The sequence below is a fragment of the Bos taurus genome, chromosome 28 (genome assembly GCF_002263795.3).
Source record: "Bos taurus isolate L1 Dominette 01449 registration number 42190680 breed Hereford chromosome 28, ARS-UCD2.0, whole genome shotgun sequence".
NCBI lineage: Eukaryota > Metazoa > Chordata > Mammalia > Artiodactyla > Bovidae > Bos > Bos taurus.
The window spans coordinates 44,998,693-45,069,951 of NC_037355.1; the positions used below are offsets into that span (position 1 = coordinate 44,998,693).

The following is a 71,259-nucleotide window of genomic DNA, read 5'->3' on the forward strand; positions in this document are numbered from 1 at the left end:
TGGAAACTTACATTACCATGTGTAAGTAGATGATCAAAGGGAATTTACTCTATGGCTCAGGAGTCTCAAACAGGGGCTCTATGTCAACATGGAGAGTTGGGAAGGGGCAGGAGACGTGAGGGAGGTTCAGGGAGGAGGGGATATGTGTATACTCATGGCTGATTCTTATTGAGGTTTGACAGAAAACAAAAAAATTCTGTACAGCAATTATCCTTCAATAAAAAAATAAATTAAAAAAATTCAAAGCTATGACTAATATGTAAAAGGTTCTAGTGGAACAACATACAAAAACAGATGGGCAATATCAGAAAGGAGATAGACATTTTAAGAAAAAATTCAACAGAGATGCTAGAAATGCAAAATACAGGAAAAGATGAATGCCTTCAGTTTGAGTGTGATACCAGTAGATATAAGGTAGCTGAGGAATTAATCAGTGAATTTGAAGATAAGCTGGTAAAAGTCAGCTAACCTTAAATACAAAGAGAAAGAAGGAATAAAAAAAAGCCCAGACACAGAATATCAGAGTGCGGTGGGACAACATCAAATATTTTAAGACACACGTAGTTGCATTGCCAGGAGAAGAGAGGCAATGGAGTAGAAGAAATATTTGAGGAATTAGTATCAAGAGCAAGAATTTCCCCAAATTAATGACAGATACCAAACCACAGACCCAAGAAGCTCACAGACACCAAACAGGATAAACATCAAAACAACACACAAGAAACAAACAAAAAACTCATGAACTTATATGCAGACACGAAAAACCAAAAACACAGAGTAAATCTCAAAGGTCATCAGAATTAAAGTCATTTTACTTACAGAAGAGCAAGAATAAAAATTAAAACAAACTTCTCATCAGAAATTGTTACCATGAAGTGATATTTTTAAAACCCTTGTAGAAAATGAAAACTCTTCACTAAGGAGGAATATGACACTGGTTAGAAAACAGAATCTACACAGAAATAAAGGCATTAGAAACAGAATAAATGAAAGATAAAATTAATTAGCTTTAATTGTGCTAAAGGATAAAAGAATATTTTTAAAGTAATATGTACAGTTATTTATAGCTTATGAAAAAGTAAATTATATGAGAGTAATAACTGTACAAAAAGATCTTCATGACCTAGATAATCATGATGGTGTGATCACTCACCTAGAACCAGACATCCTGGAATGTGAAGTCAAGTGGGCCTTAGAAAGCATTGCTATGAACAAAGCTAGTGGAGGTGATGGAATTCCAGTTGAACTATTTCAAATCCTGAAAGATGATGCTGTGAAAGTGCTGCACTCAATATGCCAGCAAATTTGGAAAACTCAGCAGTGGCCACAGGACTGGAAAAGGTCACTTTTCATTTCAATTCCAAAGAAAGGCAATGCCAAAGAATGCTCAAACTACCTCACAATTGCACTCATCTCACACTCTAGTAAAGTAATGCTCAAAATTCTCCAAGCCAGGCTTCAGCAATATGTGAACCGTCAACTTCCAGATGTTCAAGCTGGTTTTAGAAAAGGCAGAGGAACCAGAGATCAAATTGCCAACATCCGTTGGATCATGGAAAAAGCAAGAGAGTTCCAGAAAAACATCTATTTCTGCTTTACTGACTATGCCAAAGCCTTTGACTGTGTGGATCACAATCAACTGTGGGAAATCCTGAAAGAGATGGGAATACCAGACCACGTGACCTGCCTCTTGAGAAATTTGTACACAGGTCAGGAAGCAACAGTTAGAATTGGACATGGAACAACAGACTGGTTCCAAATAGGAAAAGGAGTATGTCAAGGCTGTATCTTGTCACCCTGCTTATTTAACTTCTATGCAGAGTACATCATGAGAAACGCTAGACTGGAAGAAGCACAAGCTGGAATCAAGATTGCCAGGAGAAATATCAACAACCTCAGATATGCAGATGACACCACCCTTATGGCAGAAAGTGAAGAGGAACTAAAAAGCCTCTTGATGAAAGTGAAAGAGGAGAGTGAAAAAGTTGGCTTAAAGCTCAACATTCAGAAAACGAAGATCATGGCATCCGGTCCCATCACTTCATGGGAAATAGATGGGGAAACAGTGGAAATAGTGTCAGACTTTATTTTTTTGGGCTCCAAAATCACTGCAGATGGTGATGCAGCCATGAAATTAAAAGACACTTGCCCCTTGGAAGGAAAGTTATGACCAATCTAGATAGCATATTGAAAAGCAGAGACATTACTTTGCCAACAAAGGTCCGTCTAGTCAAGGCTATGGTTTTTCCAGTAGTCATGTATGGATGTGAGAGTTGGACTGTGAAGAAAGCTGAGCGCCGAAGAATTGATGCTTTTGAACTGTGGTGTTGGAAAAGACTCTTGAGAGTCCCTTGGACTGCAAGGAGATCCAATCAGTCCTTTCTAAAGGAGATCAGTCTTGGTTGTTCATTGGTAGGACTGATGTTGAAGCTGAAACTCCAATACTTTGGCCACCTCATGCAAAGAGGTGACTCATTGGAGAAGACTCTGATGCTGGGAGGGATTGGGGGCGGGAGGAGAAGGGGACGACAGAGGATGAGATGGCTGGATGGCATCACTGACTCCATGGACGTGAGTCTCAGTGAACTTCGGGAGTTGGTGATGGACAGGGAGGCCTGGCGTTCTGCGATTCATGGGGTCGCAAAGATTCGGACACGACTGAGCGACTGAACTGAACTGAATAGCACTAAAGATGGGAGGAAAATTGGGAATAAAGATCCTTATACAATATGTGAGGTAATATATTATTGGACAGTGAACTCAGACTACTTTAAATGAACTCTAATGCAACTACTGGGATCCTGTGTGGCACTGGTGGTAAAGAACGTGCCTGCCAGTGCAGGAGACAAGTGAGACAAGGGTTTGATCTCTGTGTAGGAGAGACCCCCTGCAGAGGGAAATGGCAGCCCACTCCAGTGTTCTTGACTGGAGAATCCCGTGGACAGAGGAGCCTGCTATGGTCTATAGTCCAAAGGGTCACAAACAGTCGGACACAAGTGGAGTGACTTAGCGTTGCAATGCAATGACTAATCCATTTTTAAAGGGTGTGGATATAGATGTGCTTAGATCAAGAACATGAACTAGAAACAGATTAGGTGAGGATTGCTTTCAGCTGAGTTAGGCATGGAGGGAACCAGAGCTGGAAGGAGGTGGAGTCATGGGTAGAGGGATGATCACTTGGGTAAAAACAAGCGTAATGCTTGAAACCTCGTGTCCACGACTGCCGTCTCCCCCCGCTGCTGCTGCTGAGTCACTCAGTCGTGTCCCACTCTGTGAGACCCCACAGACGGCAGCCCACCAGGCTTCCCCGTCCCTGGGATTCTCCAGGCAAGAACACTGGAGTGGGTTGCCATTTCCTTCTCCAATGCAAGAAAGTGAAAAGTGAAAGTGAAGTCGCTCAGTCGTGTCCGACTCCTTGCGACCCCATGGACTGCAGCCCACCAGGCTCCTCCGTCCATGGGATTTTCCAGGCAAGAGGACTGGAGTGGGGTGCCATTGCCTTCTCCCATTTCCCACTTAGTTTATGCAAAAATGAGTACTTCCTTTTGTTACTAGACAAGTTTTCCATTCACAGAGTGATTTTACTGAATAATTTTCTTTATCTTTCAGTTTTGTATCTAGCCCTTTATGTTAAAAATGGCCAAGGGATTACAACAAAAATGAGACATGTTTGACAAAACTTTATTGATAAAAACAAAACCTATATAATGTGGCATACTTATTAATAGCAAGATACACTGTTTCTAATACTCTATGTTAGATTGGTAGTTTTTACATTTTTGTCTATCTTTCACTTCTAAACTATGAAAAATTACCAAATAGGGACATAGGCAGGCACCCAATTATCTTCTCACTTATACAACATCAAATCCTTTAAATTTACGAATCCTTGGATCACTCATGACCACAGAAACAGAGAGAAGAGAGGAAGGAGAGGGGAAGAGGGAAAAGAAGGACAGTGATTTCTATACCCGCATTTGTCAGTGCTATTGAAATAGTATCTGGAAATAGTTGATTTAATTTGACTATGTTAGAACAGCAATTTATTTTAGAAAAAATACACATCAATTTTCAGATTAAACTCCAACAAAAGTAGGGAACATCTACATATAGACAAGGCATTGACTCTCTTGTAACGAAAATCTCAAACTATGGTCATCATGCAAGCCATATCGAAATTCAAGTAACATCACCAAAAGGAAATTTCTCAAGAGAAACAAACTAAAAGCACTAAAATGTAATCAAGCAACTGTAAATTTTTACATGGAAACCACTTCTCCAGATGGTTAAGACTCTTGAGGACAGCATTTTTGCTCCGGAGGCTAATTTATTGCCTATATGAACTTGAAAATGGTTCTTCTCCAATGAAAGTTAAACTTTCCATTTGGAACTTTGGCCATTAATTATTTTTCCCAAGGAATTCTGGACTTTTTTTTTTTTTAATAACAAATGAAGATCATGAGAAAATGCACCCTAAATTTTTTTTAAACATTTGTTTAAACAGTGGGTCTTTCCTTTTCAAAAAAGAAAGCTTTCTTTTTTTCTGGTGAGGTATTTGGAATTTTCTAGTTATTTTAAAATTTAAAGAATGTATATATTTAAGGTCTAATATATGCTATTTTGATACACCTGTACATAGTGAAATGATAGAGTCAGGCAAATTAACATGTTCAACTTCCTCATCTAGTTATCATTTTTTAATATGTGTGGTAAGAACACCTGAGATCTACTGTCTTAGCAAACTTCAAGTATCCATCACTGTATTATTAACCATAGTCACCGTGGTATGAATTACATCTCTAGAATCTACGCATCCTACACAACTGAACCTTTGTACTCTTTGACCAGCATCTCCCCGTTCTCCCCACCTCCCCAGCTTATGGCAACTATGATTCTCCCTTCTACTTTCATGAATTTGACTTAAAAAAAAAATTCCATATATGGTATTTGTCCTTATGTCCGGCTTATTTCACTTAAAATAATGCACTTGGGTTCTTATCTCAAAACAGTACGATCAGCTACAATAAAGATGAGAGTGAGACAAAGGGTATCATTGTCCAAATTGGGTTTTTATAACAAAGGAGGACATATGGCCTGGCTGGTAGCAGCTGTGGTGGGAATCGACCTGACCATCAGCTGTCTGTGCAGCAGACTAGAAGCTTCTGTTGGCCAGTCCAACCTGCACACCATCAAGGTTAATATTTGTTAATATTTATAATGACTTTTATTAAATAGCATAGCAGGAATAAACACAGCAAAAGCCAGAGTAAACAGAAGTATAAATTTGGCAAAACACAAAATCTTTAGAAGACTTTAATATAGTTCTCTCATTCAAACCACTAAGTCAAGAAATTAAGGATGAGTAAAATACTAAGAATCTAAATAATATAACTAATTAGATTGATAATACACATAACACAGACATGTATTTATATAAACATATGTTTATTTCCCTGGAGAAGGGCATGGCCACCCAACCAGTATTCTTGCCTGGAAAATTACATGGACAGAGTGGGCCTGACAGGCGACAGTCCATGGAGTCCCAGAGTCAGACATGACTGAAGTGACTGAGCACACACATGTGTTTATTTATATGAGTAGGTCTCCATGCATTGCAGAAAGAAAGTTTACATTCTTTTCTATAGTCCATTTTTTATATTATTTCATGGAGATCTCAGATTAAAAAATAAAATGAAAAAATAGCAGAAATTATTTTGTATAACATCAATAGAATCAAACTAGAAATACATAACAAAGGTTAGTCATTGCCAATAATAACAAGGAACAATTTTGCAATTTCATAAACCCTTTCCCAAACAATACTTTGGTCAAGAAAACTTAAGATAGCTCACAGAAGTTTCTCAAAACAAAACTCCTTATAAAATTTTTGGGATTTTGTTTATAACTGTAATCTTGAGAAAATGGACAGCCATTAATATTTTAGTAATAAATGTGACCAAAAAAAAAAAAACAAGTGAATTGAGAATTCTATTCAATAAATTAAAAAAAATTAAATTTGCTAAAAAAGATATTAAAGTGTAAGCAAATTAAGAAGTTAACACAGAAAGTAGCACACAATTAGCTAATCATGATACAAAAGGTGTTTCTTTGGTAGAGGAAGGAGAATAGAACAGACTAGAATGGAATATTTATTCAGTTCAGTTCAGTTCAGTCACTCAGTTGTGTCCGGCTCTTGGCGACCCCATGAATTGTAGCATGCCAGGCCTCCCTGTCCATCACCAACTCCCGGAGTTCACTCAGACTCACGTCCATCGAGTCGGTGATGCCATCCAGCCATCTCATCCTCTGTCGTCCCCTTCTCCTCTTGCCCCCAATCCCTCCCACCATCAGAGTCTTTTCCAATCAGTCAACTCTTCGCATGAGGTGGCCAAAGGACTGGAGTTTCAGCTTTAGCATCATTCCTTCCAAAGAAATCCCAGGGCTGATCTCCTTCAGAATGGACTGGTTGGATCTCCTTGCAGTCCAAGGGACTCTCAAGAGTCTTCTCCAACACCACAGTTCAAAAGCATCAATTCTTCGGCGCTCAGCCTTCTTCACAGTCCAACTCTCACATCCATACATGACCACAGGAAAAACCATAGCCTTGACTAGACGGACCTTTGTTGGCAAAATAATGTCTCTGCTTTTGAATATGCTATCTAGGTTGGTCATAACTTTCCTTCCAAGGGGTAAGCGTCTTTTAATTTCATGGCTGAAGTCACAATCTGCAGTGATTTTGGAGCCCCCCAAAATAAAGTCTGACACTGTTTCCACTGTTTCCCCATCTATTTCCCATGAAGTGGTGGGACCGGATGCCATAATCTTTGTTTTCTGAATGTTGAGCTTTAAGCCAACTTTTTCACTCTCCACTTTCACTTTCATCAAGAGGCTTTTTAGTTCCTCTTCACTTTCTGCCATAATGGTGGTATCATCTGCATATCTGAGATTATTGATATTTCTCCTGGCAATCTTGATTTCAGCTTGTGTTTCTTCCAGTCCAGCATTTCTCATGATGTACTCTGCATAGAAGTTAAATAAGCAGGGTGACAATATACAGCCTTGACGTACTCCTTTTCCTATTTGGAACCAGTCTGTTGTTCCATGTCCAATTCTAACTGTTGCTTCCTGGCCTGCATACAGATTTATCAAGAGGCAGGTCATGTGGTCTGGTATTCCCATCTCTTTCAGAATTTCCCACAGTTGATTGTGATCCACACAGTCAAAGGCTTTGGCATAGTCAATAAAGCAGAAATAGATGTTTTTCTGGAACTCTCTTGTTTTTTCCATGATCCAGAGGATGTTGGCAATTTGATCTCTGGTTCCTCTGCCTTTTCTAAAACCAGCTTGAACTTCTGGAAATTCACGGTTCACGTATTGGTGAAGCCTGGCTTGGAGAATTTTGAGCATTACTTTACTAGAGTGTGAGATGAGTGCAATTGTGCAGTAGTTTGAGCACTCTTTGGCATTGCCTTTCTTTGGGATTGGAATGAAAACTGGTCTTTTCCAGTCCTGTGGCCACTGCTGAGTTTTCCAAATTTGCTGGCATATTGAGTGCAGCACTTTCACAGCATCATCTTTCAGGATTTGAAACAGCTCAACTGGAATTCCATCACCTCCACTAGCTTTGTTAGTCTAGTCAAAAAAAGCAAAAATAAACTAATAAAAGAGAAAAAAAAAAGAAGAAAGGAAAATGTGGGGAAAATAGAGTAAGAGAAAATACAAATATCCAAACTTGAGTATTAAAAAGAAGAAAGAGAATTATGCAAACATATTAATGACCCTGAAAGCCTGACTAAAGTGTCCTCTTTTCTAGGAAAATACAAATGATCAAAATAGACTCAAGAAGAGATAGGAAAGCCTAAAGAGAAAACACAAACAGTTTTCAAAGAACTACACCCTGTAAAACATCTGATCAGAGCGTTTTTCTAGATGAGCAGTTTTCAAACACCGAATTTAAGCCGGTGCAGAGTTCAGAAATGGCAGATGGGGAAGTCTCTCAGTGCTTGTTTGGAAAGCTAACACCATCCTGACACATAAACTAAAAGACATAGCACAGAAAAAAGAAAAGGACAGAAAACTCTCCCAGATACTGATGCACAAATCCTGTTAAATATTAGCTTAAGGAAGGATGCATAAATGAGAAGTGGGGCCACGTGGCAAGGGCAGTCAATTTGTGAGTACTTTGCTTGGTCACTGGGATCCAAATATGTTTCTGAGGCTGAAAGCTGCATCTTATCTAAAGGAAATGGAAGGTCCCACTCAGAGTCATGCAGCAGGAATGAACATGGAACAGAGCGCTTGGACCCGGGTCCTTCGGTGTGTGGCCAAGCTAGGGATGTTTGTAGAGGACCAGGCTGGAGCAAGATGCAAGTGCCAGGCAGAGACTAGGTGGGTCTGAGTCTGAGAGGTTGCACCTTCTCTGTGAATTGTTCTAGGACTCTGCTGGAAAGTCGCAGTGAGTACTGACACCTGGTCTCAGAGGTTCGGTGGGGAATGAGTGCTGGGCTTCCACTCCAGGACAGAGGTGCAGGAGTGTGGCATGCCCCAGGGGGATTCTGGGAGACAGAACTCTCCTCCAGGTGGAAACAGGGTCTTCTGCAAGACCGGAACCTGGATTCCAGAGCCAGGGGACGCATAGTTCCTAATCTCAGAGGGCAGGGAGGAACTTTGAGAAGAATTAAAGTGTAAACAGTGAAACCATCAAAGTAGCATCAAAAGACAAAAAGAACTGAGCTGTTTCACAACTTACCAAGCCTCTTTGCAGCTTTTAGCCTGTTGCTTATCAAGGTTTGGGCAATGATCATTCCAAGGCAGGCTGAGAAGTTAGGAAGAATATCTCTCCCCTACTGTGCCCTACCCCCGCCCCCACCCCCCCACTATGACGAGTCACAAAATAAGCCACAAGCCAGCCCCAGCCACTCATCCAGGCCAAGCCCTCCCCACTGTTGGGGCTTTCCAGTCTGAAGTCCAGCCCGGTTCGGAACGCTCCAGGGTCTTCTGAACCCGTGAAGCTTATCCCTCTGCCCTTTGCCACATTTAACTCCACGAATTCCACATCCTCCTCGAGGCCCCGGAGAAAGTGATGTGTGTGAATGATGAGGTAAAGCGAGAAGGTTACATGGCAGAGCATGATTGATTCCCTGGGGCTTTATTATAATAACTTTAATCTTCTGGAACTCATCTGGTACGAATTTAGGACCTGTGCGGCATTTCGCTGAAATTCGCCTTTTAATGCAGCCGTCGCTCTGCTGGCCTTGGTGGTTACGGAGTTTGCCATGTTTATGATCTGGCCCCAGGCTCCTTATTAATAGGCCTTGAAAGGAGGGTGTGGAATGCCTTGGCGCCTTTCATTGTGCTTTTCTTGGGGGAAGAAACAAATAGAAATATCTACCTTGAAGCACGCCCGGGCTCTGCCTTCCTTGGAGGAGAAGAGCTCCCAAGGCCGCGTTGAGGAGGAGGAACTTCAGGCACCTACCACGTCTCTGAGCTCTTGGTGTTTGCAGATCAACGGGAAGAAGGAGTGGGCTTGCTGAGATCTTTGTAACAGGGAACTCAGGTCCTTCCATTGCTGGGCCCACCAAGATTAATTAAAAAAAAAAAAAGATAACTGTTTGGGGGCTCAATTCCCTCTATTTTGACAGCTCTCCTGGTCAAATCTGCCCACATGGGCCATCAGGAGACTTGGGGTCAGATCCCCAGGCTTACTGATTTAGGACACCTAGTCTCTCTTCCCATCAATCTCTCGGTTCATTTACCAAGCGCTTCCTGGAACAGCCTCGCAGAAGGGTCCTCGGTGCTTTGCATCCACTGGGCATCAGGGTCCCAAGGCTGGGGAAGCAGAGACTGATGACCCCAGTGATTCTGAGGTCTAGTGCACCTTCTGAGCGTCACATTCAGCCCCTGACTGCAGAAAACCACAGGCCAAGGGCTGCGTTAGTGGAAAGAGGAATCAATGTTCCTGTTACCCTCGGAGGCTTTTGTGACTCAACAGAAAGCAAATAAACAGACGTGCCCTTGTACACTGGAGGGAGCGGTGTTGTGACCAGATGGGAGGGTAAGAACTGTGACATCTTGAGGTGCAATGTGCACACCACGTCACAATTTACAGAGCACTTTTACATAAACTCACTCTGCAGCCAAAGGCTTTGGTCAACCCCATTTGCACGCGTGGATGCTAGCGTGGAGACTAAGCACTGTGGAACTGCTGAAAGTGCCCAGCATTATGAAAGTGACTTTCCCTAGAACCCATGCGAGTGTTGCCTGGTACAGACAGGCAGTGTGGCCCTCCCAGGCTTCAATCAGACAGCCCAGATTTTAGTCCTGGCCACTCACCAGTTCTAGGGTTGGGCAAGCTGTTTATGTCTGCTATGTCTGTATTTTTCCTAGGTTAACAAATGGCAATAAGACTGCCTGTTTGTAGAACTGCTGTGTCAACTAAAAATCTGACATAGGTCTATTTCCCAGGAGCAGGACAACATTTAGTAGATGCTCACTAGACCTAAGTTCACCTCCTCGCTTCTCTCACTACTGTGCTTCCTGAACTGGAGGTATTGCACAGATATTAATAGTAACCAGAAAAGAACGGTCAGTTCATGCATTTGGGGCCACATCTGTTTGAATGCTGGTGATGCCCAGGCCTAGCTCTTGGGTCACCTGGTGGCTGGTGTCCTCCGCACTCTCCTTGTCTGGCACTATATCGACAGTGAGCTCAGGATGAAGAGTCTGTGCGGACCAAACCCCTCAAAGCACCGCTGTGAACCCCTGCAAGGTTGCTCCTCACCCACTTGGGTCTTGCCAGGCCATAAGAGTCAGAGGAAGGGTTATTATTGCCTCAGACCTCACGTCCTGAGTATCCTAATAGACTTTGAAAAAAAAAAATCCAGCAGTAAGAAATATGGAAGGAAAAAGCCAGCTGTAGGAGTCCGGTGGAATTCCAGGCCCTGCCAAGCCCCGCTTCTAGCTCCTGCTGGCTCCCCATTCTGGGCCTGGCCTCATCTGTACCCCAGCAGCTGGGGAGGAAAGGGAGTGGAGGGGAGTTAGGATGTAAGGACCCTCCACCAGGGTCCAACAGCAGCCACAAGCCCCAGATCTACAGCACCCCTGGCTGAACCTCTGGGGCTGGGCTGCCCAGGCTCTCTGGGGAGCACTCCCAGGCCTCCTCCGCCCTGCTCCTGCCTCTCCCTGCTCAGGGGCCCACAGCGCCCCCATCCCCACCCCCACCCCAAGCCTCAGGACCAAGCTCAGGCGTGAAAGCCTGGAGTGGGCCTGCATCCACTTCTCTGGAGCAAATGCTCATTCTTCACTTTAAATGTGCAAAGAGGGAGAGAACCTGAGATCTAATCTTCCCAGAGGCAGGTCCACCCTTCCTTTCCTCTGCCTATTTATGAGAAATAGTAAATTTCCCCTCCCCAGCCTGAATTTACTCAGTTGGGTTTTAGTCACTTGTGACTGTAAAAATTGGCTGATACAAGAACCCTTGCAGAAGGTTTGTAGACATTCTGTTCTTACAAGCTGGTGGAATTTTTATGTCCCTGCTGTTTCCATTATAAAAGTTTCTTAAAATTACACTTCATCTGAAACCAAGCCAAACCGCTACTCTGAAAGGTGACCAATGAAACTCCAATCAAGCACCCCGAGACTTCAGAGGACTTGTCCACCTGGCTTGTCCAAACAGACCACCCACACCCAAGAGCCTCCTGCATGTGTGGGTTCTTCCCATTGTCTAAGCCCAACACCTTACCCGGCCAGGTCCGCTTCTAACAGAAAACTCCCCTGAAAGACAGGGCTTGGCAAGGCAAGGGGTGGACTGTAGTCCACGCTGTGGTGTGTGATGGGCCCCCACGCCCCCGTTCTGGCCTGAAGCGCTTCTTTCTTCCAAATGCCACTGGCTGAAGGCCACCCTGCAGCCACCCCATCAGAAACTGTCCTCTACGGAGGGGAGCAGCTTCACCCACAGGCATGCCTTCCAGAGTGGGAGCGCACGGGACACTTTTTTTCAGAGTCAGGGCTCTTTACTGGAACCTTTGTAAGGCTATGTTGGTGGATGCCTGCTCGGACGTGTCTGACTTTTTGTGACACCACAGACTGTCACCCACCGGGCTCCTCTGTCCATGGGATTCTCCAGGCAAGGATACTGGAGTGGGTGGTCATTTCCCCTTCCAGGGGATCTTCCTGACCCAGGGATTGAGCCCATGTCTCCTGTGTCTTCTGCATTGGCAGGTGGATTCTTTACCATCAAGCCACCTGGGAATCCTTTTAAAGCTACACCACAACTTATGTCTTCCTCTACTCAGTCCTGCTTCCTTCCCTCCCCTTCCACAGGTGTCAACTCTGGGAGCACTCCAGAATAAATCCACTGTGTATTAACATAGCACACAGAGAAAGACATTGACTCTGATCCCAATAGTTCTAGGCTTAAATGTGTTTGGGGACTCCTTTTATCCTCCAGAGCTGTGCAGTAATCCCAGCCATGGTTCCATGAGGCCACTCATGAGGTTCAGGTCATCCTGGGTGTGTCCTGCCAGGGATGGATGGGCTGGACTCCGATGGCCGAGAAGGTTTCTGGAGAGAAAAAGCGATATGAAACCAAAGGCGGCAGGGCAGGAGGGCATTCTGGCTCCTGTCAAGCCCCCTGAGGAGGTCTGAGACGGTTGAGGATGGACTGTGGGCAGATGGGAGCTCTGTGGGGTGGAGTGTGGTGCAGTGGATAAACAGGGGCTGCTGCGGCCGGCACAGAAGGAGCACTGCCTTCACCTCGGCAGCTGGAGCCGGCGGGCTCACTCAGTGGACCCCCATGGCTTTAGGTCAGTCCCAGCAGTAGGCCAGTGTCAGCATGTTCTCGAACAGCTGTGTGGGCTGGACGTGAGATAACTGGCTGCAGTCATACGCCCTGGGAGCAGGAGCTTTGTGAGGGCAGGGGCCCCAGTGAAAGGGGAGAGCGTGGCTTTTCCTGCAGATGAAGCCCGTTTGTGCCCACGGGCTGGAAAGGGTGAGAGAACACTCGAGGTTTTTGTGACCTGGTCACAACCTGCCCTCCCTGTTTAGCCCTGTGATATCCTCTCACATACCTGATACCGCTCTCCCCCCATCACACTCCCTGGTGCCCTCTGCATGCCCCCAGCATCCTCACCCTCTTTTTTGCTTCCCTAACCCTCTCCTTCCACCTGCCTCATCTTTAGTTTTTAGATCTTTTCAATCTTCAGCACTTAGCTCAAAAACCCCCTCCCTCATCCAACTTTTCAAATTTTCCCCACAATGTGCTTCTGCTCTGCTCTCTCCCCTCCTTTTGTAGCTCAAGACCCCAGGCCCATCTTGATGAGCTACCCTCTTCCTCCTACCCCGAGAGGGTGTGTGCAGCAAACAGGAAGGGATAATCTGGGGTTTGTGGCTGAGTGTGAGTTCAGATCCCTTCTTTCCCATTTACTTGAGACCGACTCCCTGAACCTCAGTTTCCTCATCTGCAATGAGGGAAGAGTAATGACATGTAGGCACCTGGTGAGCCCCAAGGTCTCCTCCTCCAGGCAGCAGAGGGCTTACGGCTAGTTTGGGTTGCTCACTCAGCTTCTGCCTGAAAGCCATACCCGTGGGAATCAGCCTCCACCAGGCCCTCCAGTCTCCCCCTACGAAAGGGAGGGAGGAAAAGGAGTCCAGGGGACCCCAGGGGAGGAGTCGCCCTCACCACTGCAGGGCAGGCTGGAAGCCAGGATATCCGCGGGCAGTGCTGGGTACCCAGGAGGGTGAGTCTCACGACCAGGTGTGACTGTGGGGCTTGGAGGTGTGGCATCGCTGAGACTACTCAGTTTGTTGGTCACTTGGGAAAAGCAACGGGCCATGCAGAGAGTGGGGAGACAGGCCAGGAGGCTGTTGAGCGCCCAGGGACAGGAGTAGAGAGAGGTGCCTTTCCAGATTCTTTCCCCAAATGGATCCCAGGAGGCAGGGGGCTTATTGGGCAGGAACACAGATCTTCGTGGCTGCTGGCTAGCGTTCTCACCATGAACTCACCCTCCCTGAGCCGACCTGCCAGAGGTGGAAAGTGTGGGGCTCACACCCATGCGAAGCTGCAAAGCATCCCAATCTGCAGCTACCTGAGCCAAATGGGTTCTGTCCAAGGTGCCTGGGTGTTGGGTGGAGACTCCGGCTGCCTGCAGCATTGAGTGCATCTCTTCCCTCCTCCGCTGTAATCTGAGTTGAACTTAGCCTTGGCTGAGCAGTTCACAGGGTCCTACAGTGGACACTGCAGGTGGGGCTGGGAAGGTGGACGAGGCCAGGTTAGGGAGGCTAGGATCTTTCCTGGGACACACTGGGTCATGCCACCTACTGGTGCCCCTCCTCACTGGGCACAGACTAAGGGGAGCCTGAAGTGGGCAACGGGCCACAGAGAAGCCTGACAGGTAATTCTCCATCCAGTCCAGTTTCTGCCTTTATCTTATCTGCAAACTAAACACATCTACCATCTGGCAACCTGGAGAGGGGAGATGGAGGTCAAATTTTGCACACACAAAGCATTTCTGCCTAAATAGACAAGTTTCCCACCCCCATCCCCTTAGCCCAGGGCCATTTTCAGAATCGATCCAGCTGTTCTCAGCCCAGGCCACCTCCTGGCCCCAGAAGTACTCTGGGGTAAGGACACATCTGGGCTGGACACACCTGAATGAGAGGAGGGAAAACGCGGGTCTTAACTCTGTGGGCTGGATGGAAAATGCCTACTCTTGTTCAGGGTGGAGGGTGGACAGATGGGTGGCAGCCCACCCCAGCCTGGCCCTGCACTCACTGCACTTCCCAGGCTCCTGGAACTGGAGGCTTGCTCCAGAGAGGATGACTGGAAGGTCCGCATGGACACCCTCTTCCTCCCACCAGGATGCCACTCCCGGGAAGTGTCCTCTCTCCTGGGACCTCAGTACAGCTCTCTTTTCCCACCTTCCTTCTGTCTCCTTCCACCTCCGCCTTCCCTTCCCCAATGCTGATGGGGAGCTGGCCCTGGGTAAAGAGATCCATTTATCCTCACTCCCATCTGCTATCAGTTCCTAGGCTGCAGCTGGCTGGTTCTCCCAGAAACCATGATTGCCCAAATTCCAGGGGCCTGAGCCGGCAGAAAATAAGCTCCCACTTAAGAGCATGTTTAGGGACCAGGATGAAAGCAGCAAGGGGGCAAAGATGAGGGGTGGGAGCTTAAAACCTGTTTTTCCTGCTTTCAGGTCTGACCCAGGGAACAGTCTTGTGCAGACACCTCCTGAGGAGCCTCCTGTTAGGACTGCGGGGGCGGTGGGGACTATGGACAATGAACTGTTTTCCCAGCATCTGGCTAAGGTCAAATCTGCCGAGCAGGCGCACCTTCACCCCTGCATGAGTTACCTGCCTGACAGCACTTCCCAATCATCCTTAAAGGTGTGTAGCTGAGGGCCTGGCACCCGCTGGGACCCTGCATCTCTACACATCACCTGAGCATCCTCCCTCAAGTCTTTAAATCCTGGATTCATTCTTTGTTAGCAAAATGGGGATGAGAACCCCTGGTTTGGTGGGAGGGGTAAATGCATGTGAGAACTGCCTCATAAAACAAGAGATGGAAACTGGGAAGATGTAAATAAGATTACATGTTGGCACTCCCTGCATACACAGAATGGAAGCGTGGCACTCTCCCAGCTTCCAGCTCCACCAGAAGGGCAGAGCAGATCCCACCCCCTCTTCCAGCCCCAGTAACTACTGCTCTGTCCTAAGAAGCTGGCTCCTGGGCATGACCTCAGCCATGAGGATTTCAGATCTGCTAGGGCAGGGCTGAGGGGGTGCCTCTTCAGGACCCGTTGAGTCCCCCAGGAAGGAGTCAGTTGGGTGTGAAACAGAGGAGCCCATGGCCCACACTGGAGTTCCCAGCCAGCCTGGGCCTCTGAGGCTCTGGAGACCCCACGGCAGGCATCAGACACAGACCAAAGACTTCATTCCGGTCTTCGAGGTCAGCTATTGTTAGATTTATTCAGCTACATCCTCTTGGCTGTAGGGTGGAGCCTGACTGTGAGGCTCAGACCCTACTGCACACGAGTCAGTGCTCCCTGAAAGGGGCTTCAGTCCGGGTGAAGCAGATCTTCCAAGTCCAAAGTGACCAAAGGCTGAGCACCTCCACACCCAGACGGGAGCGTGATGGGAACACGGGGGCCTCCACACCCAGACGGGAGCGTGATGGGAACACGGGGGCCATCACAGCAGCTCTGGCAGAGTCTGGTCGGCACCGCCAGCTCGGCAGGTGGTGGGAAGTCCCTTTACTCTCTGGGCGTTCGTGGTTACACCTGAAGTCGGAGCCAAGCATGCTTACCCTGCCATGATGCTGTCGATGGCGGTGTGGACCGTCTCTGCGATTGTCAGCATCTGTCCGACTCTGGGTTACACTGCAGTTGTCACCACACAGGACCTGCGGGCTAAGTGCAGCCTCACAAGGCAGCTAGGCACTTGGACCCCACAGTAGGACTCCTGTTCTCATAAGTTTAAGTTTTGCTTTGACTTCAGACTTGAAGGTCTGTGCGAAGTCTAGTGGGCTCTTTGTACCAAACCATGAAGTTGGTATACAGCTAAGACTGCCATCCTTGCATGATGGAACGTCAGAAAATCACGGGCCTTCTGAGCACACTGGGACAAAGTACAGCTTTCGGTGCGGTGGACACGCAGAGCTATGGGACCAGGTACAAACCAACGCCATCCAGCTTCGCATTCCCATCCAGGGTGTGCAGAGACGCCCACACCTGGCCAGGACAGTACAGTGGCTTTCCTTGGCGTGTTCTGGGTGGGTGTGACTGAATCCTACTGAGCTATGAAGGCTCACAGTTAGAGCTTCCTGCTCAAAACCTCAACTGCAGTCAACTGGTAGACAGAATTATACCCACACTGACCTGCGGAAGAAGCCGGGGAAGTAAATATTGCCTCGGGTCAGAGCCCCTCCTGGAATCTCAGAACTTTGTTGAAAGCTGCCGAAGCAGGGGTAATACATCACCACCACCCGCCTCTGTTTACAACCGGGTAATGCCTTTTATGACTGCCTCTCTCTATCCTGAATATTTGTTTTATTGCCCCTGTAGGGAGATTTTTCCATTTGGCAAAAATCATCAGATGGTTTCAGTCACGTTAACAACTGCTCATTAAATGCAAAGGAGTAAACAGAGAAATAAAGGTTTGTTTCTTTGCTTTTTTTTTTTTTTTTTTGTAATTTATGGAAGAAAATCATGATACGGGCAGTAAGGGTGAAGAATACTCAGATGTTGTCCCTCCTTAGCTCCTGCCTGGGTGGGAAGCCAGGAAGCCCTCCCTGCCTTTCAGAGGTTGCTCTTTTGGCGAGGAGAGAGCAAAGGTTTTGATCTCTATCAAGGTGAGGACTTACTGGGTGACCTCTGGGTTTCCGGCCTTTGATGCTTCATTCATCTTCCCCCATGGTCCAGAAAGCAGGAGGTGCATCTTTCTTTTCTTGGTGCAAAAGGCATCTCAGGGCTAGAGTAGTACCTGGAGAGAACTAGTGGGGAGTGGTTGAAGGGAAGAGCTAGAAGGAAGGGTGGATGGGTGGATGGCTGCTTGAGTAGATGAATGGATGGATGGATGGATAGATGGATGAGGGGAGAAATGGGTGGATGCATTGGCGGGTGGATGATGAACAGATGAGTGGATGAGTGGGTGTATGGAGGAATGGATGGATGGATGGAAGGCTGGATTGCAGATTTATGAAGAAGTGTAACACCTCTTGGTGGCAAGCCTAGGGCTATGAGGCAAAACTTGGGTACTCCACAAAGATAAAGTGCACACCAGGGATCAATCAACTTGGCTGCAAACATAGGAACTTCATTTCTGGAACCTAAGAAGAGAAAGGCTGCTAGAAGCTGGAAGCCAGTGAGGTGTCATGGATGAGACCCAAATTCCCAGTCAAGATCTTGGATCTGGCTTGTCTAAAAACAACACTGCCATCCCTAGTTTACAAAGTTTAATTGGTAAATTATTCCCAAACAACAACAAAAATCTCTTAACGATCCATTTGTTTAATCTCCTCAGTCTGTTTCTGAGCAGTGGCGTGGGTGTTACATACCTTAGAGGTGCTGGCAAGTCTCCCCACCCAAGTCCATCTCCCACTTATCCCATGGACCTGCTGCCTGTGCAGCCTGCCTTTGCACTCAGTCTTGAAAGGCTCTCTGGGCAGCCTGCATGTGAGGTCTTGTCCAGCACATCTGTGAAGAAAGACTTCAGACTCTGGCCACAGGGATGTAAGGTGGAGAAAGACGTTCAAGTCCCTCCTCTGAACAGGGAGGGCCGGTGGGTCTGGGATCCTGGCTTCTCTGACTAGGGGCCCAGCTGTGTGGGCAGTAGGCCCAGCTCCTCCTCCATGAACCGCAGCAGCTCTTGACCTCTTCCTTCATCTGCAAATCCCTCTAAATAGGATACTGCCCATGTGATGCTCATTTCTGGGATGACGGCTCCTCCTCCTCCCCCGTACACAGCTCAGGCCACCGAAACACAGAAAGGGTGTCAGTAACTGTGCTTCATGTACATCTTCCCAGACCAGAGGGAGAGGAGGACTGGGGGTGCTGGAGAGAAGAGGCCTGAGGCATGACCAGGACAATTTCTGGAAGGTCCGGGTTGGGGTTAGCATGTCATTAAACTATTCACAGCAAAAAGGAAAACAGAAAAGATCATTCCCATATTGCTTTAATGCACCACTTTCCAGCATAATAAAACTCTGTTGTAATAAAATTCAAGAAATCCCTTCACTGAGAAAGTGGATGATTTCAGAACTTGCCTTCCCAACACTCTTCCCACCCTCTGCCCACACGTCCTCAATTCCCAGGCAGGGAGCCCACCAAGAGGGGCTTCATGGTACTGAGAGGAGTGTAGACTCTGGAGCCAGGTTACCAGACTCAACAAATAAAAATCCTGCACACCTAGTTAAACTTGAATTTCAGATGAACAAGGAATAATTCTTTTTAGTGTAAGTATGTCCCATGCAATATTTGGAACATATTTATACTAAAAAAGAGAGACATTTATCTGAGATGCAAATTTAATGGGGTGTCCTATATTTTATGTGACAAACCCACCCTTCTATCCTTCACCAAGAACAGCCCCTCCAGAGCCAGGCAGAGTTGATTTGAATCCTGGCTTTGCCAAAGAGTAGCTATGTGATCTTAGTTCCCAAATCTTGGGAATGGAGGTTAACATTGAGCCCGCCTCATAGGGAGATGTGAGGTTGAGGAACTCCTGTGTAAGCATTGTTTATCCCCCGGGGCTCACTCTTCCCATCATCCAGGGATTTATGTAAAGGTTGGGGTATACGCCAGTCCCAGAAACTTCATGGAGCTCCAGATGCTGAGCCCTGTCTGCCCAGAGGCTACTCCTGGACACAGGAAGACGAGGGGAAGCATTAGGATCAGCAGAGCAAATCTGGACTCGACTCCACTGATTTGGGCAATGAGTGCAGGCAGAGTTGTGTTGGCGTGTGTGGGCTGCAGGCATGAAGATGTCCCAGAAAATACCACCCCTGCTTTAGGAGTGTTCATCGAGGCAGTCTTTGGGTCCAGGGCCTTCCACAGGAGATCTGACCTACAGGAGGTGTGCCTTCATGTAGGGTGAGCCCTGCTTCCATGTGGATCCCAAAGCCTGCCAGGACCCAGCACTGAACGAGCCCCCCATACAGGAGCCCTGCTCAGCCTCCCTGGGTCCTTCCCTCTGGGATGGACTGGGGCTCCTGCAACTGGCTCCTGAGGCCAATTTAGGATCCCATCAAGGAAGATAGAGTCAGCCTGACAGATTCTGAGTGTGGGCTTTGGGTATAGGGCTACAAGAGGTTTCCCTAGACACCTGTCATGAAAGTGACCTCCATCCCCACATACGCTGAGGTTTCAGAACCCAGAGATTATGGGTCCAGAGAGCTGTGCCTTTGTCTTTGTTTGGCTCTGCCGGGTTGGCCAAGGCCTTGAACCGCTCTGAACTTTAGCCTCCTGTCTACAGAACTGAGGTATTAGGGTTTCTTCTGCAGGTGTCGTCTTTGTAAGAACCAAATGTGACAGATTCAGAGAAAGCAAACTGAAGTCCTGTGTAAATATCTTCCGAGGGCCTTCTCTGTGCCAAGTGTTTTCTTTCACACCCAGCAAATCCCAAAGCCAACGGGAGGGCTAATATACCCATTCCACAGATGATAGCAGGCTCTGAAGCTTTGTCGTTCTTCCTTGGCTGCTGGTTCGCAGAGTGGGACACACCCTGGTGAACCCCAATGCTAGATGTCAACGATGGGAGAGCGGGGGGCAGGGAGGGTGTAGCACATGCTGTCGTCCTTGGCTGAGCCCCTCAGGCCCACACTCAGAGATGTGTGAAAGGAGACTCATGGCTGAAGCGGGAGGCCTGTGGGTCTCCAGGGCCAGAGTTTGGAATCTCATAGATTGCCAACCCGAGCGAGCACTCCTGGGTGAGCACCTTCTGGGCTCGTCTGGATGGCAAGAGTGAAGGCAGCATATCTCCCTTGTATGATTTGGTTTTACCACTTTAAGACCAAACAGTTTGTTTTTAAAAAGGGTGGGAGTATCAAGTAATTTTAAAATGGTCTTTATTTATTTTCAAACTTCAGACCTTTTGTATCACTGATGTTTTGCTCTTTCCCCAACCACTTATACCACTGACTGCTTTGTTAGTTTAAATCTATTTTTTAAAACTTAAGTCATATATTTTAAAATGAAATGTCTTGAGCAATATCTGAAATGCCTGCTTTAAGGTGCTAGTTATACTTTTTTTCTTATCACTTTAAAAAATAAATATATAAATCCATGGTTTCTAAAACAATGTTTTCCGAGTACTACCTAAAGTCACCTTGATGGTTTCACCCTGGGAAACACTGATTGGGTGCCAACCTTCAACCCTGTGCTAAGTCCTCCTCCAAAAACCCCGCCACTGAATTCTGAAGGTATGAACAGCCCAGGCTGGGCAGAGACCACAGGGAGGCTCTACACCCACCAGGGGTCCAGAGCCCATAGCCTTGGAAATATATCTGTCTCTTAACAGCCAGACCCCTGCCTCCTTCTGACCCTGAACTCCTCTTGACTGAGGTGTCCTTGAGGAGCTGCAGCTCTGAGTGCTGAGTGTGCATGAAGTCTCACAGGGAAGGTGGCATTGCTTTGGGCCTTGATAGGAAACCGAGTTTCCCGGCAGAGAAAGAAGGTGGAGCCTTTTATGCAGAGATAGTGTCACAAGCAAAGGACAGAGAAAGGGTGGTGTGCCCTGCTGCCTTGAATTTGGGAGGCTTCCCTGGGACAGAGCACAGAGCCCAGGTTAAAAGGGTAGACAGTCTGATGTCCCTGGTCCCCAGAGTGTTGACTTGCACAGAGTTTTAAATTTAAATAGCTTGCCAACTTATAGACTGTGGACATGTTACAGATCCTTGGCTTCCCTATCTAAAAGTCTAACTCACTCCCCTTCCTTCTGGTTCACTTTTTCACTCAATGATTTTTCTATCACTTGACAATCCGCTTAGTTACTTACCTGTACTGCCCATTTTCTTTCCCCCACCTCCCAGGGTGTACACTCCAGGAGGACAGGGGTTTGGGTTGTTTGTTTGTTTGTGCCTCCCTTACTAACATATTTCAAACACTTATTCGTGTCTGGAACATAACAGGTGCTCAGGAAGAACTGTAATGAATTAATAGAGGCAGTGAAGGGTCAATGATGTCTGTCCACACTGATGTCTGTTCTGGGATAGCGGGAAGCGGCCAAGCAGAAGGCCCTGGTTTCCCACCAGTCCACGTGGATCCCTCCCAGTGACTCCCTTAAACTCTGGGAGCAGCTATCGATTTTGTGACAAAAAGGAAACAAGCAGGAGATTTTCGCATTGGCTTTGGCCGGTCTTGCAGGTAAAACGCCACCCGCGCATCTCTCGCCGGGCTGTAGGTTTCACGATGTGCCCCTAAGTCCCCGCCGCCCGAGTAAGACTGAACCTCGTAGCTTTACCAGTCTGCTCAGGGATCTGGGGCTGGCCCCAGACTTGGTCCACTCGGACCCCAGGGGCATGGGGGAGGGGTAGGAGGGGAAATGAGAGACGTCGTCACCAGAGGGCGCCCGAGCTCGGCCGCTGCGCTCTAGCTGGTTCGCAGTCGGCTAGGGCTCGGCAACTTGGAGATTATCCGCTCCAGCTTTCCCGAGAGGAGGCGATGGCCGGCCGGGGAGGACTGTATTATCCATTGGATTGGTAATTCTTTAAGGGCAGAGACCAAGTCGGTGAGAGTCCCGGCTCAACGCCCAGTACCCAGAAGTGAGCTCGGCCGGGAGGGAATGAATGAAAGAATGAACACGGATTCACAAGGAATCAAATTGGGTGCGACAGTAGTTTGGAAAAACAAAAGACAACCATCCCCACGACTGGAATCCTGGAGCTCTCGCTGTTTCTTGCTGATTTCCCCTTTCCTTGGCCCCCAGTTTGAGCAATTGAGCCCAGGGCCGGCAGGCCCCGCCCACTCCCCCAAGGCCAGAGATTCGGGACTCCAGAGGCTTGTCCCCACCGAGCAAGCGCCCCTTGGATGGACGCCGGGACAGAATCCACTCCACTGTCAGATTACAAGGGAAAGAACAGACGGAGGTGGCCGGGGAGGCTTGTGATCACTAGAGAGGATCAAAAGGGCACTTTTCTCACCCCCGCGCCTTCCAGACCGCCTGCTTGCACCCCTGTCCACTTCGGGACCTTCTCATGTGTCCAGGTTGGGGCGCAGCAGCCTGCTGGGAGGGCTGGACACCGCCGAGGGACGACCCTATTGGTATAGTCTCTAAACCAAAAAGACCAACTCCAGGAGCACCGTCCTGGGTGTGGGAAGGAGAGGAGAGTTCTCTCATTGTTTCGGGTGGTAAGAACATCCGATGGGAAGAAGGAGAAAATACTGAAGTGTGAATAGTTATTTCTAACTTCCATTTCTTGAGTACTGACTATGTGTCAGACTGAGTGTTGAACACTTCGCTGTGGTCTCAAGTCAATTCCCATAGTTCCCCTTCGCAGGGTGGGAACTAACCCATTTCTCAGTTGAAGAGCAGGTGCAAAGGGCTGAATAAATGCATGGTTACTAAAAGCCTCCGGGGCGAACTGGCATTATTTCCTTTTGACGGCACATTATTCTATTTTAAAGCTTCAACTTCATACTTGAGTAAACTGAGACTCGGTTGATACATAAGTGATAGCTTTGGCTTGGAATAAGAGAAGCTCTGATGCAAAGACCAGTTTGGTTCCCTTGGTTCCAGTTTAGCAGGCCGCAGTGCAGCAAGCCGAGGCCCGTGGTCACTTCCAGGTCCTACACTCCCCAAATAGGACGCTATTAGCCTACTCAGTACGCCACTGGCCTAGCTGGCCCTTACCTCTAGGACCGACCTGTTTGTTTTCCCTTGGTTCTCATTCAGTTCTAGCCTCTGGGACTCAGTCTCTCCGTCTGCATAATGGGAACAGTTACCAGCCCTGTCTCCAACCCTCCCTGGGCACTGGCTTCCGACCTGCTGCAGGTCGGATTTCCAAAGCAGGACCCAGTGCAACTGAGAGGTCAAAAACTGGAGCGCATCGCAGCCCCGGGAGCATCCAGCGCTGGGGCAGGGGTGGGAAGGGAGGGGACAGGGGGAGCGGCCGGCTGGGAGGGACTCCGGTCCAAGCCCCCGGCCACAGCCCGGATTCAGCTCCAGGCCCGCCCCTCGCCGCGCGCCCGCCCCGCCCCGCTCTCGCCTCTAAAGTGCCGGGCGCGCGCCTCCTGCCGCCGCACTTTCACTCTCCGCCGCCGCATCCCCTCCGCGCCCGGCCTCGGTCTGCCCGCCGCCGGCTAGTGCCATGGATGCCAAGGTCTTCGTCGTGCTGGCCCTCGTGCTGACTGCGCTGTGCCTCAGCGACGGTGAGTGCGCCCAGCGACCGGGGCGTGGGCAGGCGCCGGGCGCCGGGCTCGGCGAGGGCCCCGGCTCCTCTGCCCCTGCCCGAGCTGTCCCGAGCGAGCGCAGCCCGCGCCGCTTTGCACCCCGGAGGTTGAGGCAGCCCGCTTCGCGGGGCGCACTCCCTGGGCGTACGGTGTTCGAAGTCCCCCCAGGGACCCCGCTCCGAGGCTTCGCACTCCGCGACAGGGCTTGGGTTCCGGGACGCGGGAGCAGCCGCCGACCTCGGGCGGGCTGCAGAGCTTGGTCGCGCAGGATAGTTGGGTGCGAGCGCGCCCCGGGCGCTTTCGGAGTCGGCTAGCGAGGGCGCCGAGGTGTGGAGCTGAACCGGGAGCCGCGGGTCCCCGGCCCTTGACCACCCAGCTCCCAGATTAGTGCCTTCCGAGCGCAGCTAAGTTTCCAGAGGCGAGTGGGCTCCGGGGCCCCGCAGCGCATCGCACCGGACATGCGATCTGCGGTTCGTGTTGGAGAGAGCGCTTTGCAAAGCCTGTCTGGCACCGCGACTTGTTTGTCGTGGCGATGCGATCCTGTCAGCCGCGGGGCGTCCCATTTACGCGAGGCCTACCCTCTTTCTGCACCCACCTAAGTGGGGCTCCGCGGGCGTCTCGTTCCGAGCAGCTGTCGGGTTTGAGCCAAACGCCTGGCTGCGCTTCCGTACCCGTGGTGCGGTCTGCAGCCACGCGGCGAAGCGGGACTCGCACCCAGCCAGTGCCTTCCCTGCCTCTTCCTGGGGTCACCCAAGAGAGACCCAGGCGCCATCCGGGTCATGCATGCTCCTACCCAGTCCCCCAAGCACACCTGCAGACAGGCGCCTTTGTCACCAGCCGACTGAGCTCTCCACCTCGAAGCGAGCTGAGCGCTGCTGCAAAATTCAATCGCCAACGCCTTAGGCCACGGGGAAAGGTGGTGTCCCGTTTCACTGTGAGAGGGAGAGAGCGTTTTTTCCTTTTGAGGCTTAAGAGAAAACTCACTGTCCTGTTACAGGACACCGCTGCTGCAAAGCAAAATAAACCATTGCCTCTGAACACACAAAACAAAACCAAGTCAGCCTGGTCAGGCCCTGCTGAGAGTTCTTGGCTGCGAAGTTTCTAACCAGTCCTGCAGAGAGGGTTGAAGAACACTGAGATCTCCCTGCAGCTGAGGTCAGTTTGGGGGCTCAGACCCTGGAGCAGTCAGCTGGGTTTGCACAGAAGACCGCAGGCTGCATTCTCCATTGCTGGTGACTGACCACCTGGGAAGGGTTCCCTACAAGTGTAGCAAGTTGCTGGTCAAAGCTACAGTGGTACTGCCCCCAAAGGAAATTTAGATTGTTGTTGTTTTTCTGTAAGGTGAAAAAGTAACCTAGCCTTTTCTTTACACAGTCCTGGCCCCAGGTCATGGGGAACGCTCTGGTTTGAGGCTGTTAACAATTGAGTGGTTTGGCTAAAGTGGAGGTGTTACCATCCAGCTGTTGGAGGAGGAAATGGTGCTTCCTCTGGCTGCCACCTCCCCTGGGGAACTGCAGAAATGACTGGAATGCAGGGACCCAGGTCTTGGAGTCCTGGGCTCAGCTGACCCTGGGGAACGCAGAAGGAGTGGGGGCCTCGTTCACAGGCTCCTCCTAGCTCTGAGAAGTGCTGGTTGCTTGCCCATCTGAGTTGCCTCTTGGCAGTTGAGTGGCCAGGTCAGGATGGTCATGCTCTCCTTGCATGCGTAGGTCAGGAGGCACTTTGTGACCACCGAGAGAGGGTGCTCACGCTGAGTCCCCATGTTCAGGCTCTGGCTCTGGCTTCTACCCTCCTTCCGTTGCTTGACCTCAACCACAAAGCTGGGTCCCTGGATGCTCTGGGCTTCTGGGTCCCTGGATGCCCTGGGTCCTATTCCCAGGCTTGGTTGGAGGGGCTGACTCAGGAGCTCCTGTCTCTGCATTAGTGTGAAAGGACTGCTGTGGAGCAGAGCCCAGTTCACCAGATGCCAACTTCACCAGAAGCCAAGTTCACCCCACTCCTGGGTAACATCTGGGGCAGTCAGGCCTCTTGCCTGTACATATGCAAAACAGTTGGAAAAGTTAGTAATATTGGTGAAAAGCTGGCAGGACGGTCAGTAACCAGGTGGACACAGCACCCAGCTCTCTTGGTAAGAACACTTGGGGCTCTGTCACTTTAAAAAACCTGTTGAAAGTCTCCACTTGATAGGCAGGCAACTGGGTCCTGGGAGCAAGAATGAAAAATTGCCTTTGAAGGAAATGGATAATCCCAGGGGGGTGGAGAGGGGAGAGGAGAAAAAGAGAAAGCTTGTGTTTTGAGCTCAGAATGGGCTCTGATTTCTGGCCTGATCTCACTGCTTGGTTAATGGAGTCCAAGCCGCGTCTGGGGGACGGGGGCAAGGAGCAGCCCCCACCACCCACAGCATCGCCCCAGCAGCTGTCACGCTGTGCACCTTCCAGCTTGATGCTCTGGGATTGGGACCAACGCTGCCTCACCCCTGGGACCCACAGTCTGGTTCTGCTCAGCTGGGACCTGGTCCCAGGACACTGACTAGGGGGACTTTGACTCTTCCTTTACTGAGGCAGCCCAGCCCCCAGATCTAGGCCACTTTCCCAGGTGCTCTGGTTACAGAGCCCTGCAGACTTCTGCAGGGACCTGGTGCAGTTGCTAAAAGCCTGGCCCGGCAGTGCCTTTCTGGAGTCAGCCCAGGCGTAAACCTGACGGCTGCTCCGGGCTCCCTAGCGCCACAGTCACTGAGCACCTGGAAACCAGGCTTCTTCTTCCTGGTTTTCAGGGAGTCGAGTTTGATCTTGGGAGGGGCCAGGTGGTCCGCTTACCCCTTGACTCGGTGGCCATGGCCTCTCAACTAAATTCAGCCTTTAGAAGAAAAAAAAATGTCCCTTGCTCATAAGCTTCCCCAGCTCTCTTGCCCCAAAGCATGGAAATTCAGAACCACCAAGAGGCTTCTGGGAGCTCTGTAAACAGGCAAACTTAAAAAAAAAAATCTCTGGACTAAATATTCTCAGACATACATTTAATCCCTGATGAAAGGATCCACAAATTCAAATAATTTGGGGTATTAAGTAGGGCTTGGATAAAATCTGCAGAAAATGCGCACACAGACACACACACACAAATCCTAGGATCCACTCCCCCCAACCCTACCCGCACCCACTCCACCCCCCACCCCTGCCCCTGGGCTGGCAATTCTAGACTTACAGGGTGAGCCGTGGGTTCTGCAGGAGCCTTTTGCTAATTTACACTAATGAGTGTCAATTATGGCATTTTGCAAATTGGTGGATTGGCAAACAAAGATGGAATACAACCCAGGAGGCTGGAGCATCCTTGTGCTGCAGCCCTGCAAGTGCAGGGAGAAGGTGGGCCCTCGCCTGCCCTCTGGGGATTCCGAGGGAGGAAGCCAGTTGGGAATTCTTTTGTGGTTTGCCTGAGCTTAAGGTAAATGTGAGGGGGGAGAAGACTGCAGGTGGGGGAGGGCAGCATTCCCAGGGAAGCTGCAGTGGCTTCTCTGGGGGAGGAGGAGGAGGGAGCAAGCCTGGAGCCTCCTTCTTCCTTCTTGCTTTTCCCTGAATGGGGAAGTCTTACTCAGTAGGCCCTGGAAGAGTTGATTTTGCAAAGAATAACTGGGAACCTCAGTGCCTTGGGCTGAAACAGTCCTCTCCTGTAATTCATGGCCTTTATTTTGAGACACAGGAGCAGGAGGCTTCTTATGTTAGCTTCCCTACCCTCATAGGGTCTAGCCTCCTCAGGTCCTTCTGGCTTCTTGCCTTGTCGAAGCTGAGCCCAAGCCCACTCAGAGCTCCCTGTGTGGCCCAAGGTGAAGGTCTCTGCCACGGGGCACCCGTGACTCCCTAGCAAACCACCACCCGATCCCTCGGCTGCAGACTCAGTCACCCTTGTATCCCCAAGGCCCAGCAGGAAAATAACAAGCTGCCTTGTTCTCATTTCCCTTTCCAGCGAAACCGGTCAGCCTGAGCTACAGATGCCCTTGCCGATTCTTTGAGAGCCATGTCGCCAAAGCCAACGTCAAGCACCTCAAAATCCTCAACACTCCAAACTGCTCCCTTCAGATCGTGTAAGTCTCAACATCGTCCTCCAGAAACGGGCATAGTGACATCATCCTCCAGAAACGGGCATAGTGACGCCTAACCTGCAGACGCGTTAAAGCTAGAGAAGTGACACGTGCCGAGTGTCCAGCCTCGAACCCGGCCTGATTAGCGGCAGCTGATATTACCACCAGGAAGGAGTTTCAAAAGCTGCTCTTAGCCCTGGTGCCCTAAGCCTGGGTGCTGTGCTCCCACAGGTCCTTGCCTCCTCTTTCCATGCTTCCTCCCTTTAGTTTAAGAGATGGGAGCACATTCAGATGCGCCCCTTAGACTGGAGGAACATGAACTTCACCAAAGTTTCTTCTGCTGAAGTACAGTAAATTAACCAGCCCCTTGCTAGTAATAGTTCTACCAGTTTCAGGGTTTTGGTGCCCTCATTTAATGCTTTATCACAGCACAAAATCACAAGACCCAAATGCAGCTGAAGCCATCATTCAACTGTTTGGTGAAACTCAAAATCACCAGCTCACTTAACTGCATTTTCTGAAACCCAACACACAAGGTTTTGTTTTGCTGCTGTTGATGGCAGCTGCTAACATTTGATTTCATTCATGTGGGGAACGAGACGCACCAAAATCACATATGCAGAAGACAAAGATCTCTCCTGGAGTGCGGGAGGCTGGGCCGGGTGCAGAAGGAAAGCCACACGTGGGTGTCCATCGCCCAGACCTCCAGTGCCCCCATGTTCGTGTGCTCACTGCCCTGAGCTTGGCGGGGGATGCAACAGGTGGAAGAAAAGCTACCTGACGATGTTCCACCCAACAGCAACTGGTTTTAGGTTTGATTCTTCTTTGTCTTTTTTTCCTAGCCTTTCTGCCTTGAATGTGTTTGTCATTTACACTATGTTTTAGGGCACTAGGAGATGAATTTTTTTCTTTGCTTGTAATACAATACTCTGTCATTTGAGAAGTATTTAATCAGATATTAACTTCAGTGAGGATGGGCCACTCTGCAGTGGAGACTCTGCAGGTTTTCCTGCCTGGGACTGCATCTCGAGCTGGAAGAAGCCAGAGTCCTCAGGTCTGTGTGCACAAGCACAACATTAAAAACAGCAGACCCCGGAACTGGACCTCAGTCCCCCTTGCTCTGAGACAGGCTTCTGCTCAGCTCGTTGGCTCAACAGGCAGGCTGTGTGAAGACTCCTGTGAGTGTTGGCGAGCCACTGTGCTGGCCCCAGGCGTCCTCACGGATGCTGAGTGGCTGGGGTGTGGTAGTGTCCTCAGGCTGCTTGACATTACCTGGTACCAGGGTTTTATGGAGATCCAGAGAGAAGTCCAGGCTCTCCTCCAGGAGTCTTTAGGGAGGGAGGCTATGAATGGAGGTGACAGGGTGCACACCAAACTTTCAGAGAACAAATGAGACCATGAACACTCAGTGAACTTGTAAAATCTCTCTGGAAACCATTTTCTGGCAAACTGCCGACACTTCCTCTCCCTCACCCCCTTCCCCATCCTCACCCCCTTCCCCATCCCTCAGCCCCTTCCCCATCCGTCACCCCCTTCCCCATCCCTCACCCCCTTCCCCATCCTCACCCCCTTCCCCATCCCTCACCCCCTTCCCCATCCTCACCCCCTTCCCCATCCTCACCCCCTTCCCCATCCTCACCCCCTTCCCCATCCCTCACCCCCTTCCCCATCCTCACCCCCTTCCCCATCCTCACCCCCTTCCCCATCCCTCACCCCCTTCTCCATCCCTCACCCCCTTCCCCATCCCTCCCACCCTGCACCTGTTGCTCCCTCTACTGCACTCTCACCTCTCCCATCCCCCAGACTATTGCTCATACTTCTCTGTAGGGCTCCAGGCCCCAGGCTTACTCCTAAGTCTGTCTTCCATGTACTGTCAAGATGATCCATCAAAATACAAATCTGCTTCTGCCACCCTCTGGTTCAAAGTCCCCACGAGTTCCCATCACAAACAAAATTGCAGATAAAGCCCCTCTTCTTTGCTCCTTACACCTGGCCGCAGGCTTCTTCAGGGTCCCGTCTCTCCAATCCCTCCACATTCTCTCTGCACTGTCACCCCCCTGGAGTATTTGCGCTTACTTTTCTCTCCCCCTTTACTTGCCCACTCCTACTTATCCTTCAAAAGCCAGCTCAAGTGTTCCATGTGTGAGTTCTCTCTGGACTCCTTAAAGACCTTCCTTCTCTTCCCAGTGTCTCTGGGGTGAAACCTGCAGCGTGGCTAGCATTGTCTCCCTAGCACACCTAGAGTTCCTTCTGTGCCTGAGCCGGCTGGGAGGCTCCAGTGGGGTCCACACCTGGGTATCAGGTGAGCAGTGGCCCGGGTCACAGCCGTGCCCCCTTCTGCTCAGCTGCATACTGTCGCCTCTTCTGTTTTGACAGGGCAAGGCTGAAGAACAACAATAGGCAAGTGTGCATTGACCCGAAATTGAAGTGGATTCAGGAATACCTGGACAAAGCTTTAAACAAGTAAGCACAACAACCAAAACGGACTTTCCACTAGACCCACCCGAGGAAAGCTAAACCTGAATGAGATAAAAGGGCAGAGGTGCGGGGGAGGAAGGGTATGCCTGGGGCAGGGCATTGGCCTGGGGATGGGCGTGAGCTTCGCCCGGTACGCAGACAGCTGCATTTACAGCACGTGGCACAGTGCTGCAGCGTGTACTCCTCCACACTCTTCACGTTGGCTGTTGTATAACTGGGGTTTTTCTAAGAAATTATATCACCCATCAGCAGTTCCCAGCAGCCTGTTACCTCGTGATCATCGTAGTCATCATCACTCATTACCCTTTTTTCAATTGATAATTACTTCAAGCTCTGTATTTGGTTTGTTTTGGAGATTCTCCTTTTCTCCCCTGGGGAGTCTGAGCACAGTCAGGTGATGGCCAAGCAGGGAGCTGAGAAAAGCATTCTTCCTCCAGACGCTGAGGCTGGGAGGAAGGCTGTGGGCAGCTCCGGCAGGGGAAGCACTACTAGAATGACAACCCAGATCTGGCCGGTGCTCGGCAATGGCCGCTGCCTTACACCTCCTCGTTCAAGCTCAGTGATTAGAGGAGAGCTCCACGTAGAACTGCCATCACTGGGGACTGTGCTCAGAGACCCTCTCTGGATCATTCCCAGCCTCTCCCTGCTTCCCAGAGCATGCTTTCATCTTGCTTCTGCTTCTCATTTCTGTACGCTCCCAGCTGGAGGAGGGTGACCGCACGGGCTCCAGCTCTGTGGCCCCCCTCCTCCCTTTGCCCACCCCTCGTCCGCAGGCCCTCTGTGAGATCCTTCTCTGGCCTTCTCCAGAATGGGGCTGGCCCTCTGCTGGGGGTATGAGATCATGTCTCCGCCTTCCCATGAAAGACAGTCTTTGCAGAATCAAATGCAATTTTCAATCTGAGGGTTTCCTTTGAGGAATTTGGTTTCTGTGATTGCCTCTGAAGCCTATTTAGGCCATGGAGGCTCTACAAATTCTGAGGTTTCTGAAATCAGAAGTGAAAAAATAGATGAATAAACGAGACTCTGACCACTAACCCCTCCTCCTGAAGCCACAGCACAGTTTCGGGTTCCAATCAGAAATGTTGGCAAGATGAAATTCCCATGCATAAATGGGATCCACAGATGGGCCTGGTGGTATTTGTAACTTTTTGCAAGGCATATATATATATTTTCATGCACAATTTTTTTAAACGTTCCTTTAGTAGACAAATGTATTTCAAAATATATTTATAGTCAAACAGTTCCTATATTTGAAGTGGAGCCATATGAATGTCAGTAGGTTACATTTCTCTATTATCGTAAACTACTGGCCATTTGTAAAGAAGTATATATGACATATAAGTGTGATCGCAGCTTTTTAATGTTACCCACAGTGTATTTTTTCACTTGTACTAAAATTGTATCAAATGTGACATTATATGTACTAGCAATAAAATGCTCGTTGTTTCATGGTATAAACCTCCTACTGTATGTGGGAATTTATTTACCTGAGCTAAAATCCACTGACTGTCAGACACGGGGCTCACACACGTTTCTGGTAATTTATAAACATAAGCTGGCCTGCCGGTCAGGTGCCTTGCATCCCTTCTGCTGAGTTCACATGGCCAGTGACAGTACAGGGGCCTTGCTCAGGAGCAGGTCAGGTCTGCAGCTCACGCTTTCGTGTTGTTGTTTAAACAGTGGAATCAGTGGTGCTAGTTTTCTGAAGAATAATATTTGACTCACTAATTCCTCTTCCCCTTCCTCCTCCAACCTGGTTCTCCTAACATCCCCATGTAATCTCCAGAGACGCAACCCTCATAATACCCAGCTTTCACATTTTCCCATGTAAAAATCCCATAATTCCAGCCCATGGTTAATATCAAGCTTTCTCAGGATCAGGTGGCCTTACCCCATAAATCATTAAATACCATTCAGCTTGAATCATGTTAATGTGACAGTCAAGAGCCAATTGCTCTAATAAAGTTGCTCTAATAAAATCCTGCTAACCAGCTCTCTCCCTTGCTCTCCAGAACAATCCCAGTCATTACCAGGGGTGTCCACGGGCATCCAGAAAGAAGGTGGGATCGGGCTGCCTTCTTTTTTCTCCTGGATGGTCATTGAAACCTTGGTCCTCCAGCCTCCTTTATTTGATTTGAAATGCAGAGATGTTTAAGATAAAGCAGGCAGTTCAGCTCTGCATTGAGATGTGAAGAAGCCCTAGGAGAGCAGGCTGGGGTGACACAGTCTGGCCCTGGGCCTGCCTTCCCACCCTTACAGATATCAAGCCCTGGTCCCTGTTAGAAGCCTCAGGCAATAGCGGGAACCAGGGTCAAGCCGGGCAATGGGCCATGGCTACAACCAGTTCACAAATATCGGTGTTCTGGAAGCGCGTGTAATGTTTTTTTTGGAATTGGGGGAAATATCTGACTTATTTTAATGACATACTGACAGACAGTACTTTGCCCAGGGGCCTCCAGGCCTGAGAGTAAAGACAGGGTTAAATACACGGGCCAGTTGTAAATATTGCACAGACTGACATGTACTCTTGTTTATTTCAACATTATTAATGGTTCTACTAATTTTATCTAAGGGGGAGCAGAGAAGAAAAAGTGGGGAAAAAAGAAAAGATAGGAAAAAAGAAGCGACAGAAGAAGAGAAAGGCTGCTCAGAAAAGGAAAATCTAGTTATCTGCCACTTCGAGATGGACCGCAGTGCACTCTGCTCCCGGCGCTTTGTAAATTTGCTCTCAGCCTCCTCCAGGGCAGACCCCCCTGCCTCCCGGGGCAGGCTTTCAGACTTCCATGGGGGAGCAGTGCTTTGCCGCCTCTGTGGCCACACTGGCTCCTGTATTTGTGTGCTTTTCAGGGCCCTTCCTGGTCTGTTAAGTTAAGAAGAAAGTAGTTGTGCAGAGATGGGGGTTGGGATCTGTGATGCAGAGCCTGTGTGCTCAGGACTCTATCTAGAACAGCCTGGACTCTAGAATGGCTCAGGGCTCCATCTAGAGTGACCCGGCTTCTCTCTCCAGCATCACCCTGGGCTGATGAGCCTCCCACCTAGCCCTCCACTCCCTCTCTTGGAAGGCCCATGGTCAGGATCGCTCAGAGCTGACACAGCTCCACACTCTTACAATCTGCATTCCTGTCTGAGGGCAGCATGTGGCCACCTGAACTCTGCACAGAGCAGTCTGCTAGCCCAGCAGGGGCATCTGAAGACAGCCAGCGAGAGGCAAGTGCCTTATGCCTTCTTGTTTGGCCCCTGCCTGGGGCGTCCCTGCCTTTGTGGAGGAGAGAGCTGGCTGCGGTCATGACATTTGCAGGTGATAACTGAAACCTTGCCCCGAGTGCCTTGCCTGGTCCTCCACCACTCTGCCATGTGAGGCGGGACTTTTCTCCTGGGCCTGGGATTGTGTGAGTGGCTTTACCTTCAAGCTCAGGTGGGTTTCCTCCGACTATGTGGGGAAAATGGCTGGCAGCTCTGAATTTCCAGAGAGCAGCTGTGGAAATGCTTCTCAGGGAGCCTCTTTGCAGGGCAGTTAATTCGTTTCGTAGATTTTTCTTGCAACGGTCCCGAGTCCCTGAGGCAGAGGAGTTGTGTGAAGGGCCTGTAGCTCTGGGACTCCTAGTGCGTCCCCTCCCCCGCTTCTGCCTGACCTTGAGCGATTAGGTTCCGGGACACAGCTGTCTCAGTCCTCATTCACCAGCCCCCAATCCAACACATATACACACACAGATTTATAGCTGAGATTTCTTCCCAAGTCTCTAATTTGCACTGGGAGGAGGAGGGATCCCAGATGAGAGAAAGACTGATTTCAGTGATGCTTTGGAAAGGGAACCCTTGAATACATACACTATTTTCCCCACCCCCCGTCACACATGGACACACACGCACCCTGCATCCCAGACCCCTGATCATGATTTCAGCACACAGAACCAGAAAGATGACATGGGTGACGGATGGAGCACATGGATTTCAAGCGAAGAAGCTCAGGGTCCCTGCCTGTCCCTGGGCCACGGAGCATTGTGAGCTCCTCTTGTTTTATGGCATAAGAATTAGTCGTGGCTCAGACGGTAAAGCATCTGCCTACAATGCAGGAGACCTGGGTTCGATCCTTGGGTCGGGAAGATCCTCTGGAGAAGGAAATGGCAACCCACTCCAGTACTCTTGCCTGGAAAATCCCATGGACGGAGGAGCCTGGTAGGCTACAGTCTATGGGGTCGCGAGGAGTCCGACACAACTGAGCGACTTCACTTTCACTTTCACTTTCCCCACTGGAGGATTGTACCCCTTAGGGCGCTGTGGCCAAGGACTTTTTACCTCCCACTGCATCCCTTGTATCTGGCGAATCTCCCCGGCCTGTACCCCTCTTGCAGGGGGCGGGGGAATTGGCAGGCCTGCTTCCGGGTGTGTGGGTTGCCCATCTACCTCGTCCTGCCCTCGGTGCCGCTGAAGGCCTCTGGACTGCCTAGGGTTGCGGCCCTTTCTGTGGAAACCAGCAGCAGTGGTTTGCGAGACCTCGGCCAGGGTAGCACCACTGTTACTAAAGTGTCTGAAAAAGTGGGCCAGACACGTGTCTCCGTGCTCCCTTCTTCACACCTCAGGAACAGGTATCTTTGTGCCAAAGAGGGTGACAGGTCTGTTCTGGGAGAGCTGTTTGTCCTGTAGCAACTGTGGGTCAAGCTGTTGCTTCCCTGAGGTGGCAGACTGCTTTCTGCAGTGCTCGGGAAGACAGCACCTGCCACCCATCCCGGGGGCAGCCCAAGCTGAGAGAGTTGCCCCCTGCCCCATTAAGAAACATAGGCAAGCCTCCATCTGCCCTTAGATTACCCCACTGGCCCTGGGGCCACACTGTATCTGACCAGCGGGCACAGCCCCAGCCCCACTGAAGACAGGGTCGCCGTGGAAGAGCTGAAGAGCCGGACCTCCATTCCATTGTGGGTTGAACCGTAACTAGACGGTGCTCAGGCCTCTGCAACCAGGTGCGCATGCGCAGTCTCAGCACGGCCTGGCTGCAGGGGCTCCGAGCTCCAGGACGAACGCGCCGCGCGCGCCCAGAGGTCCTGGGGCTGGGCGCTGTGCGACCCGGGCTGATGCCTGTGCTGGGTTAAGGCAGCGCGCCTCGTCCTGTCGTGTGACCGCTGTGCCATGCCCTCGTTCGTCCTTTCGCCCTGTGCTCGCTGTGCCCACCTGCCCTCTCCTCTTCCCGCCTTCCATCCATCCCTCGCCTCTGCCATCTGTCCCTCTCACTTCAGTCTCCTCGCTCAGGGTCTCGGAAGGGAGAAGTACCGCAGCGATTTGGAAATCAACAGGGGGGTCCTCGGCTGGAGCCGGTCTCGGCGTCTCAAGTGTGCTGCCCCGCCACTGCGGGAACCCGCCTTAATGGTGTCTCCCTCTGTTCTTGTCAACAGGAGGTTCAAGATGTGAAAGGCGCAGGTTGGGTCAGACGCCTGAGGAAGCCTTACAGTAGGAGCCCAGGTCTGAAACCAGTGTTAGGAAGGGCTTGTAGCCACCCCCTGCACCCAGGCAGGGCTGAGTGCATTTCCAAGGGCCTTGTCTCGCACAGTTTGCCTTTACTTCACCATTTGATTATGTAGCAGAATATATGGTGTTTATTTCTCATTTAGTTTGATTATCCAATGTCACTGGTAACAGATAGGAACTTAGATTAAGACCATTCTATTACCTGCTTTGTTGTGTCTTTCCCACGGAACCCCTTATCTGGCCAGAGGTTCCTGAGCCGTGCAGGCTGGAACCCCAGAACCCCAGAGGGAGGGAGACTTGCCCACATCACCATGTCCAGGGTGGAGAGCCACCAGGAGGGGTTCGCACCAACCAGCCTGGGCAGATTCTAGTGAAGGCTGCCCTGTGCGAGTGGTGGAGGAGATAGGTTCTAGGGGGCCAGGCAGGAGGCTCACGCTTCTCTGGGGCAAGAGCAGGGGTGGGCCTTTTTGGTGAGCACCACAGGGCTTCCCTGAGCTGAGCAGGCAGGAGTGTGAGGCCAGGGCAGGGTGAGATGCACCCTTCATCCCGCGCTCTCCTCTGCATCCCATCACGTCCTTCTCATCATTCTCTCTCTCATCCATCATCATGTGTATCCAAGACTGTCTCCGTGACCCCGGAAAAGGACTCTCTCAAGACAAAAGCTTTACTTTAAACTGGGCACCAAGAAGCAACCCAAAAATGTCTCGTGTTACCTGGTCCTGAAATCACTGTGCACATCTGTGTCTTGTTTGGAATACTGTCCAGCGTCCAATCCTGTGTTTTTGTTCAAAGCCCATGTCCTTGGTGCATGCGCTGTCAGTTCCTCGAATGCAAAGGCTGCGTGAGGAGGTGCCCCTTGGGGCCTTTGACCAGGTTCCTGATTAGGGCTGTGATCCATTTGGACCTTGATTTCCCCATAATCACAAAGCCCTGGTTGTATCAACAGAACCCAAGGGAACTCAGTTTGCAGCAGTATGGACCTCCAAGGATGCAGACCCTCAAGGCTTCTATAATTGTTGATATCTCAGAACTACAGAGGATTTTCTCACTGTGGTGTCAGCATTGTCTGGGGAATAACAAAAAACTTTTTTCAACTTTTTTTGGTTTTGAAAGCCTGACCCATAAAATAATCAAAGCTGAACATGAGGATTCCTTCCCAATTAAAATCTAACCTCAGCTTTTCCCCCATTTGGTGACTCCATCATCGGTTACCTTGCACAGTGGCCCCTGGACCTTCTCTGCTGCCACTGTCTTTTTGCGCTTACAGGATGTCCAGCAGGGCATTCCTCTGCTGGTTAGGAAAGTAGCTCACAAATCCTGACATTTAGCATGTTTCCCTTTGCTGAGAGCAGTTTGTAGGGTTGCATTAAACAGTTAAAACTTTCACTTTCTGGAAAGGTAGGCACTTGAACGGTTTTTGCTGGTTTTGCTTTTCATTTGGTCTCACTAATACTTTTCCTCTCTGGTTAAATTTCCCAGTAAGGTTTTTTAAGTTAAGAAAGTAGAAAAAAAAGAAGGGCAAAACCAGGAAATGTATCAATTCACAGGAACTGTAAATAACATGCAGAAAGTATATAGCTGTAAAATAATCTTGAATTGTAGGTGTTCTCAGATTTAATAATCTTTGAGTTATCGGTAACATGTGTTAGGCATTTCCATAAGTATTCCTTTAAATTAGATCTTCACGGTATATGGCAAATCCATCAACCAAACAAAAATTCACATTGTCAAACCAGCTTTGTTATACTGATTAAATAGAATATGGAGGAGCCTTTAATAGTTACAAGGGATACAGAACCGGTTTCAAAACCCCCTTCTGAAATTAACCTGTCACTACAGGGCTCCTGAATTATACATGAAATGACCGAATTATCAGTGGGAGAGTCATTTTCTAAGTAATTCAAGATATTTTAAAATCTCATGGAAAATTTAGAAGCATCTTCCCCTGGAACCCATGAACCAGAACCATTAAGTCTCTTTCTCTCAGAAAATTAACATGGCCCTAAATAAATCTTGACTGCAGTTAAATAAAGAATAATTTTTGTTTCTCCCCTATTGGGGGGGGAATAGATAAGAGGAGAAACTGCCTGGAAAATTATTTGTGTGACAATTCCTCTCCTTGCAGTTGCTCCTAAGTGGAGACTGCCCAGCTAAAGCAAATATGCATTTAAATAGTCCATTTGCACAGGAAAAGGCTCTCTTGATCCCCTTTTGCTTTCAAAACACAAATCCTGTGCATCACTTTGATTAGGGAGTACCCAGCTGTCCCTCCTGATCCAGTGCTGCCCCTCCCTGACCTTCCCTTGTGCTCTGCGCAGCCTCCAGGGTGGTCCTCCACCACCAGCCTTTGCATCAGGACCCAGGCAGGGAAGACGGGGGCGGCTGAGCTCGCAGATGTGCTGCGTGTTGGAATCTGAATCTGTGCCTTGTGTTGTTTGCGCTGTTTTGCCCCACTCCGGCCAGGTGCTAAGACCCCAGCGAGGCTCAGGAGGGGCCCTCTGCTTATCTGCCAGTCCTCCAGAAATAGGAGGGCCAGCTTTGAGGAGAGGGCCTGAGTGACAGAAGGTTGTAGCTGCCCGTGTGAAGTCCAGAGAGCGTAAGCCCTGTCACTGGACCCAGTCTGACCTCCTTTTCTGACGGCTGCCTGGTGTAATCACTAGGAGATCTCTCACTGGGAGTTACCACCTTCCCCCGGTGGTACCCCCTTTTGTAGCTGGATGAGAACTGTGGGGTCCTGATCCCTCTGCATCTTCGCTGGGAAATTTCCCATCCCTTGGAAATATCCCTTAGAAAAACCTTCATGTCCCCTAAGGAGACCACTGACATTGCCAAGTTGAAAAATCCCATAGATTGTAATCCTGCAACCTCGCTGGACTCTCAGCCTCTGAGCAGTGATGGGTTCAGTGTTAAATGTGATAAATACTGTATTTTGTATTGTTTAAATGGCATCTCCCACAAAATGTGAAAATGGTCCCGGAGAAGGCAGCTTCCTGTATGCAGTGTGCTTTTTAAAAAAAAAAAAAAAAAACAAGTAACAACTCCTTTTGAGAAACAATTTCTACTTTGAAATCATATCAATGAAAAGATGTATATGCACTTATAATTTTCCTAATAAAGACATGTACTCAAATGTAGCAGCCAACGGTTTGAAATTAGTGTTACCATGTGGAACTCTCCAGACTTGGTTTTTCTTCTTCAAACCCAACACATGGAGGGGTTATATAATCCTTGCTGCAACAGTTGGTGGAAAACAAGCCATAGTAATAACACTCATAGTAGGCAAGAATTGGGGGGCAGACTTTCATCCTTTAGTCTGCATCCTTAGCAGGGGGGAAGGCACTCCCTCTTCCCTGAATGCACTTGGTTTTGCTAGAAGCCCTTCTTTAAGGCCAGTCAGCCCTCTACTCTCAAAGGATAGTTTTGTGTAAGGGCTTGAGTGTTTGCGTATCAGCGACGGGGAGGGAAACCTCCACTCTGTGTATCTCAGGCTGAGTAGAAGGCAGCAGAGCCTCTGTCCCAGATGGCAGGGCCAAACATCCAGCACTTTCTTACTTTCTGTCCTGCTCCAGGGCTCCTGATGGATGCCAGATGCTGATTCAGCCGGCACTGGCCTGGACACTGAGAACAGGGAGAGAGCCCGACAGATAAACCGGGTCCTGTCCACACAGAGGGCTGTCAGCCTTCCACACTTTCCACCACCTTCTCTCAAGCATGCTGGAAAGGAGATGTCAGCACAAAGGCCCCCGAAATCCTGAGTCCAGAGTGTTCTGTGCTCCAGACTCTCCTGCCCGTAGGCCCACATGTGACTGTCAACCCTGTGCTCGGTACATCCCGGTCATTTATAGAGTGACTGTGATATAGTTACCAAGTTGCAGATGGGCTGGAGGAAGAAGGAAGGATTTGAGGCCATGTCAAGTGGCACCGTGGGGTCCTGGGACAGGCCAGTTCTTGAATCCTGGTCTTCTCTGCTCACTCTGTGACTTGAGACCCTTGCCTGAGTCTCAGCCTCCCCACATAACTCTGGAGCTTAGCATCACCCACACTTGCGTGGATCAGACTGGGCTGGTGTGCATAGAAGCCATCCTGCTCCCCCTCTCGCCCTGATGCTCCCTGGGGTCTACAGAGTTGGGATGAGATCCTGCCTGCCTCTGCTTAGACTCTGAGCAAAGCTTGGATACCAGCTGGAGTTGAAAGCGACCTTAAAAGTTGAGTTTCTCCCTCTTAGCCAACTGATGGGGAAAAGCCTTTTGGGCGGTGTTGTTGGTGCCTTGGGGCCTGTGCAGTGCTGGTCGGAAGGCTCCACCACCAGGGAGGGGCCCACAAGCTAACCCCTGGGTTCATTCCGCAGAATGATATTGACTCTTCAGAATGATGTTGCATTAAAAAAAGAGGTCCACGGCCCACCATGTTTACACAACTGGTGGCCCTCATTTAGCCAGCAACAACTGCCAGGTCAGGCTCATTATCAGGTGGTATGAATACTGTGGGGAGCAAGCCGGCTTGTCCCCTGACTTCACGGAACCTACAGTCAGGGGTGGGGGGGAATGACTTGCAATGACGTGGGCATTTTCGTAAAGCGTGGTAAGTGTAGGTCAGGATTCATCCAGGGGTCAGGGAAGCTTAGAGCACCATCAAGGATTCCCCAAAAGCAGTGCTGGTGAAGCCGAGACTTGAGAGAGGTAGATTATTTCTCTACCTCTCTCAGGGAGGGGATGATCTACTGACCCCTGAGGACTGCCATTGTGAGCCCATGTGGTGTCCTGCTGTGAGTTAGAAATGGGAGCTTATTCTGCCCAGGGCTAAGGAATCCAGGGATCTCTCTCCCAGACTCCCACCTCCTCCTCTGAAATGCACCATATGCAAAACAAAATTCCCAATTCCCACTTTCCCCCTACCTGCCATCCTCGTTTAAGCAAATAACAACCCCTGGTTTTCCCATGGCTCGGGCCAAAACCTTTTAGTTATCTTTGATTTATTGTATTATTTCACAGCCCTCAGCTAAACATTAACAAATCCAATTAGTTACCTTCAAAATACATCCAAAGCCCAGACACCCCTCATGCTCCCATTTTGATCCAAGCCACAGCCATCTCCTGTCTGAACCCCCTACACCGGGCCACTAGCTGGCTCATTGTCTGTCCTGTGGCTTCCTCTCACAGCAGCAAAAGTGGCTGACCATCATGCCCTGCCATGTCACCCCTACCCAGATCCTCCAGTGGCCAACAGAGGTTTACACCTGCGACCCCTGTCCGCTCTGAACTCGCCGTCTGTACTGCAGCCGCACTGGCCTCTTTGACTTGGAATAGGCCAGGGCTGCCCCTGTAGGGGACTTCTGCGCTCGGTGCTCTCTGCCTAGAAATCACATGGTTTACCCTCCTTTCCTTCCATCTCTGATTGCCATCACCTTGTCAGAAATGGCTTTGCAGACCCCCGACCCTGCATAGCAGCCCACCACCTGCATGTGCCCTGGCCACCTTATCCCGCGTGTTCCCATCCGCTGTGCCACCTTCCCTGTCCACTTGCTTGCTGACCGCCCCCGAAGGAGAGGAGTAATACCGCCACACAGGAGGAGAGGGGCCTGGCCTCTTTCACTCACTGTTTGTTCATTGTGGCTGGTCCATAGAAGGTACTCAAGAAACATCTTTAGACTGCCTGATAAATCAGCAAGATGCTAACACATTGGACCCTGTCTTTGTTCATCTCTAAAACAAAGACAGCAATGCTCACAAGACTGCATTCATTTGAGCGCCTGAGGCCACACTGGTAAGTCATGATTTGGACCCAAATTTGTCTCACTCTAATGTCTGTATACGCTCACACACATTGTCTCTTCTCTGGAGTCCTCCTTCCCCCGGAATCTCCACCACAGGACCCACTACAGTGGCTCATTCCCTGTGAGTCCAGACTGAGGGGTCACCCCTCTCCTCAGAGGTCCCTCCTCCTCCCCACTGTAGGGGCCCGCACACGCTCCCTGTGGCACAGTCAGTGCGGGCCCCCGGGGATGAGATCTCTGCTGCTGGTGCTTCATCACAGACCGGGGGTGGCTGGCCACACCTTAGGACACAGCCAGGCCCTTAGAAGAGTGTGATTCCCAAAATCCTGAGCAGAAAAGGACAATCATCAGGGATCCGCTCCGGAGAAATGAGGCTGTGTCCTGCAGATGGACACCAGGGAGTAACAGGCTGGAGGAGGTCTGAGCTCCATGACCACTGGGATTCCCTGACCCACCTATAGGGGTCCCAGTGCCTCTCCTGGCAGCAGCTGGATGCTGCTGGCTTGGCCTCAAGGCAGATGCCGGCAGCCAGATCTAGGCGGGATGGCCGACCCTCTGTGGAGGAGGTGAGGCCAGTGGCCGAGGGCTTGGGAAGGTTGGCATCCAGTGTTCAGCCCCCCTGAGCCCAGCCAAGCCCTGCACTGCAGCTGTGGAAGTCCCCGGAAGGAGGGACCGGTCTTGGTCAGTCTAATAGGCCCCAGATGCAGCCATGGGGTTCTCACCTTGTCCTGGCCTCTTCTTAGGTATTTTCCTGAAGGTGGGAACATCAGCCTGGGTCATGGGGGCTTGTAGGGCTGTGAGGAAACAACCATTCTGGGCATTCCTGAGCTTTTGGGGGAGGTGACCGTCCTTCTGGCTGCTGTGGGAACCCCCAGAGCCATGCCGGGGCCTTGGCACCTGGGAACAAGGCCTGCGAGAGACCAGCTCTTTCCAGTTCTCCCACTGAGAGATCGCTTGCCCAGGAGGCCGAGGGGGACCTGGAGGTTAATGCATTCACCACATGTTTGCTCATGTGGGCAGGACAGAGCTCCCAGTGGGAACAAAGCAGCACCTCGCTCAGGCGCTGTCCATCCTGCTGTTTCCAGGGCAGCCTGCGCTAGCAAGGCCCTGGCACAATTGGTTCTAGACACAGTCTTCTTATCCTCTCAACCATCCTGCGGGAGACCAGCCCTCTCACGCTTGATGCACAAGGCACTAGGGCCCAGCACGGGCCTCTGTGTCGCAGAGTGGGGCTCGGGGAGGCCTGATCCAATTCTGGGTTGTTTGGCTTCAGACAAGTCATCCTTGCCATCTGCAGAGAGGAGCCCCGGGCAGGACTCGGTGGGCGGAGGCTACTGGGCTTCAGATCCAGTTCTGCCCTCTGTGATTCCGGGGTATTTTCAGATCTCAAATGAGAAACCATTTGGAAGAAATGGTGGGCAAACTCTGGCTGTAATGTCAGTACAGCCTGTCAGAAATAGCAATTTTAAAAATGAAATGGCATCAAATGGAAAAAAAAAAAGATAAATTGGAAAACACAAGCAGGCAAACACCACACTTACTAAAGGGAAGAACCATTTGCACGTATGTGTGTTTGTGTGTGTTTCACAATGTCAAATGCAATTTTTCTTGTAGATGGTGGTCACAAGTATACTTACTGGTCCTGTGTACATAAAACCCAGTGGTTAATGGGTCTCACCCTTCCTGAGTACAAGGAAAGAAGTTAGAGGATAGCGGTAGAGTTTCTTGATTTAATAAGAGTTAAAAACAAAAAAACAAAAAAAACCCTTATGTTTCTAAAATCAGGATACATTGACAGTAATGGTATACATCAAATGGCTACTCTTTTTTCTTCCTTTCTTAAAGAAGGCAGTGGCACCCCACTCCAGTACTCTTGCTTGGAAAATCCCATGGATGGAGGAGCCTGGTAGACTGCAGTCCATGGGGTCGCTAAGAGTCGGACACAACTGAGCGACTTCACTTTCACTTTTCACTTTCATGCATTGGAGAAGGAAATGGCAACCCACTGCAGTGTTCTTGCCTGGAGAATCCCAGGGACGGGGGAGCCTCGTGGGCTGCCGTCTATGGGGTCACACAGAGTCAGACACGACTGAAGTGACTTAGCAGCAGCAGCAAAGAGCTGTAGGCTTTTATAAGCAAATCAGTCCTAACCCACAAGGTACTTTTGTGGCCCATGTTCTCAGGTGGCGGGAGGACAGGAGCCAGATCCTGTCATTAAACCTTTCCGGGGAGTCCAGTTCGAAAAGAGTGAGGCTCATGTAGCCCCCAACTCGCCTCCGAAAGCCTGGTCTGCGCTCGGGAAGACACAAGGAGGGAACCTGGAGTCTGGGTCCCAGAAAGGAGAGGGTCTGAATTCAAAGATTCCCAAAGAGGGAAGTCAAAGGGGACATCCCCTGGGCAATCACGGACATGAGTGATGCTATGAAGATGCCCTTTCAGAGTTCTTTTCATATGCCCAAGCAGCGCCAGCGCCGGCCTGTCGTCCCAACAGAATCGCCAGCAGGGTCCTTTCTCTCTCACAATGTCCCAGCTTGAATGATACATTATCAAAGAGTGAATGAGCTTGTGAACTCTGCTAAGCTCACTCCTGCTTCTCCCAGCCCTTTTCTCCTCTGTCTCCTCCTCGCCCTTCAGAAAAGCTGAACAAGACTCAGGTCCCTGTCCCATGTCCTCCCCTGGCCTTCATCTCTGTTCACCCAAACCAGAGCTGCTTTCTGGGGCAGTGGCTCCCTGGCCCAGTGTTGGGCTCCCCTTTCTCCCCAGAGGCCAGGTTCAAGACAGGGCAGGGGGCCTAGGAAGGGGAGAGATCAGAATCCACAGAAGTTTGAAGAATCACTGGACCCGTAGTGAATGCCCGCCTGCCACAGACCACACTGGGGACCCAGGGAAGCCTGTGTACCTCCCCGAGCCCTGATCTCCTTGTCTGTGGTTCCTTGTCTGGAGCTCACAGAGTAGGGTAAAGGGACTGCCCTGGATTGCCCCGGAGGTGGGCAGGGCTGGTGCCTTAGTGCAGGGAAGGGTACAGACCTACCATTCACAGCATCCTTCCTCGTGCCCAACACACAATACACGCTAACAGGTGGTCACTGCAAGGGACGTGATGTTCCTCTTTTGCAAATGAGAAAAGTCAAGTTCAGCACTTTCCTAAGCCATGCGTGTAGCAGAACCTTGAGTCTCTACATGTTTTACTGCACATGCGCGTCACCAGTTAGTCCTTTGCCCTGCGTGTCTCAGAAGTAACCATCAGCCGTGGAGGGAAGGAAGGGAGGTGTTGCGATGGGGAGGGGCTATGGTGACAGGAGGGAGTCACTCTGAGCCTAAAAGGCACTGGACACTCCTCCACCACCCACTGGGCTGGGTGCTGTGACCCTCACGGGGGCTGCACACGTGAGGCATGCAGAAGTGTCTGCTGCACGGCAGCCTGTGACTGACTTGCCCCCACCCAGCCACGTGTGGCCATGGGCTCAGGAGCGTGGATGAAAGACATGCATTCTTGCGTTAAATGAAGAGATAGACCTTGCCCTGAGCAGTCGGCACGGAGGGAGCCAGGGCTACTGTTGTTTAGTCGCTCAGTTGTGTCCGACTCTTGGTGACCCCATGGACTATAACCCGCCAGGCTCCTCTGTCCATGTGATTCTCCAGGCAAGAATACTGGAGTGCATTGCCATTTCCTCCTCCAAGAGCCAGGACAGAGGCTGATAAAGAATAACAAGAATATCAATATAAGGACAGAATGGATGCCAGCTAATGTTATCCATGTGCTGATTAGGTGCCACACTCAGGGCTGGATGCTCTGGATCAGGGACCTCGTTTGACCTGACATACCCAGGAGGAAGGGACTCTCAGGATCAGTAGCAGAGAAGGACCAGATCCGTCCCATCTCTGCATGGTAGGGGTGTGCAGGCTCGAGTTGTGGTTTTGCAGCTCGATATGTTGGGTTCCACAGAGTGCAGCGCTGAGTGGGGGTTCACTTGCCTAGCTTTGCCCCTCAAACCCGCCATCATGAGGCTCTTTCATTTTTCAGAGATGTCTCCTCTGTCCTCCATTTGTAACAAACCTATGTTTTAGTGAAGTGCCAGGCGCTCTTGGTGGTATTTGTCTCCCAGCTGTCTGTGCTGAGGTTGTTCCTTTGCAGAAGACCAGGCTGGGATAACGGGCTGAAGCCCCCCCACTTCAGCTTTTTCCTTGGGCCTGCCTCCAGTGTGCTCCTGCTGGGCTCTTTGAAGTACCCAGGGCAGGGTGTTCTCATGCAGCCCTGGTTCAGGAATTGCTCCAGATTCATATGTTCAGGCTCTGTCCTTGGCCTTAGGGTCCACAGGCCCACAGTCCACCCACCGTGGGCTCAGCCTGTTGCTTCCTTTTTCCCTTCCTCATCTCCATGCTGCTCTCTGTCTGCAGTCTCAGACTCATACTCAGGGACCCCAGCTCCTAGCTCAGTTCTCCAAGATTTCCTATGCACAGGGACTTTGGCCCCTGTTCCCCTGGGTTCATCACCAAGAGTCACCAGCAACTGCCAGTTTCATGGAAATTTCCAACTCCTCAATCTCCATCTTGGGGCCACCACTCACTCATTGCACGAAATTTTAACTATTAGTTGAGCAGAATATTTAAACAAAAGCACCTGAGGTTATGTAATCGCCACTGGCTGCAGCTCCCTGACTTGCACCTCCGGAAGGGTTGGGACAGTCGTGGTCTGGGCTGGATAGAAGGTGCCTGTGACATCTCAGCACACGCAGGGCACATCTGATTATAAGGCTGCTGATGAGGGTGTGGTTTGAAAATAATTTTTGCTCCTTTATCTGTGAACTGAAAATTTTTTCATCTGGATTTCACCATTTCTTAATTTTGCTGAGAGATCACAAACCACAGATCTCCACAGTTTGAAATACGTGTTCTTGGGGGTTCAAATTTCCAATTTTCATCCTTTATCCCCATTGTTCCAGCCTCAGTAATTTTATTTTACCAGCTGTCCTGCCAGGGGTCCCTGGCACCACCTCATGCCAGTGTAACAAAGACAGATCCCTTTCAGTGCAGCCAGATGACCTCCTGAGCAAAATATTTTTTAAAAAATTTAAATAAGTTTCCCGAGTTAAATAAGACAGATAGAGCCCTCTGTCTGGTTCCCTCAACCTAAACCCCCCACCATACAACCTGGTCTCCACTCAGGGGTTGCTTAGCAGGATGTCCAAGGCAACTTGAAAATGACTTGAATCTCTTTTTCTCCCAACACACGCTGTGGTCTTTTCTATAAGAATCAGATCAAAGTGGAACAAAGTGTAAAGTTTCCAGCAGCGACATGCGCCTGTCCCATTGTTTTTCTCTCACATGCTCACACAATTTAGCACCAAACTGAAACAAAACAAGACAGAAAAAGGCATCTTTGGCAGGTTTGGGCTTGGAATTGTGGCAGGAACTAAAATACTTATGAGAAATCACATCTCAGGGACCCAGTCAAACCCAACCCGGATGAGTCAGGACCAGACTAGGAGCAGCTCTGGCCTAATCTGTGACTCTTTGGGTATGTCCCTAATGCTTAGGACAAGGGAAGGCAGGTTCTCAGAACTTTGTATTTCCCATCCAGAAAGAGAAACAAAGAGCCTCGCTGATTCCCTGGACGTGGGCTGAGGAGGTCATCCATAGTAAGAAAAGATATGCAGCGATTTAAGATGAGCCTGAAGAGAAAAACCAAACAAAAATTGAAGTGGATGGAAGAAAAACATGATTTATAAAGTAATATTATTAAACATTTAGTTTTAAACAATGTGAGGATAACCTTTGCAACGGTCTTGAACATTTTTGGGTTTTGGATTCAACTGTCTTTCCTCACAGAAGAATGAGGAGTAGCTCAAAGGTAGGAACGTGTTACCTGCTGGAGCAGAAAGATCAGCTTCACCTTGCTCTGGGGTTCCCTATGTGCTCAGTAAAATTGCCAACCTCCCATGGATCATAGAAAAAGTAAGAGAATTCTAGAAAAACATCTACTTCTGCTTCATTGACTATGCTAAAGCCTTTGACTGTGTGGATCACAATGAACTGCGGAGAATTCTTAAAGAGATGGGAATACCAGACCACCTGACCTGCCTCCTGAGAAATCTGTATGCAGGTCAAGAAACAACAGTTAGAACTGGACGTGGAACAACAGACTGGTTCCAAATAGGAAAAGGAGTACGTCAAGGCTGTGTATTGTCACCCTGCTTATTTAACTTATATGCAGAGTACATCATGAGAAACACTGGGCTGGAAGAAGCACAAGCTGGAATCAAGATTGCCGGGAAAAATATCAATAACCTCGGATAGGCAGATGACATCACCCTCAAAGCAGAACGTGAAGAGAAACTAAAGAGCCTCTTGATAAAGGTGAGAGAAAAAGCTGACTTAAAACTCCACATTCATGCTGGGAAAACTAGTCAACTACCTGTAAAAGAATGAAACTAGAACACTTTCTAACACTATAAAAATAAACTCAAAATGGATTAAAGATCTAAATGTAAGACCATAAACTATAGAACTCCTAGAGGAAAACATAGGCAGAACACTCTCTGACATAAATCATAGCAAGATCCTCTAATGACCCACCTTCCAGAGTAATGGGAAAAAAGCAAAAATAAACAAATGAGACCTAATTAAACTTAAAAGCTTTTGCAAAGTAAACTATAAGCAAGGTGAAAAGACAGCCTTCAGAATGGGAGAAAATAATAACAAACAAAACAACTGACAAAGAATTGATCTTCAAAATATACAAGCAGCTCATGTAGCTCAATACCAGAAACGTAAAAGGCCCAATCAGAAAATGGGCCAAAGGACTGAACAGACGTTTCTCCAAAGAAGACACACAGGTGGCTAACACACACACGAAAAGATGCTCAGCACCACTCATTATCAGAGACATGCAAATCAAAACCACAATGAGGTACTATCTCACGCAGGTCAGAATGGTTGGGATCCAAAAGTCTACAAGCAATAAATGCTGGAGAGGGTGTGGAGAAAAGGGAACCTTCTTACACTGTTGGTGGGAATGCAAACTAGTACAGCCACTACGGAGAACAGTGTGGAGATTCCTTAAAAAACTGGAAATAGAACTGCCATACGACCCAGCAATCCCACTGCTGGGCATACACACTAAGGAAACTAGAATTGAAAGAGACACCTGTACCCCAGTGTTCATCACAGCACTGTTTATAATAGCCAGGACATGGAAGCAACCTAGATGCCCATCAGCAGATGAATGGATAAGAAAGCAGTGGTACATATACACAATGGAGTATTACTCAGCCATTAAAAACAATACATTTGAATCAGTTCTAATGAGGTGGATGAAACTGGAGCCTATTATACAGAGTGAAGAAAGCCAGAAAGAAAAACACCAATACAGTATACTAACGCATATATATGGAATTTAGAAAGATGGTCACGATGACCCTGTATGCGAGACAACAAAAGAGACACAGATGTAAAAAACGGACTTTTGGACTCTGTGGAGAAGGCAAGGGTGGGATGATTTGAGAGAATAGTATTGAAACTTGTATATTACCACACGTGAAATAGATGGCCAGTTCAAGTTCAAACCATGAAACAGGGCACTCAAAGCTGGTGCATTGGGACAACCTAGAGGGATGAGATGGGAAGGGAGGAGGGAGAGGGGTTCAGGATGGAGGGACACATGTACACCCATGACGGATTCATGTCAGTGTATGGCAAAAACCAGTACAGTATTGTAAAGTAATCAGCCCCCAATTAAAATAAATTAATTCATTTAAAAAAACTCCACACTAAGATCATGGCATTTGGTCCCATAACTTCATGGCAAATAGATGAGGAAACAATGGAAACAGTGAGAGACTTTATTTTCTTGGGCTCCAAAATCACTGCAGACAGGGCTTGCAGCCATGACACTAAAAGACGCTTGCTCCTTGGAAGAAAAGCTATGACCAACCTAGATAGCATATTAAAAAGCAGAGACAATACTTTGCCAACAAAGGTCCGTCTAGCCAAAGCTATGGTTTTTCCAGTAGTCATGTATGGATGTGAGAGTTGGACTATGAAGAAAGCTGAGTGCAGAAGAATTGATGCTTTTGAACTGTGGTGTTGGAGAAGACTCTTGAGAGTCCCTTGTACTGCACGGAGATCCAACTAGTCAGTCCTAAAGGAAATCAGTCCTGAATATCATTGGAAGGACTGATGCTGAAGCTGAAGCTCCAATACTCAGCCATCTGATGCAAAGAAGTGACTCATTGGAAAAGCCCCAATGCTGGGAAAGACAGAAGGCAGGAGAAGGGGATGACAGAGAATGAGATGGTTGGATGGCATCATCAATTCAATGGACGTGAGTTTGAGCAAGCTCTAGGAGTTGGTGATGTATAGGGAGGTCTGGCATACTGCAGTTCGTGGGTCAAAAATAGTCGGGCACGACTGAGCGTCCGAACTGAACTGCAGTGACCCGTCCACCTGAGGCCTCCCTGAGCTCCATTTCTGCTCCACCCAGCTTCCCGCACCATCTTCACCCCAGGCTCACCTGTCTGTGTGTCTGTCTGGGGTCTGTCCCGCCTCTGCTTGCCAGCTCCACCAGACTCTCTCCTCACACCACCCCCAGCTGACCCTGCTAGGACGCCCTCTGAGGGCAGCTGCTCGTCTTCATTCTTGTCTCTCTGGAAGTTTCCTCCCATCATGCAGCCAAGTCCAAGTTTGTTTATCTGCTCCTTGGCCAAAGCCTGATCTACTATCCCAGGAAGGAAGGCAGCAAAACTGTCTGTCACCTGTTAACTATTTACAAAGCAGTACTTTTTCTTTGCTGTTGCTCACATGGTCTGAGGGCTTTGCTTTGGTCAATTTGACATAATTTGAATAATGTGCCAAGTTAATATTTCTCTAAACACTTTCATGTGGTTACATTTGCAATGCATGTTACCATATTAACATAAGCCACAGTATTCATTAAAAAAAAAAAATCATTTGGCAGGTTTCATATGGAACACAGTAAGTCCCCCAGGCTATCGGCTGAAGCATTAGGAAAAATGGAACATACTATTTTTAACATACTTGTGCAAAATCCCCAGACAGAGGCTTTGCTCACAATAATCTATCTTGTTGAGGCACTTATTTTATTTTATTTTTTTGTCTCAGTAAATGTTTGGAAAGAAGATTATCACCCTAACTCATTTTCAGTGATTAGATGAAAAAAAAAAAAAAATAGAGACAGAGAGAAGGGAAATCCAAGAGGAAGATTTAGTAAAAGTAATACAGAAATGCAAAGAGGTAGGCAGTCTAGAGACAGCAGAGGCCTCGCGGGGGAAGGCCCAGGCGAGGGGCTCCGTCAGGGCTCCCAGACTGACCAACAAAATCACAGACTGGGGCTGGGGTCCTTGTGGCAGTATGTTTTGCTCTGTGGGGACCCTCACAGTGGGGAAATCGCTGCCCTAGACCAGAGGTGCTCAAGTTTGAAAGGTGAGCAGAGGGCCTCTTGGGACACGTTTCTTGGCTGCAGCGCAGGGCTTCTGACTCAGCAGGCCTGGGTGGCACCTAAACAGGTGCATCTCTAACATCAGAGGCTGTGATGCTGCAGGCCCAGGACACAGGACGACAGTGGACCTGGACTCGGACTTGGGATACTCAGCCTTGGAGAAAAGACAAAGCTGCAGGGACTGTCTGAAAGCTAAATCAGATTCTCTAATAGTTTTCCGCGGCCCCTGGGACCCCCAGGCTCATTACACCTGCTCCGAGGCTGCACAGGAAGCTTTCAGCACACGTGGAGTTGGGAGGGGAGTCAGGATGCGGAGGCAGGGCTGGTCCAGGAGCGTCACTGAAGCAGGTGCCCTGCCCATTTGCTGCCTTAAGCCCTGGACATCCTCCTCCTCCACACGTCGGCCTGTCAGCAGGGACCCAGCCTCCCTGTGGCTGCTTCTCTTCAGTTCAGTTCAGTCACTCAGTCGTGTCGGACTCTTGGTGACCCCGTGAACCACAGCACGCCAGGCCTCCCTGTCCATCACCAACTCCTGGAGTTCACTCAGACTCACGTCCATCGAGTCAGTGATGCCATCCAGCCATCTCATCCTCTGTCATCCCCTTCTCCTCCTGCCCCCAATCCCTCCCAGCATCAGGGTCTTTTCCAATGAGTCAACTCTTCACATAAGGTGGCCAAAGTATTGGAGTTTCAGCTTTAGCATCAGGTCTTCCAATGAACACCCAGGATTGATCTCCTTTAGAATGGACTGGTTGGATCTCCTTGTAGTCCAAGGGACTCTCAAGAGTCTTCTCCAACACCACAGTTCAAAAGCATCAATTCTTAGGCGCTCAGCTTTCTTTACAGTCCAACTCTCACATCGATACATTACCACTGGAAAAGCCATAGCCTTGACTAGATGGACCTTTGTTGGCAGAGTAATGTCTCTGCTTTTGAATATGCTATCTAGGTTGGTCATAACTTTCCATCCAAGGAATAAGCGTCTTTTAATTTCATGGTTGCAATCACCATCTGCAGTGATTTTGGAGCCCCCCAAAATAAAGTCTGACACTGTTTCCACTGTTTCCCCTGTTTCCCCATCTATTTGCCATGAAGTGATGGGACCAGATGCCATGATCTTAGTTTTCTGAATGTTGAGCTTTAAGCCAACTTTTTCACTCTCCTCTTTCATTTTCATCAAGAGGCTTTTTAGTTCCTCCTCACTTTCTGCCATAAGGGTGGTGTCTCTTACTTCTCTTCTCATTAATTTGTGTGTCTCTCACTCTGTTAGTAGGATTCTTGGTGTGTATACGGCAGACCGCTCCTCACTCGCCCAGTGCCCCGCAGAGCTTAAGGGCTAAGCGAGATGCGGGAGGAATAATCCAGGTTTAGTGAATGTCTTGAGGACTCAGTTTCTAAAATGGTCTTCAGAGACTCCACTGCCAACAGAGTTTACTTTATAGGATGGGGTTCTGGGGGACTGTTTGGAATATCTCCTGTCACCTTGCAGACCCAGCCCTACTCTCTCGGGCCTGACCTCTGCCCTGGGAACCGACCCGGCCAGGACTACTGTCGGCGTCACCAGCAGCGGGAGCTGAGGACGACGGGAGGTTTATTCCCTGGAGCCTTGAGCCAAGTCATTCCACACCCCCTGCCTCTGCCCCGCTCCTGCTTCTGCTGATGAAGTTTGGAACTCTGACCCTCTGTCCAGGGTTCCTCCCTGACTTTGTATCTGGTGACTGCTCCCCCCGTCCCCCTCTCCGGGGAGGTGACTCCGCGTCCTGTCCGCACCTTTGTAACTAGCTCCTTTAATAAACTCTTCTGGGCTGACGCTAACTGGAGTGTGCCGTCTCTTCTCTGCCTAGGACCCTAACTGCTACACTCACTTTCATATTTTCAGGTTATATTTTCCCATGATGTTTGCATTTCTTATAACAAGCCCATGCTACTTCTACAGTAAAAGTGAACAGCAAAGAGAAGAATCAGGAAAGCAGCACTCAGCGTGCTGCAGGGGCAGGGAACTGCTCCCTGACCTGGCTCAATCTGGGCCCAGGTTCCATCCCCAAGGGGACACAGAGCTGACCCAGGTCCCTGCATCTGTGCAAAGGATACCCAGGGGAAGATTTTAATTCAGCAAATTATGAAGGTGCAAAAGGATTTGCCAGGAACAACTCAATTCACACTCTGGAAACAGAATGTTATAACTTCACTCTACACTAATTTCATGGTCTGCATCAAGTTCAGAGGCTACAGATCTCTTTGGGGTTAGGCAGACCTGGGCTCCAGTGCAGGTCTGTGTGACCTCAGAGAAGTCACTTAACCTCTCTGAAAAACAACCTTGTCATTGGCCTAACCCTTGCAGTTCTCTGTGGGGATAACTGAGATAATATATTTTCAACATTTAGCAAATAAGCACCCAGCAAGTCCTCAAAACACATAGCTAATTCTCATATAATTATTATAAATGCATTTATAACTTAACAATGGTGAGCACAGTAAGGGGGCAATGATAGAAAACTACTTGCTTCTAGTTTTCTATAAGATGTGACGGAAACAAGGTCATTTTGGTCCCAGTCCGGCCTGAGCCCCTTCAGGGTCTTCAACCCCTCGTCTGTCCTTTCTAAGTTGTGGGTCCCAAACTACCTGGGGCCCAGCTGGCTCTGCTTTGGGGTAGCAAGCCCTCCTCCTAGTTGGCAGAAGGTCTGCAACCATCAGAAGGTCACTTCATGCACAAACGTGTTACCACCTGATGTCTGAGGAAGAAACACCCCCCCCACCCCAGCCAGTTTCCTCGCACTCCGGCCGCCGGCCTGCGTGGTGGGTTGGGACAAGCATCTTGCTGTCAGTCACGGAGGGCTTTGCAATGGACTCACTGCAGTGTTGGGGCCGCCATCTTAAATGTTTGCTTTTCAGTAAGAATCTTTTCCTAAATGGGATTCACACTCAGTGCCTGCAAGAGGAAATGGGACAATTCCCCTATAAAGGCACCCCATCCTTCCTGACCATCCAACCACTCTGCCACAGTCAGAGGGCCCATCCACACCTTTGCATAAAAAGCACAAAGCATTTGATGCTGTTCGCCAGGGGGCCATCTTATGTGAAGGTGGGAGAGTCACTCAAGCTATATGTCTCCAGGTGTGAAAGAGCAAAGCCAGTTCCTTGTCCAGCTTCATGGACTGGGAGCGAAGGCTAGCAAAAGAGGCTTTCAGGGCAGCATGGGAAGGACCGCTGGTCTCCATGGACTGTGCCACACTCTTTCTTCAGTCCCTCCCTGGCCACTCTCCCTCTGCTCCTCTATAGCCCGGGTCTGCCAGAGAATCATGGAGATCACAGGTGTAGCATCTATGTGCTCAGGGCTTAGTTCCTGGTGTCCAATATGCAGTTACCAGCTCCAATCATAGGACATGTGTCTGCCAGTGGGTTCTCTATGGTACCAGACCCTCCACTGGGTACCCAAAGGCTCCCAGCTGCCAGATTGATCTTTAAAATGTAAATTATTCACATCCTTCTCCAAGAGTAAAATATTTGAATTTTTTTTCTTCTGTGCTGTTATAATAAAATTCAAGCATTTCTCCAGAAACCACAGGCCCAAGAAGCTCAGCCTCTGGTTACCTTCCCGTGCTCATCAAAAAACACCTTGTCACCTGTTTCCTGTGATCCATTCTCCCCACCACTTCCTGTCCCTTGACCAAGCCCCCCTTGCTCCATTTTCAGGACCAGAATGTTTGCACAGAGGGTCCCCTTGCCTGGTCCCTATATCTTCCCATACTGTCCCCGCTTCAGCCTCAAAGAAATTTCTCCATCTCTGGGCCTCTTCTGATCCCCCAAGCAGACCACCCTCTCCTCCTCAGTCTTGCCTCTGCATCCCACCCCATTTATCATTTGACATTTTCTCACTCATTGTCTTTCTGAATGTAAAAGTGTGTAAAGGCAGAGCCGGGCTTGTGCTCAATCACTACGTCATGTCTGATTCTTCTGTGACTCCATGAACTATAGCCTGCCACGCTTCTCTGTCCATGGGATCTCCCAGGCAAGAATAGAGAAGCAGGTTGCCATTTGCAGGGGATCTTCCTGATCCAGGGATCAAATCCACATCACCTACATTAGCAAGGGGATTCTGTACCACTGAGCCACCTGGGAAGCCCCATAAAAGCAGAGAGCCTTGTCTGTTTCCATCCATCACCAGTGCCCTGGAACACTCCAGAAAACATAGTAGGGACTTAATAAATATGTGAAGACAGATAATGATTTCCCAGGTGCCTTCCGGTTTAGAGCCTGGTCCTGGCTCCAGGCCAGAGGGCCCAGGGGAAGCCCTTGCCAGCTGTGGATGGGCTGTACTACAGGGAAATGGAGGCAGGAGATGCCCCAGCCTGGTTCGTGAAGAGCGCACCCTCCCCGCCGTGCACCTGATGGAGAGAGGCTGAGGAGACGGGAGGGGACGCGGCTGTTGAGAGACCGAGCACGTCCAGGGGTGTGGCGCACTAGGCCGCCGCTGTGGACACCGTGGCTTCCCAGGGCTCCTGGGCCCTACACCGACTGTGGGATGCTGGGCTTCTGCGCTAGGCGGCTTGCCCGGGCCACAGCTGGCCAGGCTCAGCTGAGCCTCCCTGGAGGAGGGGAGCTGTATAAACAGGAAGCCGCTGCCGCTGCCCAGATGCTGATGTGCTTTGATAAGTGTCGAGTCCTCAAGTCCTCGGAGGTCTCTTTCTCCCAAACAGTTTCTCTATCGGTTTGAAGCCGCAGCCCCGCTGCAGGAAAACAAACTGCAAAGTGTAGATGCTTTCCTGCTTCCTGACTCAGTCACTACGGGAGGGACGGGGGTGGGCAGGGAGCTCGGAGCCAGGACGCCTGAAAGGAGGAGAGGGGAGGGCGGGACACGGAATGCACGAGAAAGAGGGTGGAAGGGGGAAGAACATAGAGGAGAAAGGTGGGGGGGAGGGTGAGACACCGCGGAAGAAGCAAAGGAAGAGCTGAGTGATCTTATCATTTCTCTAAAGTAGAACCAGCTAAACAAAGTGGAACCTTCAGAAACCTAGAGGTATTTTGAAGGGTCAGTGTATGCAGTTTCACAGGTAGAACTTCTGTGGCTGCCTGCTTGCAAACACCGAGTCAGAACACTCTTCTTCGAGAAACAGTTCTCTTCAGAAATTCGGGTTTAGTGCGCGCTCTCTGGGGGGAAGAGATCCAGCAGTTTAGCGCCATCCTTGATGGGCCTCTCCAGCCCTCTTCCTGCTTCCTACGCTGTCTCCATCACAGAGCTCGTCTGTTCCAGGTAAATCGCTCCCAAATCTCCCTTCTGTCTTCATTTCCCTTCCAAAAGTCACTCTCGCATTATCTATTATCATTTCCAGCCTGGTGCTCTGTGGATACCTCAAAGTCACCAAAATCTGGCCTCTGAGCATCAGGTAATGTACAGAGACAGAATACATCTAAAATAAGAAATAAGAGAATTGCTTGGAGGAACAATTTTGTAATTCTGAAGTATTCCTCCACCGCCCCACACATTGCTAGGTTCTTCAATGCAGTAGATCATTGGCTGTTCACTGAGTGAATGAACTGGTAAAAGACATCACAACCCACCTAAATGGAGATGACTCCATGGTGAAGCCCAGCGAGCCCCACCCCCGCCATCCTGCCTGTTCCTCCTCTGCTACCCTCGTTCAAGTATTCTTCTTTGAACTGTGCCATGTAGCATCTTCATTTGTGCCCGTCTTTAGCTTCTCCACTCCAATACATTTTGCTGGCTAATCTTTCTCAAGCGAAGCTTCAATATTTGACATGTACGCATATGTGTGCCGGGCTCTGTGCTGAACATCTCACACGCCTGGCCGAACATTCTCACCAAAGTCAGCATGTTAGGCAGGTGCCACTCTCTCTCCATCCCTATGGACAAGAGGAAGACTGAAACCTCGTGCAACATCAGTGGGATTGTCATTGGTACAGCTATGGAAAACAGCACAGAGATCCCTCAAAAGACTAAAAATAGCACTGCCATATGATCCAACAGTCTTGCTTCCATGTATTTACCCGAAGACAACAAAGACACTGATTTGAAAAGATACATGAACTCCAGGGTGCTTTGCTACTTACAATAGCCAAGATATGGAAGCAACCTAACTGTCCATTAACAGACAAATGGATAGAGAAGATGTAGTGTATACATACACACACCTGGGATTATTATTCATTCATGAGAAATGAAATATTGCCATTTGTGGCCACACGGATGGACCTAGGAGATATTAAGCTAAGTGACACATATCAACAGAGACAGACAAAGAAATCCTCAGGATTTCACTTATATGTGGAATCTGAAAGACGAAACTAACAAATGGGAAAAAACAAGAACACATTCATAGATACAGAGGCCAAGGCGTGGTTGTCAGAGGGGAGGGGGAGATAAATAGGTGAAGGGGATTAAGAGGTACAAACCTTCAATCGCATAACAAATACATCACTGGGATGTAGTACACAGCAGAAGAAATAAGGTCCATGATATTGCAACTTCTTATGGGGACAGATGGTCGCTAAACTTATGCTGGGGATCATTTCATAATGTATGCAAATGTCAAATTGTTGTACAGCACATCTGAAACTAATAAAATATTGTACATCTACTTTATCTCAATTTAAAAAATTTAATAGCAAGTAAGTCAGAGGAAAATCGAGCTTAGAGGTGGTGCAGCTCACCAGGGTGAGGCAGGAAGCGTGTGGTGACTTCACAGCTGATCACTGCATTGCTCTCTTGGGCTCTTACTTAAACATTGCTCCTCAAAACTGGAGAACATAATAGTAAGTCCTTCCCTTGGACATTCCAGGAATTTTCCAGTCTGTGCCTTGCCCCTTTCCAGGCTGCCGTCCCCTGGAGATCTTCCAGTTTGGCTCCTGTGAGCTCCTCCCCACATGCCTACCTTTGCTCTTTCTCCTTCCGGTTTGGCTCCTGTGAGCTCCTGCCACATGCCTGCCTTTGCTCTTTCTCTTGCCTGAAGGGTCATTTCTCAACATATTCAAAGCCTATCCCTTGTTGAGGGCCAAGATCATATAAATATAAGACATCTCCTTTTGGAGGTATTTCCATGTCGTTTTCCTGTGTACCCAGTATCTAGCCCTCCTACGCCACCCCAACATCCCGAACAGGTTGTCCTGGCAGCACCACGGTGCCTCTCCCAGGCCCCGGGGGCCGAAGGAATGCCCACCCTCTAGTGGTCAAACTGCAGGATATCTCCCAACTATCCCTGCTGTCTTCTCCCCAGAATCCAGACTAAGAGGGAAGTTATTCCTCAGAGCTCACTACGAGCATTCCTTAAAGAGATATTGTCTCTGGGGAACTCTATCTCCCAGCCTGCACGCAGGGAGGTCAGTATGTCCAAAGCCTTCATAAATTCAAGAGCAGAAATACAGAGTTGCTCTTCAAATACCCACTCTGACTTTATTGCCAGTTAAGTAATTTGTGGATTTTTAAACTTTGGATTCATTACTCCAGGTCATTAAAAATAACTGTGAGTTTCAACATGCAACACACTAATTAAGAGTTCACCAGCTGATTCCTGTCATGTCCTTTAGCTCCTGAAATCCAGGTTCTCCCTTTCGCCAGTTTATTGAAATTCAAACATACATCCTACGTTTAGTCAAGTTCCGGGTGACTCTGTTTTTAGATGAGATAAGTAGTTGGTATGAATCTATAAGAACAAGTTGATAAAACCTTAAAAGTACTGGACATGTACATTTTTAACCTGTGAGAGTACCCCCACCCCCTCAGGAAAAAGAGCCCTAGGGACAACTTAATAAGTGCAGGAAATTCAGAGGAATCTGTGTTCGTCTGATGCTCCTAAGCCCCACCTTGGAGGAAAGTACAGAAAGTTAAATGCAAGAAAATTTAGGACCTGAAGCTATGCTAGTTTAACTAAGAAACGAGAGGTGGCAGATTGGGTTGGGAAGCTAGATCTGGGAGGCTTCAACTTTGTGTGGTTGGTCCCCCTACATGGAGACACTCTTAGCTGCCCATGCACCCAGGGCTGCCCTGTTCTCTGCTCCTGGGTCTCTGCCCTTTCAGCAAAATATGGGCTGAAAGGGCTGGTCCCTGAACCGTGTAGAGGAGAAGCCTGCATGCATTCTGAGGGCTGCGGCTGAACTACACACCCCAAGGTCTCAGTGACCTTCAAGGCAGCCCTAAGAGGCATGGTGGCTGGATGTTCACAGTTTTCGAGTTCTCACCGGTCTTCTTCTCTGCAGTAGGGGTGGGAGGCACGCTCAAAACCAAAAATTCTCCTTTTGAACGTTCATTCTGCTAGGTTGTATACATATCTCTGGGTTGGTCAGTTAACTTTGGATCTTGGTTCTCTCACCCAAGGCATCTGAAATTCCTTCAAGCTGTATACAAAGTCTTGATCAGAGTTCTACAGTGGACCAATGTCTTAAATGCCCTTCTGGCAGCTTGCCCTTCTTCCCCCATCTGCAGGTGATAAGGGAGGCCTGGGAAACAGGTCTTGTTGAGGACTAACTGCATTTTGAACCCTCTTTTCTTTTATTGTTGCAGTTCAGTCACTAAGTTGTGTCCAAATCAAACTCATGTCTATTGAGTCATGAACAGCGTGTCATGGTTGGAGGTCATCACTGACTTTAGGACCTGTCTTTTAATTCCTCCGCTATTACCATGGATTTCTTCCATGCTGTACACGTTTTTAGGCGCCTTTTAAAAATGGCACCAGAATTGAGTTTGGACTGGAAAGCAGGACTATGATGCTTCCCTCTCCCAGGGGAAAAGGTACACTCAGGGGTTCTCCTTTCTAACCCATTTGACACTCATCCTTGGCTCTTTCAGCTGGCTTGTGGCTCATTTACGCTCAATGTGGAAAGGATGCCCTGTGTTGCCCACTGCAACCCCATTTTCATATGTTAGAAATACACCGAAGTGACAGACTTTATTCTCCTGGGCTCCAAAATCACTGAGGACAGTGACTACAGTCGTGAAATTAAAAGATGCTTGCCCCTTGGAAGCAAAGTGATGACAAATCCAGACAGTGTATTAAGAAGCAGAGACACCACTTTGCTGATAAAGGTCCATGTAGTCAAAGCTATGGTTTTTCCAGTGGTCATGTACAGATGTGAGAGTTGGACCATAATGAAGGCTGAGTATCGAAGAATTGATGCTTTTAAACTGTGGTGTTGGAGAAGACTCTTGAGAGTCCCTTGGACTGCAAGGAGATCCAACCAGTCCATTCTAAAGGAGATCAGTCCTGAATATTCATTGGAAGGACTGAGGCTGAAGCTGAAGCTCCAATACTTTGGCCACCTAATGCAAAGAGTCAATACATTGGAAAAGACCCTGATGCTGGAAAAGACTGAGGGCAAGAGGAGAAGGGGGCAACAGAGAATGAGATAGTTGGATGGCATCATCAATTCAATGGACATGAGTTTAAGCAAACTCAAGGAGATGGTGAAGGACAGGGAAGCCTGGCGTGCTGCAGTTCATGGGTTGCAAAGAGTCTGACATGACTGAGCTACTAAACAGCAACAAAAGATTATAATGGCACTTTTCCAAACATTCTTTCTCAGAAAAAATTGAAAGAGAAGGGATGGGCCTAGAGTCCTCCTGAAGTCGAGATATGGAGAGTCAGATTTTCCATCCCCTTGCTCCCTGCCCTCCACACACGTGGTCATGGCTCTTCACACCAGTCTGGGCAGTGGAGACCAGGAAACAAATAGCCTGTTCCTTTCTCTTCCCTTCCTAAAAAACGCATTTCCCTCCAAAGCAATCTTATAATTTGTGTATGTTCCCGGTGTCCTTCATTACAGGTGGCTGGCAGCCAGCTCAAGGCAAACTGTGAAATTCACAAGAGAGCCCTTGTAGATGGAAAGAATCACTCACTAACTCCAGTAATTATGTTTTTTCTTTTTATTAATAGATTAACCCTCCAATGTATCGTCAGCTAAGTAATTTATCAAATATAAATTCCAGAGCCTATACATAATTGGATTCCTTCTTAAGCTTTAAATGGATCCATCCTATAAGACCTGATTTGTTGAGGGTTCAGGGGAACATGAGAAGATGAAATGAGGGAGACTGGGGAGTTAACGCTTTAAAATTGAGACTTCTTGGGTTGGTTCAGGGAAGGCTGTACTTCTGGGGAAGGAAAATAAAGAAAGATGAGACAGGAAGAGGTGAGAAATCTTAGGATTTGGTACAATGAGCACTGTTTGGGGAGTTACAGGTTTTCAGCCAAGCCAGCAAAAATCCCCCTCAGCAACATGAGAGGGCTATGTAGGAATACTTCTCCTCAAGATGTCAGTAGTTCAGTTATGCATTCAGCTGGCAAAACAGTTAGATTGGGTTTTTCTGTAAAATATTATGGAAAAACATGAACGAATGTTTTGGCCAACCCAGTACTGCTGTCTATCAAACCAAGCCAGACACGGTGATGTGAAGCCACTTCACCGCCGTGTGGCTGTGCCCAGAGTCTGTGGGTCATGGGTGTGAACAGGAAAGAAAGGGGTGATTTATCTCTGCTTCATGCACTTGGGGACCTCAGCTAGAAAAAAAATGGAATGGCCAGGAGTGCTGCTTGTAGCTGAGGGCTGAACCGGGGTCCTCTGGAGGTAGCTTCTCTGAATACCAGGCAGCAGGCTAGAGGATCTGCTGCTTAGGCTCCACTGTGACCGCTGACCGCGGCACAAAGGCCTTGCCTTTGCGTGTTGCCTTTCTTGGCTGTAGATTCCAAGTGGAAGGGCCTGTGATGGCTACTTTTATGTGTTAGCTTGACAAGACCATAGAGTCACATAGCATACTTCTGCTGCATTCCCTCTGTTATGAGCGTTACCGAGGTCAGACCATATTCAGGATGAGGAGCATCAAAGCACTTTCACACATGGCTAAAAACCATCGCAGGCAGCCTTTCCTCCCCTTCTTTTACAGATGAGGAAACTGCGATCTGAAGAGGCTAAGTTGAGCTAGGAGGTTCACACAGCTAGTAAGTAGCAGAGAGGAGACCTAAAACCAGCTCAGCCAGACTCCAAAGCCTGTGCTGTACTCTACCTCTGTGTGGCCCGTGTTCCAGCAGGGCACACGCAAGACAGAGGTACAGGACAGACGCTGAGAAGCACTAGAGGAAAGGAACTGATAAATTATTCTAAGAGTGAAGAAGGAATGAAGTATTCTGCTCAGAGAGGTAAGGAAAGGCTTCCTGAAGCAGGTGGCTTGGAGCAGAGGGGAAGGATCTGTGTAAGACACCAATGTGCAGAGAAGCTGGGGGAGAGGCGGGAGGTGGAGGGGCACACACTTTCCTGGCTGAGACACAGACTGAGCAGATATGCACAGGCAGGAACACATATGGCCGCTCTAACTATTAACAGCTGAATGTGCATAAGGCATTTCATGGAGGAAGATGCAGGACGTGAGAAATGCCACCTGATGAGGCAAACTGGGTTTGAAACTTTCAAACTGGGTTGAAAGCTTCTCAACCCGAGATCCCTGAATCAGAAGCACGGTCAGCACCAGCATCAGCTGGGAACCAGAAATGCAAGTTCTCAGTCCCACCCCAGACCCAATAAATGAGGAACCCTGGGGAGGGGGACCAACAGCCTCAAAAGCAGGTTCTGACAGGAGACCCGCGGCTCCCAGGTGTTGGGGAATCCCTCAGAGAGTGCTGTGAGCTGAGATCGTCTTAAAGCAGAGGACCCTGGTTGTGGTGTGTTGGGCAGATGGAAACGAGAGAGCAGACACATGTCTCTGTGAGACACGTGTCTCTGTGAAAGAGATCATGCGCGATGGGACAAGTGCGGGAGGGGGGAGGATGGGGCAGAAGTGATGGGAGAGGCACTGGGGCGGGCAAAACTGCTTGGAAATCGATGAGACTGTGAGCCCTTCTTCACAGCATCCCCTCTAAGGACAAATAGGCTTGTTGGGCTATCAAGAATTTCTCTACATATTTGAATCACATGGCCCAGGAATTTGGATATAAACTGAGGACCCAGGGGTTGGGTTACAGACGCAGTTTCCTGTTACACAGCCAAGCTACTCTCTGCAGGTTGCCTGGGGGAAAGCACGGCCTGGTCCAGCATTTTCTTCTTCGTGCTTCATTACAATTCTATTGGCTCCACCAAGCTGTTGCAGAATGGGCTTGAAACATGACCTACCGCACACAGTTGAAAATTAAGTAATTCCAGCAAACTCAATATATATTAGATATTTTAATTATCATTTTTCTTGTTGTCATCATCATTATTCACTTATCAAAGACATATTTGCTGTGCAGCCATAGTGTGCAAAGCACTGAGAATGAGACAGACCCATTCTCTGGGTCTGTCTCTCCTTTGCTGAGAGCTCATTGGTAAGATGGACAAGAATGTGGATCTTAGATGCTAAAGAATTGGATTTGAGCTCTAAGTTTTATAAAGTCTTAACTTTAATCTTGGAAGACCACAGCTCTAGGCCTCTTTATTCATCTCTGCAAATGAAATTAAAAGACTTGTCTTGTTTCACAAGTCTGTGTAAGGATAAAATGAGAAAAAAGATGGGAAGATGGTTCTTTACTGTTTGATCATGGTCAAGGCCATGAACCCTCAGAGAGGTGCTGCAGAACCAATGCTTCTCATTCCTTCCTTGCCCATTCCCGCCAGCCCCCTCTGCTCCCTGAGAGCATCCCTTCTGGGTGCCTCCCTCTCTCTTGTGTTCCCCACTGGAGTGGTACAGATTTCATTGTCTCTTTCTCTGGGCTGCCCCCAGCCATCCTTCCAATTCAATGAAAGTCAATTAAGTCACAAATTGTTTGGTCAAATGACTAATCCAGTGACTATGTCAAATAGATTTGCCAACAACTTGTTCCTTTTGACTCTTTATTGAGAATTTGGCACTCTTACTGGATGTGATGATTTTATCAGCTTATTAATGTTTTAAGGAGCGTTTCGTTTGTGCTGCTCTGAGTTCTGGAGGGCACCAGGACCAAGAGGAATTCTCTGATGGAGGACAGGCAAAGGTAGTCAGCACATAGACTACCACCGCCCGCCCCAGCCCCAACTGCCTGACTCAGAGAGAAAGGAGATGGGGGTACTCGGAGAATATGGAATATGGAGGCCCTGGAGCCCTAACTCCTCTAACAGCTCTCTTAGGCCTGACAATCTGTCAAATATGTTATTGGAGACGTTAATAAATATTTTGGTAAATCTGCCAAGTTTGCAGATTTGAAACATTAAATGTTTTAAATTTAATCCACTGAATTAGCCCTCCAGGGCTGAATGGTCCAGGCACCCATCAGTGAGTGGTTGGCTAGTTTTAGAGGACTTGTTGAGGCCCAGAAAGATCCTGCCACATGGAGTTTCAGCCACTCATGAGCACATGGAGCCGAGCCTGGTCTTCAACACACTGTGATCAGCCTTGTCTCCGACAGGCACCGGCTTCTGACTTGAGCCCACAGCTGTGAGCACTGACCGGTGTCTCAGCAGAGGCCACAGAAGCAAAGTCAGGGGAACTGGTCTCCAGCCCCCAGCGCCAGGGTGGGATTTAGCACCACCTGGAAAATTCTGGCCTGGACATATCTTAGGTAACATCTCTGCTCTTCCTCTGTCTGAACCTTCCTAAAGCTATCGTTTTCCCCACCTGTTTCAACAAGATTTCTATTTCAAGACAAGAATGAAGGTCAGAGAACTTTCTCCATTAGCAAGTGTCCTCTGAGTACACTCAGCTTCCAGGCGGGGCCCAGAGCGGCTGGAGAGCTGACCTCCACCTCCCTTTCTGTCTGCATCTGTGATGGTGTCTGCCCTGCCAGGGGCCTGTGTCTGCCTATGTGACCCATCAGCTGTGGCTCCACCCAGCGTGTGTGTGTGCGTGTGTGCTGGCTGTGGCCTCTCTCATCTGCAATCAGGCGAGGAGTGGAGACGGGACTGGAACCACTCACCCTCCCCAGCATCTCTTTAGGAGGAGGAGGAGGAGGAGGAGGAGGAGGAGGAGTGTCTGATAGAAAGGATGACCCCTGAGGTCCTGTCTTCCAACTCTGTACAGTGAACTCCCTGGAAGGATCCTGCCAGGGTGGTGGGTGGTGGGTGGTGGGGGCGACACCCTGTGGATTCCACTGTTGTTTACTTTTGGGGAAACTGAAGGCTGTGGCCAGGAGGAACACGGTGAAGACAAGTGTCAGTGAGAGATGAAGGTGAAACTGAACAGCAGGGTTCTGAGCAGCTCTGTCAGCGGCACTGGGTCTCCCTGCTGGAGCTCTGAGCCTGCTCACCTCCCATTCCACCCGGCAGAGAAAACTCCACACTGCTCGGGTGTCTCAGGCCCCACCTCGCCTCCCAGCACCCCCTTGTTCTTGAGGGAAATTTCTGAACCAGAACCCCCTGATGCTGGCCTACTGCAGATGAGCAGACCGAGGCACTGGGAGGCAGGTGGCCTCCTCGAGGACACAGGACAGGCATGACCCACTGAAACTCACACGCTCCAGCCCCCTCACAGCCAAAGTTTCACTCTTAAAGTTTGTGGTCCACTCTCAACTGAAATTTAAACAGAAACACTCAAACTGGCAGTTTACACACACACACACCCCTGCAGGACGGAGCACCGTGGGCCTGTGCAGCATCAGCGGGCGCTTCGTGTGTCAGGCTGGGAGCTGCCGCACAGGCACGGGCCACCTTCATTCTTCCTCTTGGCCTTCGCTCCCCGTCCACCCTCCTCTCGTCCCTGCATTGTCCCTCTACTCCACAGTCACAGTGGCCTCACCGTAGTCTGCTTTATTTTTTAACCACAGCAGCGGTCAGGGCCACGGATTCATGGGCAGTCAGTCCTTAATTGTATCCTGTGAGTCACAATCATTTAGTGGCTAATAATACCTTTGGCTACCCCTGCACAAGAGCTCTTTCACCCTGGGACAAGTCCAGTGGATCCTTCTCAAGGCTTCATCAGGAAAGCAGGTGGCGGTGCTGACTCTGCTCTTCTAGGTCATCCGGGGGCCCAGGAAAGGACGGAGTGGGTGGCTTCTTCACCCTGTGCTTGAAACCTGATGCCGGCTTCAGGGTGGGGCGGAGCCTGTGGAATCTGAGATTGCGGCTGACTGCGCATTTTTAGAGACCACACAGATGCGACAGACACTTGGCTCCCAATATGCGTCATTGCACAAGGCGCAGAACGCGGTCTACGCAAAAGAATCCGTAAAGAGGCTGAGAGGAAGAAGAAAAAAAGGAAAAAAGTGCAGAAAGGAGGCGGCCTTGCTCAGTGGGCACGTGGAAGTGATTGGAGCTGTTGGGGGATCACCTTACACCCCTGGGAAATCAAGCAGGTGGTGATGCTGGGGATCTAAGGGAGTTTGAAAGTAATTATCCCTGGTTTGTTATTCAGAACAGCATCGTTTATAGATGAGCAAGAAGAAGAAAGCAAACCCACCTTTCCTGAACTTTGGCCTCTTTGCTTCCATGACGTCCGGACCTGGACCGTAAACCCCAGGCTGTGGGACATCTGGACTTGACAGCTGGATCTGGGAGAAAGGCATCCTGCGTCAAGGAAGGAGGCAAGCCTCTGTTATCCAGGAGAATCTCACAGCTGGAGACAGCGAGAGAGCCTCTCAGTGTCTCCTTCAGTGGGGACTGGAAGGGAGAGAGGGGTCTTGGAGGATTAGGAAAAGGCTCCCTGACACCCAGATGCAGGAGCAGGGCTGAGCCTGGGACCAGAGGCCAGCCTCCCGCCTGGTGAGTGCCTGCCAGGACCCTGCAGACCAGAAGGGCCCCTCACTTTGAAATGCTTCCCGGCTTCGAGCATCTGAGCTCAGCTTCTGCCACAGGAGGCGCGTCTCTCTCCGGCCCATTCTGTGACCCTCCTGCACAGTGGAGGGCATGAGAGAACGTCTTTTTTCCCGTTTCTGAAGAGCATCAGGCTTTCTTTTCCTTTTCTTCCCCTTTCTCTTTCTCTATTTCTTCACTGAGAATAGACCAAGCCAGGCATGTATTAAGTATTCAAGAAACAGCTGTTAAGTAGAGTACTTTAGTCTTCTTTTTAAATAACACCTTTTGTGACTGGTTATGGAATTAATACGAGTTTAACTGTAGGAGCCCTTGAAAGTATAGATAAGTGTAAAGGGGAAGATGAAAACTCTAAATTCCTACAACTTGGATAAACACATGTTAGCATCTAAATATATCTTCTTCTGGTCTTTTATAGATGCACATGTTTATATACATAGTTAACAAATCTGGGGGTCATCATTTATATAAAGTTTTATATATATAAATAAATATAATATTTTATTTCCCATATTGTTTATATATAGTTATATATATATATATGTATGATTTTCACTTATTATTTCAACAGAAACAAATTTCCCACAGTTTTTTGTTTTTTTTTTTTTTTTTTGCCACATCACAGCACGTGAGATCTTAGTTCCCTAACCAGGGATGCAACCATGCCTCCTATACTGGAAGCATGGAACCCTAACCATGGACAACCAGGGAAGTCCCTTTTGCCCCTAAATTATTCAAGTTCCTTAAAAAAAAAAAAAAAAAACAACTGGCGTCTTAGAGCATGCTCATCGTTTCATCACAAGACGGGCCGTAATTTATCTAACCATCTCTTCTGTAAATACTGCTTCTATGAACAACACCTTGCACAGACCACTGTGGGTGCTCAGGACGTTTCTTTGGCGTCATTCCTAGAAAGGCAGTGAGTGGTTTCACGGCCCTGTGCACACACACCGCAGGCTGCCCTGAGGACGCTGTGGGTGGGTCTCTGCGACTTGCTCGCTTCTCTGGAGCTTGAAAACACTCCAGGAGTCTCAGGCTCCCTGGGTACTTGGCAATCTGTGTCTGTGAGTCATTACAAATACAAATAAATAAAGGAAGGTGAAGTAAAGGCATGGGATATGAGAGAGGAGAGAGGCAAAGTGCACACATCGGAAGTCCGGCTTAAGGACAGTGAAGTCCTTGTCGGCATCTAGGTCTTCCCAAGGTGTGGACAAGCAGATCCTCCCACGGAGGCGCGTGGTCACTTTCCTATGCTCAAGTGGCTCTGTAAGGTGGTAGAAGTGTGCCTATTTCCTCGTAGCCTTGGTAGCTCAATAGCATTGACATTAAAACGAGTCCCAGTGATTCTTCTACTTGGCTCGGAAAAGGATTATGGTTTGTGTTCTCAACAGATAGAAGTGCCAGTTTCTCAGACCTCCAAAAAAGGACCCTGGCTTATCTTTCAGATCTTGTTTTCTACCTACTCATTTGCCCAAATTTCAGACTCCAACTAAGAGAGAAATCTCTCTGTGATCCAACCATGCCACCCACCACCCCATCAAATTTCTCCTGCCTGACTTGCTGGGACAGATCTCTGCCCCTAGAAAGTCTTTTCCTCGCATGGTTCCTTTCACCTCTTGTAGAAATGCTGATTTCTCAAAACCTGGGATTTATTCAAGAATCTGGTTTTAAGAGTCTCACTTGAGGCCCCTGATGTGTCAAGAATTGACAGATCACAGTAATCCTACTCCTAGGCATATACACAGGTTTATAAATATCGTATGTATAAACTCATAAATTTATATTATAAATATTATATAATTTAAAATGATAATGTACCCCTGTGTTCTATATATATATATGCCATTTGCAGCAACATGAGTGGGCCTAAAGTTGGAAGCAAAATCCCCATGAAGTGCCAGGGAAGCAGTATTCATGGTTCTCTGCCAAGCATGCATGTGCTAAGAAACGTCGGTTGTGTCCTGTTCTTTGCCGCCCGTGGGATTCTCCAGGCAGGAATACTGAAGTGGGCTGCCACTTCCCCCTCCAGGGGGATCTTTGAACCCAGGTTTTGCAGCTCCTGCATTGCAGGTGGAGTCTTTACCGCTGAGCCCCCAGAGAGGCCCCGAGTATAGAGTTAAACATTTCGAGCTCTTCAGATCTCTCTCCCCAATTCCACTTACTTAAGGTAAAATAAGTCTCTCTGGTTCAGTGGGCAGAAGACCCTACTCCTTCTGGAGACATCTGAACTTGGGAGGGAATTCTGATTTCCTTTCACACCAGATTCACTCCTCCCAGTGAAAGAAGTAGCAGACTCACTGTGGCCTTCCCATGGGTCTTGTGCTTCTTTCTCTTTACTGCTGCTACTAAAAGCTACTATTTAGTAACATTCTATTACCTAATTTATTCCTTTCAGTAACCCTGGGAGTTATACATTCCCCCTTTCACAGATGAGGAAACTGACATTTATGGAACCCAAATGACTTCCCTACAACCTCATTAGTTGATGATAGAGTTGACAATTGATGCTAGTCTAGTCCAGACCTCACCTTGTCTGCTGGTTTATACTCTCCACAGCTAAGTTAGAGTCTTGGAGCACTGGGTCCACTTTCATGGGTGTCCAGGTCTGAAGGAAGATTACTTGCCAGAGGGCTTAGATTCATGCTGCAACAAGGTGATTCCAAGGACTCCCTAACAAAGATTTTTCTTAGGTCAAGAGGTACAGGGGTCAGAAAAAGGAGCATCAAGATGCAAATTTGGGGAAGCAATAGATGGCCATGTTGGTAGCAAGGGAGTAGAAAAGAAGCCAAGCTAGGTTTTCCCCGCTTTTTTCCTACTGCAGTGGGTTTACCAGTGTTCCCCAGGTCCCAAATTCATGTCCATCCAGAATCTCAGACTATGACCTTATTTAGAGATGAGATATTTGCAGAAGTAATAGTTAAGATGACGTCATCCTGGATCAGGGTGAGCCCTATATATGACTGGTGTCCTTGTAAGAATGGGAGTCGGCGTGCAGAAATGCATGTGGGTAAGAAGGCCACGTGAAGCTGGAGGCAGACGCGATGCTGCCACGAGCCGGGGGAACCAAGGACCGAGGGACGCCAGGGTCAACTTCAACCGACAGAAGCTGACAGACAAGAAAGGCCCTTCCCTGTGGAGGGAGTGCGGCTCTGCTGACACCTTGATCTCTGCCTATGTCTTTCTGAACTGTGAGAAAAGAAATTTCTGGTGTGTTAAGCTGCCTGATTTGTGATAATTTGTGATGATAGCCCCAGGACACTAATACACCTACTCAGGAGTGAGAAGGGACATCCCTGTTGAAACAGCTGAGGTGACATTTGCAGAGACCTCTCATTTCCTATTCGTTTGATGACCAGACGTGAGAAACTGTCTCTGCGTCTTGGCATGTGAAATGCAAATGAAGCAAATCCTAGGTCTGAGGTCGCTTCTCAGCACGTTTGGTTCTGGCTGGGATAAGGTTCTCAGGTGTCTGGCATGCGGTAGACTCTACGTATTCATATTTGCGAATGGATGGATTGACTTATGAGTGATGGCTGTGGGAGGTAGAAGAGATCATTCTACTTCTTTGTGGAAGTCAGGCTTCTTCATATTTTCCTTTGATTCAGTCATCTGTAAAGGATGGTCTGGTTTGCTGAAGTGGTAGAGAATGGGCTTGAAATCAAACTTGGAGTCACTTTCTGTGTGACTTTGAGCCAATAACTTAGCCTCAGTGAGCCTTTCTTTCCTTATCTGTGAGTAAAGATGACAGTGCTTGCCTCAGAGGGTTGCTGAGAGGATTGGTCATATGAGTGCCTAGCCTACCATAGGGCTTCCCTGGTGGAGCTGGTGGTAAAGAATCCACCTGGCAATGCCAGAGACGAAAGGGACGTAGGTTTGATCCCTGGGCTGGAAAGATCCCCTGGAGTAAGAAGCGGCAACCGCTCCAGAATTCTTGCCTGGAAAATTCCATGGATGGAGGAACCTGATGGGCCACAAGGAGTGGGACATGTCTGAGCGTGCATGCTAAAGCCTATCCTGCATGTGGTCACAGGGCTATGCTGTTGATCCACCTGCCCTTCTCAAGTGGGAGGTGCCTGAAGGTCATACTTGCAATGGCCCTTTGAATTTGGAAGGTGCGTGTACACATTTTATGGTGTCTCTGTGTTATATGTATTCTTAGGTGTGAGATGTGTACGAAGTAGCGTGTGTCCATCGAATGGCTATTCTTAAATAAACCTGGAAATCTGTGACCACCCGAAATTGTTGCTTCTCAGCTCTAGAAAAATCCAAGTTTTCCAAGAAGCCCTCCTCTGAGAGTGGAGCATCTAAGAATTGAGTCACTTGGTCACACATTTTAAATCTCTGTTAACGTTTTCCTCATTTATCCCAGGACTGTCAACACAGCTGTTACGCAGCGTAGGTGTAGACAGCTTTCTAAACGGAATGGTAAGTCCATTGGTTT

General features: G+C 49.0%; 1 protein-coding gene across 5 annotated transcripts; it reads left to right on the forward strand.

The window, feature by feature from the left end:
• The first annotated feature begins 23,728 nt into the window (after positions 1-23,728).
• CXCL12 (C-X-C motif chemokine ligand 12) lies at positions 23,729-52,934 on the forward strand. Of its 5 annotated transcripts, none has more exons than XM_005226616.3 (4): positions 23,729-23,861; positions 27,837-27,954; positions 30,328-30,414; positions 52,609-52,934. In XM_005226616.3, exons 1-4 carry the CDS (start codon positions 23,801-23,803, stop codon positions 52,694-52,696), a joined length of 354 nt encoding a protein of 117 aa, XP_005226673.1. In that variant the 5' UTR covers positions 23,729-23,800; the 3' UTR covers positions 52,697-52,934.
• Positions 52,935-71,259: the final 18,325 nt, after the last annotated feature.

Bases quoted from the DNA above. Each gene is read 5' to 3' on its own strand.
- CXCL12 (XM_005226615.5), top strand. From the start codon at position 23,801: ATGGATGCCAAGGTCTTCGTCGTGCTGGCCCTCGTGCTGACTGCGCTG. The intron at 23,862-27,836 runs GTGAGTGCGCCC...TTCCCTTTCCAG, and splicing joins TGCGCTGTGCCTCAGCGACG to CGAAACCGGTCAGCCTGAGC. The intron at 30,415-33,001 runs GTAAGCACAACA...ATTTTATCTAAG, and splicing joins CTGGACAAAGCTTTAAACAA to GGGGAGCAGAGAAGAAAAAG.